This window comes from Miniopterus natalensis, chromosome 9 (assembly GCF_054644295.1).
Source record: "Miniopterus natalensis isolate mMinNat1 chromosome 9, mMinNat1.hap1, whole genome shotgun sequence".
NCBI classification, from domain to species: Eukaryota; Metazoa; Chordata; class Mammalia; order Chiroptera; family Miniopteridae; genus Miniopterus; species Miniopterus natalensis.
The window spans coordinates 82,729,032-82,799,567 of NC_142089.1; the positions used below are offsets into that span (position 1 = coordinate 82,729,032).

Sequence of the window (70,536 nt, forward strand, 5' to 3'; positions counted from 1 at the left end):
GCTGGGCAAGCGGGCCTTCTGCCCCAGTGTCCCTGCACCTGGGTTTCTGTGCCTGCCGGTGTCCCTGCTCACACCCCACGCGGGGGCCAGCAGACATTCTCCTCACTACTCCCTAGAGCAGGATTTTCACCTTTCCCACCTCCTGACACACATGGACTCATGACTTAAAATTCTGAGGCACAACAACAACAAAAAAAAGGAAGATGTAATGCTGATTCATTCACACGGAGGGCTACGCGCTGGCTGTTGTCATTTAATCTGGCAGCCTCAGGGAAAAGGGGTCGGCGCCCCGACTACAGTCCGGCGCTGCACGTTTTCAGCTCTGGCCGCTCACCTCTGGGAATCGCTGCCCCAGGGGAAGACGCCTCACTGACCGAGGGAGAGAAAAAGCTGCGGCCTGCAGTCCCCGCGAGCCCGGGCCTCTGCGGGCGCGGCGGGGCAGGCTCCGCGGGGGCAGGGCCGCGTGGGCCCAGGTCCTGCCCGTGCCAGTGCGGGGTCTCCCCGGGCCGCACAGGCGTCCTCGGGCGCGGGGTCCCATGTGCGCTTCTCTTGGGGGTCTAGAGACGTCACTCTCCAGCGGACGTCTCCAGAAATGGGGCCCCCGCCCCGAGGTCTCCTCCACTGCTGGGAAAACAACAGGGTGAGATCAGCACCGCGCCTCGGAAGCCCGGGAAGACTGGAAGACCTCCAAGTCCACCCAGCCGGCGCGCGCTCCCCGCCACCGGCGATCTGCGCACGCGCTCGCGGAGCATTGTGGGGCTGGTAGTCCGGGCTGGGGCGCGGCTCCGGGCTCCGGAAGCCAGAGAACTGCATTTCCCAGGAAGGCCCGCGCGGGCGCCCGTCGTGTGCGTGACGGCCAGACTTCCGGGAGAACCTGGGGAGGGACCGAGCTGGGGCCGGAGTCCCGGGTCGGGGTGCAGCGCCCGGGGCCCTTCAGCACCCTCACGGGCGGGTCCTGGCCCCGCTGCCCGGGCGGGCCGGGGGCGCGGCCTCTGGAGGAGGCGGGAACAGTTGGGGTGTCCCGGGCTCCCCTGTGCACCCACCGATGCTCGCGGTTGCGGACCCCTGCTGCGCCCCAACCAGGAGCAGCGGCGGGGAACCCGGCGGCGCCCCCCGGAGCCTGCACGGCGTCCAGGCTGAGGAGGCGGGGCGCCGGCGGGCCGCGCGGCGGTGGGGGATCGCGTGCTCGGCGAGGGCTCGCGTCGCGCTCCGCCGGCCCCGGTCTCGAAGGGCGCGGGCCGCGCGACAGGGCCGAGGGCGCGCGGGCCCGGGCGGCCCTGCTCCTGGAAGGGCGTTTTGAGGCGGGATCTGCGGGGCGGGCTCTCTGGAGACTCCCGTGCGGCCGGAAGCGGGGCTGCGCAGTGGGGCAGGTGGCGTCTGACGGGGAGCGGGGCTCGGAGGGCCTTGCCCTGGGGTTTCCTCATCAGCAAACGGAGACGGTGGAGTCCCGGCCGCGGAGAGGCCGCCTCGCTCTCGCGGCCGCTGGCGAGCCGGCTTGGGAAGTGCCCGCGCGTGCGCCCGCCCGAGGGTGCCGCCGGGGAGGCCCGGAGGGGAGGACGCGAGCGTTCACGCCCTGCAGCCTGCAGGATGCTGTTCGAGGCGTCCAGCTGTTAGTGCTGAGGCTGTGGCCCCACTCGTTTGTTAAGCGGAGTGTGTGATGCTTTTAGCGGAGTCTTTTGACCTGAGTGGATTTCTGTTGCCAATCAAGTTAACTATTTTAATTATAGTATTTTGGGAGCCAAGTGGAGTATCTCTCCCTGTAAGTAAAGTTTCTTTGCCTTTATTGGCTTTTTGTTTTTCTTTCCTATTTAAAAAAATGGTATCCTCTATTGATAGTTCTTTATATGTATTTGATAGTGCATTAGCTTACAAAGTTATTTTGCATAGATGGATGATGTTCGATCCCCACACAGCCTGTTGAGGTGGGAGGGGCCAGGGCAGCAAGCTGGGTCAGCGTGTCCTGTAGAAGGAATGGCCGCGGTCCTCCAGGAGAGACTCCTGCCCAGGGCCCTTCCACAGCGCCAGCCGCCCTGGCCTGCCGGCTCTTGTTCCAGGCCTGTTAGCATAGGATTTCCTATGGGCATTCACAGAGTGAATGTAAAATGTGTACTCTGCCTCTACTTTTGGGATTCAGTGCCTCAGCTGCAAAATTGGGACAGTAAGCTGAGATTTCAAAATGCCTGGATAATGGGAATAGCTAATCTACGGGTTAATGAAATCAGTACAATTAGAGAAGCCCCATATCTTAGTTTTTCCTCTTAACCTATTTACATTAATATTTAGTGGTACATTGGTTTTATGTATTTGCTTAAATAAAAACCTGCAAGCCCCCGCCTCCATCTACAGCCCCAAACACTGGATTCCAACTACATTATTTCAGAAGTTACCAGGTGATCCTGGGGAGATCTCATTGGCCTTTTGGGGGCACCTCACCCCAGTCTCAGTGGCACCCACTTTCCCTACCACCATTCTTCCCTGAGATGCTAACACTACTTGAAGTTTGTGTTTCCTGGTCTTTAATGGGGGTTTATTTTATTCATTTGCCAGGTATTTATTGAGTGCCCAGCAGTGTCAGACAGTTGGTAGGGTCACCAGAAATGTGGCTAGAAGGGGGAGGAGAGTCTGGTCCTGGATATTTTGCAAGTAGGATAACTAATTCAAATCCACACATTTATTGAGCATATCCAGCTACTTAATTGTCATGTATTTAGTTGCTCTCCCCAGGGAGTATCCTTTCCGTCTAAGGCCATGTTTTCCTCTAGCACTTTATGATTTGGCTTGGTGTACTCACTTGTGTAAGGTTATCGGGGTGGGTTATATGCAAATTCCTTTTGGTTCCATCTTTGGAATGTTCTTAGAGCTGACCCTTCCCTTTGACCTACCAGCTTGCCCCGTTTAGGCTCTCCCCGGGGCCAGGTGATAGCCGTTGCTCTTATCTTGTCTCCTCTGTCAGTCTCCCAAGTGGTGCATTATTGTCTTCTGAAGCTGTCATCTGCTGTTGTGACAGTGGCCTTCTTGGGGCTTTATCCTGACCTCCATGTGACACATCTGGAGAATCTGTTGTAAGTCAGGTACTCAGCCAGGTGGGGAGGATCTATAGACAAGAGACTGGTCCTTGTCCTCAGTTCCACCATCTTGCTTCCTTCTCTGCACCCTTCTCCCCATGTACCAGAACACTGGACAAGTCAGACTACTGCCATGTAGTGTTTCAACATCATATCCTCGACCTCGAATGCTCTTTCTTGTCCTCTTCCTTTATGCTAAAACCATGTATGTCCTTCAGGATTTGCTTCAATGCCATTTCTTCCTTTCTGGTTTACCTCAGCCTCATAAGGGGAGGGCAGATTCTCTTCTATTTTTAGCACTTTATACTTCTTAAGTGCCTTATGCAGGTGTCTTATGTTCTAGGCATCTCTGTGTTTGTGTCTCCCAGCCCATAAAACGTAAGCTCCTGGGGAGGAGTGCGGGTACAGTGGGCCTTCCTAGTCAGTGTTCAGTGATTTGGGTGACGTGTGGACATAAATATGGAGGTCGTGGGATTAATGGTGGGTTGAATCTCTGGGTGTGGGTCCATTTCTGTAGTCCACTGGTGTTTCAGTGTGGTGACCACTTCCACATCTGGGTGGATGGAGAACTTGTAGAGTTTCCACTGAATCCTTTGGGTAGCCATGCTGAACTCAGATCTGCCAGTTTCTGGGAGTATAGCACGCTGAATGGATTGCCATCCAGGGCCCTGCTCTCCTGAAGGTCCAGAGCCCCCTTTACTCTCTTTGGAGTCTGGATTTTTTGTTTTATTTTGTTGTTGTTGTTGTTGTTTTTGACTGGCTTAGCTTGAGGAAACCATGGGACAGTGGTTCCAGTTGGTTAGCAGAAGTGTATCCAAGGTTACCCCACTGGACAAGGTGAGTGAAATTCTGATGTTGCACATATGACATGTGGTTTAGTGTTGCCCATTAGAAGGGCCTACTCCTCCAGCACAGCCTGCTTGGCAGCCTTCTGCCATTGGGCCACATCATGATCAGTCTTTGACCACGTCAGTTTGGCTTTGGCATGGACACTGATTCCTGGGCCTGTGATTTAATCCCAGGACCCCATCACATGGTTGAAGAGCCTTGGGCCTGGCAGCCCCCTGCAATTTCTGATCTCCTCCAAAAGCCGAGGGAGGAGCTTCGAGCAGAGCTTGTGTGACTCACCCTACTTCATTTTCATCTGTTTGTCACCTGCCTGCTGGGTGACGTGAGTGTATGGCTGAATGTTGCAGTGAGGAATGAAGCCGTAGAATTTCTGTGTAGCTAGAGCTCTTGGCTTCAGGTGAGTTTAAGTCTACCTAGGCATGAATAAGTCAGGGTATTTATTTTCTCATTACTTGAAGATCTTTACAAGTTCTGATATTCAGCTACTCTGCATGATTTTATGTTGCTAAGTACCATTTACTTGTCTTGAAGACCTTGCTGTTGAGGTTTGCCCAGGTAGCTGAATGCCTGTTGGGTGCATTGCCTTCTTGAGGGCATCATTGTAGGTGGAATCCTGACCCAGCATGAGCTCTGTTTAAAGGCCCTTGATGTATTTGGTGGCTTTGGAAATGATGAGCTATCCATCATGTCAGGAATACAGAGGTTGATGGATAAAGCCCTCTGTAGGTAGGGGAGGCCCATCCGGAAGCCGGACATTAGCATTTGACCTCTTTTTTATAACTCCCTCCACATGTTGGTCATTCTTTCCAGTCTTTACTAGTTTGAGATGTAGTCTCATTAGGCAGTGGGGGAGGGGCTGGGGCTGACATTGGGTATTCTCTGACCTTAGTCCTGTGGGGAGGAGGGGTGTTGGCTGCAGCCCTCATTTTGTCCTGAGTGGCCTCCAGAACTTTTCTTCCTCTACAAAGCAAGTTTCACTGAGGGCTTCCCTTGCCAGATGAGTTCATTGTTAATCAGTTGCTGGAACTCGAAGACATTTTAAGTGAAATGATTCAGCAAATTGAACTTCCTGAAGTCGCTTATTCAAAGTGAGGTAGTGTAGGAGGGTTATAGATATTGTTCAGAGATGGTTGTTCAGAAAGGTAAAATTATGATTCTTATACATATATAAACCTATATCAGAGATTTTATTCAACTCGTTAAAGAGGGAACTGGAAATATGTTATGACCTGTTCACAGGAAATACCAAAGGACCATAAATTTATGTGTAGTCAGAATTGTTAAATTTTTTTTTTTATAAAACTATTTATTTTTTAATATATATCTTTATTGATTTCAGAGAGAGGAAAGGAGAGGAAGGGAGAGATAGAAACATCAGTGATGAGAGAGTCATTGATTGAGCCCGCAACCCGGGCATGTGCCCTCACTGGGAATTGAACCCTGATCGCCTGTATCCTAGGTCGATGCTCAACCGCTGAGCCACGCCCAGCCGGGCAGAATTGTTAAAATTTACAGTGTATGTCTCCAGAGTGATATCAAATGGATCTCATAAAACACAATTTGCGTTTCTATGGACAAGAATTATTTGTATTGTTAACAGTTTTTTAGTCTATCTCTACAGAGTTGTAAAATGTCCTAGTCAAGGTATTACAGCGTTGGGGTTCTTGGGTTCCCCATGATAGAAATCAGGAGGAAACCCCATAGAAATTTCCAGACAGATTTTACTAAACTTATGCTTGAGCACAAGGGAAGCAGCACAGTGGAAAGGAAAGTCCTCTGAACTGCCCCGGGAGCTAAGCTGGGGACAAAGTGAGCTGGCCTGTAGGGGGAGCTTTTTGAAAAAGGCAGGCAGGCATGCAGAATTTTCTATTCCAGGCTTGGGTGACTGCCTTTTCCAGCTTTGTTGCCTGGTTTGTACATTGGCTCCTGAGCTGTGGGGGCAAGATGGCCATCTGCTCATTACCCCACCATGGGAAGGTTAAATAGCAATCAAACCTTGATCAACCGCGCATGCTGATCAGCCGTCAAGGAGGCAGTTAGAAGGGGGATAAAATTAGCTACTTCTGCATTTTTGAGTAGGGAGAGGAGGGGTGGTGACAGTTTGCGATCCTACGTTCCTTTGGACCATCTATCACCCTTGGGGTCCTGGGTCCAGGTCCCTGTGCTGTGTCAAAGGCAAAGGCACTCCCCCCAAGGATCAGGTAACACAGTACCTACAGGCTCCAGCATGACACTGGACATCTCGTGATCTCTTGTGCTCATTTCTAAGTCTTCAGTTTTTCCTAGAGTGTTGAATTCATCTCTAACGTGGGAATAATGGGTCTTGAGATCACATGGGGTTGTTGTGAGAAGGGACTTATATAACATTTATCCCTTTTCTCGGAAGACGCTTAATAAATGGTAGCTGCTGCTTTGGTTTTCAGCCCTTTGGCCTTAGACTGGCGGGAGATTGCTCCCAGAAGTTGCTTAGGACCTGGGCTCTGCATTAGTTCCTGAGTGTTCTGCCCTCACCTTGGGCTGTGTGTGGTTTAACTGACCGCAGCTGGGCCCCTGCTCTGACCTGTCTACTCCTAGGCACCTTCTCCTTTGTTAAGAAGGCAGGCTTGGTAGTGTGAGGCCTGTGTCTTTTCCGTTGCACCCAGTAAGTGTTCGACATCTTTACAAGTCCTTTTATTGCAGATGGAGACTTTTCCTATGTTCCTAACTAAGCATTTGCCTCTGCAGACTCTCTGAGGCAGCTGATGCAAGATGTGGGCCCCTTGGCATCATCTGCACAGAGGCCAATATAATTGCGACGTCGAGGCTGCTTCAGACTCTCCCCTCTTTTGTTGACTCTGGGGAGTTCTAGACGGGGGTGGATATGTTCCTCAGGTTCCTTGTGATGCCGCCAGTGTGAAGGTATCTGTGGTCAGTCCCCTGCCTTCTAGATATTAGGCTTTTGTGAGAAGGCGCTGAAGCCGGAAACCCCTGCTTTCTGCTCTTCGGGTGCATCTAGGCTGTGCTGTTCTTTCCTAGAGCTTTTCCTCTCTGATGCCCCTCCTGGGGGTTGGGCAGGAACCTTTCAGGGCTCACCTGCAGGCCGCTGTTGGGAGGCCAGCTTCAGTTGCTGTACATTGTAAGTGAGCCAAGCCGTTTGTCTGGCAGAGGGTATTCACTATTAGACAGCAGCCCCAAAATGGAGTCACTTATGCTAAGCCCCACATCACCAAACCGAGACTTAATGACAGTTTTGGCTCCCAGAAATGGAATCCTAAGTCAGTCAGCCAGCCTGACAGACCCTGCCATCCCTTAGAGGGGAGTCTTTTATTTTGGACAGTTCCTTGGAGCTCCTCTCTGTCTCATAGATTGGATGCTGCCCATTTCCAATCAGTTTTTGCTCAAATAAGCTCTTAACATTTATAAAGTTGCTCAGTGTATCTTTCAACAGGAGGAGGTGATGATGTCAGTGTCAGAGATGAAAGCAGCGCTCTGCTGATAAGCTGCCACTGGGCACTATGATTAAGACCAGCTGTGAGGTTCAGTGGTTATATGTCTGTAAAAGGGGCACAGTACCTGCTTGCACCCTGGTTGGTGAATTAATGTTCATGATAATTTTATAGCTCTGGGAAGCAGGCTGGAGAGGGGATAAAAGATGATATTAATAAGTTTTGGTTATTTTTCCTCCCCTTTTCTGGCAGAATGAGCAAGTGCTGGGAATTGGAAATGGTTCTCCAGTTGTCCACGCAGTGCAGCAAATAGGCATGTTCTCAAGCTGTCTCTTGATGTTTTGTTTGGTGCATGGGCGTGGGGAGGTAGGAGGGTGGAGGAGAGGGGCAGAGGTTTTGCACCTGCCAGGTTTGTCTCCAGCCATAAGGAGCTGGGGAGAGGGGCTGCTTGCCTGGGGTCAGCTCTGTGTTCCTGCTCCTCCCTGAGTGGGTGTCATCAGCCACTTTGGGGGTTACCTTAGCTTTGTTTAATCAGCTGGGAGGAAGGAGCTAACTCAGTGGGGCCTCAACAGAATTTTAATCCCCATCAATCTGTGTGTGTGCGTTTTCCTTCACAGGGACCCTGAGGCAAGCTCTCTGAAGCCTGTGGGTTTCTCAGGCAGCCTCAGCCAAACAAATCAAGGTCAGTGCAGGCTTGACCCTGGAGTGAATGGGAGCTGACTTGATTCTGATTAGGGTGATTCTCTGCTTAGGAAAGGCTCAGGAATTCTCAGCCCCTGTGGCTGCTCAACAGGTTTTCCTTCCCTGCTGTTGTTTGTAAGAGCAGAGCCCAGAGGAGAGGCTTGCCTGAGTGCTGACCTCTTCTAGTTCCCTGGGGACAGGTCTCAGGAGACAAAGTCCAGCAACGCTCTGTCTTTAAGGAGTGGCAGTGGGGCTGGAGCAATGGCTCCTGGAAGCCGCCTCATTGGCCAAGCTGGGGTTCTGATGCTGAAATTCCTTCCTCTGTCTGTCTGGCCAGTTCCTCCTCATCTTGGTGAATGTTCCCAAGCTCCAGAGTGGGACCCTGGTAGTTGGCCCTTTTCTAGTCACAGTTTCTAAGATGTACCTCTCTAAGATGTATCTTTAGTCTTGTGGCTTTAAACACCATCTCTGTAATGGTGACCAAATGGCTGTCTATCCAGGCCCCTCTCTCCTGCATGCATCTGCCACCTCCCACAATGACTTCTTTAAGAAGCCATCTCAAAACCACTTAAATAGGCAAAGCCTGGTTCTTCTAGAATCTTCTGCATCTTGTCACATGACAGCAGTATCTTCTCCATATCAGTTTATTAGGAAATTCTATCTGCTCTGTCTCAAAATGTACCCCAAATCCCAGTTTTTCTCACCTCCTTAGTATCACCTTCCTAACCACCTTGCCTTAGTTTATCATAGTTGCCTCATACCTGTCCGAAAACGGTAGCCCTCTAAGCTGTTCTCAAAATAGCAGCAAACATGATCTTTGGAAAACATGAGTCAGATCATGTTCCTCCACTCAAACCCCCAGTAGGTCTTCATTTTACATCAAGGTTCTTACAATGACCCAACCTTGCACAATCCCTCCCTCCTCCCTCCAAGCCCCGCTCCCCTGTGCGTGTCTCCTGAGCAGCATAGGCTCTCTGCTGCTCATTACACATATTGGACCCATTCCCTTCTCCAGCTCCCCACCTTGACTGGGCTTCCCCAACTGCAGTGAGCTTGGGCTGCTATGACAAATACTATAGACCCGGGGCTCTAACAAAGGCCATGTATTTCCACAGTTCTGGAGGCAGGTCCAGGGCCTGGGAGCGCCTGCCTCTTGACTCACAGACAGCCACCGTCCCATAGTGTCCTCACGTGGCCAAAGGAGAGCTCTAGTTTCTTCTTAAGGGGATACTAATAGCCTCATGGGGCCTCTACCCTTGTGACCTCGTCTAACTCTGATTACCTCTTAAAGGCTCCACCTCCAAGTACCATCTCCTTAGGGAGCAGGACTTGACAGGAATTTGGGAAGGACTGTAACACCCTAGACACTCACACGTGGACTCCCTCATTTCTTCCTGGTCTCTACTCTAATGGCTCCTTAACAGGTGTCTTCAAACGTGGTAATTCAGAAAACTAAATATTCAGTGACAATACAATAACAGCTTCTTTATCAATGTTGGCATGAAAACAAGAATCTGAAAGCAGAAAAAATGTTGATTGCTGGGAAATGCTTGCTGGTCTGCAGGTAGAGACTACAGCTGTGGCAGAAACTGAAGGAAGTGAGGCTGCAGCAACAATTTCAAACAAAGCCACCAACATTGTCTGTGATTTTCCTTTTCACGTCCCACAGCCTGAACACCTGAGCCGTGTCCTCCTCTCAGGACTCAGTCCTTGTTCTCTGAGGCAGGTGAGACGCCCAGCAGTGCTCGGTGGCCACAGGCAGATCGATGGGCACATGTCTTGTTACTCCCCAGGCCAGCCTGTCCTCGCTGCACAGATTGGGCTCCCCCTCTCACCCCATGGTCATGGGCAGGCCACACACTCAGCAAGTATCAGAAGCTGTAGAAAAGGTTCCTTTCAGCAGATGATCATGTTTAAAGTTATTTTACGACAGTTATTTATTTCGATGTTTCTCATATTTCAACTCCCAGATAAATGATCTTCAACTGTAGTAATAATGTCAGTGGCCACCACATATATTAAGCACTGTGACCAGTGTTTTGCGTGGATTACCTGATTCCCAATTCCATTATACTGCAGAGAAGTCAGAATTCAGTGAAGTGGGAAACTCAGACACTGAACATCCTCCCCTTTCCCACAATTTAGTAATCAGTCCTGAAGATTAAATAACTCCAACTTATGGCTTAAACAGTTCTAATTGTGTCTCGAAGTCAGAAGGAAAAGAAAAGTAGAGTAGGTGTTTGGTAATTCACAGGAGAAAAGTAGAGAAAACAGTCATTAAAATAATGGCCCGTCATGCCTCTGTCACCATCCCTTCTGACCGGCCAGTGTCCCCGCCCTGGAGTTATTGCTGTTTTGAGTGTGCCCATGCTCAGCTTTGCCCCTGTGCTCAGGCCTGTGGTGCTACAGAAGGGGCCTGCCCTGTACAGTCCCCGCCTACTGTCCAGGAAACCACCCCTCCATTGCTCTGCACCCTTTCCCAAGAGTACATGTCCCAGTGCTGAGCTGTTGTTTAACGTAATACACTCGAGCTGTGAAGGAGAGAGGATGGTCTTGGAGTCCAGGTCCTCTGAAGTGGGCACAGACAGGCCAAGTCAGTCCCTCTGAGATGCCAGCAGCATCACAGTGAGTTGCAGGTCTGTGACTTCATGATGTATTCTCCCAGAGATGCAGGGTAACAGCTTCCTTCACACACACACACACACACACACACGCATTCTTCTCAAAGGCAAGTGTCCATCTTCACACCGAGCACAGTGTGACCCTTGAGGGGAAGCCTCTTCGTAACTGCTCGGGGCTGAGGCAGCCTGGCTCACAGTAGTTAGCACTTCACACGATTTCACAGAATTGTGCAAAGCATGAATGGTGCTCTTTCTTTTTCCCTTGGTGCATTTTCATATATGCTGCCAGGAGTCATAGCCAAGCATAAACTTCTGAAAGAGCCATCCACAGCCACACGAGACTCAGCAGGAGCTCCCCACTTCACCCCCAGTCTGTGGTTAGGAGGAAGGCTGGGAGCTTTGTCCTTCCAGTTGAAATGACACACCAGACCCAGAGAACAGTATGTTCAGCCTCCCCCAGGGAGACAGTATCTCACGGAATGGTGCATCTGAGGGCATACCAGTTCAGAAATGGTCAGGGCCCAGGGAACTGAGGACAAGGCCAGCCCTGAGATGGATCAGCATCTAGGAAAAGGGTGCCACAGCAGGGCTTGACAGAGGTGATAGAGCCAAGCAGGTAAAACACGGCATCAGGTTGGTCCACTGTTACCTAGTTATGGGCCAGGCAAATGGGCAGCAGTGAGAGAAGAATTTGGGCCACATCAGTAGGAAACCCTGAGCTGCTGATGCTCAGCAGACAAGGTGGGAGCAGCATTGGGTGGTCTGCCTGTAGTAGCCGGACCCCTGGCTGGGGCGTAGGTGGGGGTCCTGACCCCTTGGGAAGAGTCAGGCAGTGTGCCATAGAGCCCCAGGACGTCTTAGTGCGTCTCTAGTAAATATAAGTCCAGCAGAGAGAAGTCAGAGTAGTGATGGAGATCGGCGCCCCCCAGGTATCTGTGGAAACCCTGAGCTGCCAAACAGGGACGGGTACTGATGACTTTATCTGCCCCGAGTGTGTATGAAGCAACAAAATACATTGCTGAGGACACTTCTTTTTCTTTTGTTTTAATCTCACCCAAGGATATTTTATCCATTGGTTTTCAGAGAGTAGAAAGGAGAGAGAGGGAGAGAGAAACATCAGTGTGAGAGAGAGACATGGATTGGTTGCCTCCCACATGCGCCGACCTGGGGATCGAGCCTGTACCCGAGGTACAGGTACATGCCCTTGGCAGGGATCAAACTTGGAACCCTTCAGTTCGAGGGCTGACACTGAGCCACACCACCATCCAGGGCCTGAGGATCCATTTTTAAGTGAATGGACCAGCACGTACATTTAGAGAAAGTGATTCTCACTTCAGGTGGAAGAAGGGACCCTGGGCGTGCACTACGATGGGCTTGGCTCGGCCTCATCACCCTCTGTCCTTTCAGTGAGGGCTCAAGACTGCTTTTCACAGCCCCGTATATTTGGGTGGGATTGTGTGACAGCCTGTCCGACAGAAGGGGAGGCAGCAGTGACCTGGCGTTCTCAGGCCAAGGAGGTGAGGAACCCATGCAGTGTGTGCCGTGTCTCCACCGGAGAGGAGACTGAGGAGCCTGAATTGCCAGGTCCCCGCGCAGGGTGTGCCTGTGAGGGGCTGCTGTGTGTTCCCACAGCACAAATTCGAAACATTAAAGCATAAGCCCATGCCTAGAGGTTCCAACAGGGAAAATATCTCAGGAGTAACTAAATGGTTTTAAAAACACTAAACAAAAAGATCCCTCTGACTGCAAATAAAAATGACCGAGTGCAGAAGCAGAGTAGTGATGCCTGAAATGGTGTGCACTGTGAGTCAGTGAGGTCTGATTCACGCGGGTGTAAACCGACGGGTATGTGGATGGACATGGCCAACCATAAATGCAAATGAGCGTTCAAGTGGATTGTTTCAGGAAAGACCATTCCTTAAAAGAATAAACCTTGTTGAAAATGCCATGGGCCGTGAAAAGCCCTTGTTTAAGTACGACCAAAAGTAAAAAGGACCAGCCCTGGCCAGCTGGCTTGGTTGGTTGGAGAGTTGTCCCATCACCAGAAGGCCTTGGGTTTGATTCCTGGTCAGGGCACATTGCCAGGTTGTGGGTTCCATCCCCAGTTAGGGTGCATAGGGGAGGCAACCAGTCGATGTTTCTCTCTCAGGAAACATCAGTGTTTCTCTCCCTCTCCCTTTTCTCTAAAATCAATAAAACCATATCCTTGGATGAGGTTTAAAAAATAATAAAAATGTTTTTAAAAAGCAGCCATGGAGCATGGAGCAGAGCTGCGGAGGAGGGGTGATTCTCCAGGGGAAGGACACTGGGATGAGAAAATACAGTCAGCCTGGGTCCTATATCTGAAGGTTTCCATGTGGAAGAGTGATCTGATAGGTGGTAGGTGATGTGGTGATGTGCCAGGAAGGCACCGTGCACCTGTGGTGCTGTTAGGAATGACAGCATTCCAAGCGAGGACGTGCGGTTGTGCTCCTGGTCCCACTGTGGGGACTCTTCTGGATTCTCGTGCCTGGTGCTGGCACAACCCTTTTAAAGGAAACCTAACAAGTTAGTTTTATCCCGGAGAAGTGACAGGGAAAGCACAGGTCTGAGACCCTCTTAGAGGAGGGCAGGCTGAAGAAGATGAGATTCCAGCTTGGGAAAGAGCTGATGCAGTGGGACATAAGGGCACTGATACCATCATTGATACCAGACAGGAACCTTGGGTGGAAGTGGCCAAAATCCAACTGAAACTAGGCTAAAGGAGGGAAAAATGTACCATAGAAACACGTTCTAGACTAAGGAGCTAGGCAGACCCAGCCTGGTGTTTTCTGACTCATCTCCCTCCCCCTCCCCCTGCTCTGCTTCCTTGAGCGTTGTCTTCATTTCTGCAGGCACGTCCCCCTGGGCAGACTCCCTGCCCCTTCCCCACAGTGAGAGTCTCCTGCCCCTTAGTCGGACCACTGTGGTCTGGGTGATGTCTTGCTGGCCTGGCTGTCCCCATACCCGCACCTGGGCAGGGAGAGGGATAGCCCGACCCTGTGGACAGAGCAGAACTGTGGAGGAGGGGAAGGGTGAATCTCCAGGGGAAGACACCAGGCTGGAAACATCAGCCTGGGTCCTGTATTTGCAGGTTTCCATGAGGCAGAGCGATTTGATCTGAAATCCTCATTTCTAGGGGGCATTACTCAGTACAAGTGGCAGTAAATTTTATTTAATCTAGGGAAACGCATTTTATTTATTTTTTATTTTTTTAAAATATATCTTTATTGATTTCGGAGAGAGGAAAAGAGAGGGAGAGAGAGAGAGAAACATCAGAGTCATTGATCGGCTGCCTCCCGCACGCCCGACTGGGGATCGAGTCCGCAACCTGGGCATGTGCCCTGACTGGGAATTGAACCCCGATTGCCTGGATCCTAGGTCAGTGCTTAACTGCTGAGCCACACCTGGCCGGGCAAAGGAAACACATTTTTAAAAAAATCAGACTTTAAAAAGGGAAGAAGAAATGCTGTGCTCCATAGACAGAGGGCTGTTCATCTGAGTCACGGGGATCAGTGCTGAGGTAGGGGAGAGTCAGACCACTTTCAGAGTCAGGTTCCACATGGACACCCAGGCCCTGGGATACTGGTTGTGTTCAGAGGAGAAGCATTGTAGCCACAAGGGGCTATGTCTTAAGTGGCCACAGAATTTGGAGGTCGAATACGCATTCACCACGCACACTTGAGATGGAGTTGAGGCAACAAAGCACTATTTATTGGAGCGTTAAGTAAAACAGAGTAAAGCAAAGTGAGACAAAGGGTAACGATGAGTCCTCACCACCCAGTGTTTCCAAGAGTCGGGGGAACTGAGGCAACACCTTGGCTTCAGGGGTGTCTGGCAAGCATCCCCGTTGGAGAGTTCCGAATAGGGCCCCCCAGGAAGCTATTTTCATAGGATTTGATTTATGGAGTTTCAACAGCTCCGTGCTGAAGAGTGTTTGATTTATGTAGTTTTGACAGCTCTGGGACGTATATGAGGTTTCTGCAGCAATGGGGCAACCTATGTGTTGTTACCATAACCACAGGGGCACCTCTGCCTGGTCCTATGCATGCATCCCACCTGTGGGTCAGCTATCAGTCAACCAGGAAGGCTGGCGAGGCCGTTCAGAGATCACTGCTGCCCCGGTGCCACCCAGACAGAACGTTTCCAGAACACAAAAAGTGGAAGGCACAAAGGGGCACCTGCTTCCTATTGTATTTACTTAACAAGCACATACCTGGAAGCACAAACCTGGAGGCAGTCTTTCCAGCAGGATGTTGCTGTTACAAATGTCCTGTTTATATGCGCCCACAGTGGGCTGGCCACTGTGGGAGCCATGCAGTGTGTGGACTGAGTGCCAGAGCTCTAAGGTGGCCCCCTACAGACACCACACTCGTGTCTCACAACAGAGCCTTTCAATGCATGGTTTTGGTTTTGCTGCTCCTGAGTGTGTAAGGTGCCTCACGCCTCCTTGTGAGCTTTGCAGAAAATGGGGTTATGCCCACCCACCCTGTTCACCAGGCAGCCCAGCTTTCTGGCATGAGCAGTGCCCCTTCAGCGACGTAGGTCTTCTGGGGATACCCACTGGGTGAGCACATGAGCAGGTTAGTCATTTGAGGCCTGGTGTGGACATGTGTTTTCACTTATTTGGTGATTGACTCTAACCTTAACTGCTAAGCAAACAGCCCTGTCCTTGGACAGAACTGAATTTTACCTCTCAAGAGAAGAAAGGCAACACTCATGGGCCACCTGATAGCCTCCTGGAAAGCAGGAGGCAAGAACGTGAGCACAGCTGGTAGGCAGAAGGAAATCCCGCCTGCGCAGCTGGGTCACAGAAGAGGTTTCCCACACGGCCAGAGAGGAGCTTGGGGAAGGGGAAAGCCCTACAAAAAAGCAAACACATCCCTCAATAACTGAGAGGAGCCCCTTAGGACCAGCCCTGAGGGGCAGGGTTTGGTTCCCACCCCTCCCTGGCAGGCACTAGGAGCCACACCTTTATACACTAACACTAGGTCTGTAAAAGGAGAGGAATATATTTATTTAATTCAAATAAGATTAAAAAACAGACTGTAAAAGAATTAGGATTTTCAATAACTTACTATTATTTACATTAGCAAATGCTGGTCCTTAGTAGACACTGTGAGGAGATAGAGATAAGCTCGCAGACCCTCCCCCCCAGGACCAGAGAAACAGGCAGGTTGAGGGCAGGACTCCCTCATTCCCTCCTTTCACGTTACTATGGCAATTACGTCATCTTTGGGACTGGTAACCAGCAGGAGGGGGAACCTCTGGGGCCCAGGTGGTCACGCCATTACCCTGAGGAGAGGCTGGGGCCAGGCAGGGTTCTCTCCCTGTTGAGGCAAATCTTTAACTTGGCCCAGCTCATAAGCACCTGATGGTCGAGGATTCCCTATCCCTGTCCCCATTCACAACTCCCCCCTGTAAACACCAACTGTGGCTGACACAAAGCCAGCCCACAGTGTCTGGGAAAAGGTGAAAAACAAGTGAAGGCCACATGTCCTGCTTCCCAGGAAAATGCTGACGACTTAACATGCCCTCCTGGGTCCTCCAGAACTTGGCAACTCAACAAAATCTCATGTGGATTGTTCTGTCCGCTTGTCATGCTGGGGATGGCAAGAGGGAGGGGGCAGCTGGCCCTGGGCCACTGGACCAGTAGAAAGGCTCCTCCCAGGAAGCAGTCGCAGGAGAGGAGAGACCCAGCAAGGCCCGGGGCGTCTGCCCTTGCACTGCGAGGTCCTGCAGGCACTTACGGCTCCTCCACACACAGGGAGAGTCCCAGGAATGCAGACACAGGCCAGTGTGCAGTGGGGACTCCTGGAACCTGGCCCCTGGTTGTTGGAGATCGTGGGGTTGGCCCTAACCCTGGAAACCTCCACTGCTCCACTCACAAAACACCAGGCCTCCCGGTGCAGGTAGCTGAGCGGGGCCTGGCCGCAGGGTGATACTTGGTCAGCGCAGGCACGGAGCCCTGGCCTGGCGCCGGTGCAGTGAACAGCGGCAGAGAGCAGCTGAGGGCTGGGGAGGGGGCCCCATGGAGACTCAGTCCAAAATGTCTGTCTCAAAGGGGACCAGGTGGTAGTAGGAAAGGTTGGTGTCATAAACTGCTGGGTCATCGCCATCCTCCAGCTCCGAGGTAAACTCACTGCCGTTTTCAAACCTGAAACAGGAAAGACAGGTGAGGGCTGCGGCCACCGGCTCCCGACCCCAGCTCTGACCTCAGCTCCTCTGAGATGGGGAAGCACAGCGGGCACTGTTAGGAGGGCACCAAGGGATCGGTGTCAGGCAGTACAGGGACCCTGCACTGGGCTGTGAACCAACATGCTTCCCACACACAGGGCACAGTGCTGCGGGTGTCAGGGCGAGGCCTGCAGAGGGACAGCCTCCCTCTGCCTCACCAGCAACCCGCTTACCCCGGCATTTCAGGACATACTTGTGCCATCTACCTGGGAGACACCAGAGACTCTAAGGGAGTGGGAACTGTTGGCTGGTGCCTGGTCCATGAGGCTGAAGGGCTCCCCCACCGGGGGGAAGTCACATCCTGAGGTCACACTCTCTTGCAGCCACCCAGCCCAGATGCGGACATCAGCATGGGAGTCTGTCCTGGTCCTTTTCATTTTCAGTGGAGTGGATGGGCTGGGACCTGGGACTCGGAGAGGCCCCTCCACCCACTGGTTGTGCTCCCCTGGGTGCACAGGGAGACCACACCCAGTGCTGCCTGGGGGTTGAACCAGGTGAGTCACACTCCTGACCTGAGGTCTTCAGACTGGATCTTCGAGAGCAAAGTGGCCCCACAATGAAGATTAAGAGGAACCAGAGAGGTTAAACAACTTCCTGACACTCACACAGCCAGGGGAGCCCTGGGCTTGGTCTTGACAATCAACAGAGGCCCAGCTGGGATGCCCCTGAAGCTGCTGCCTGGTAAGATAATTCCCAAGGAGACAGCTGAGGCACAGCAAGAAGGCCGCTGTGCCTGAGGGCCCCACGGGCCCCTACAGCACTTCCCGTCAGAGTTCCCTTATGAGGGAGAACCAAGAGGTTTCCAGCTGTCCTGCCTTCTCAAGTCAGACTGCCCTCCCCCTCCAGAGCAGGCCTCAGGCTCCCCACCCCCCTCCAGAGCAGGCCTCAGGCTCCCCACTCCCCCTCCAGAGCAGACCTGCTGGTCCAGGATCCAGCCACCTAGCATCTGGAGATTCTAGCCCTGCGCTGGCATATGAGGCCAACATGCTGGTGACACTTCTCCCCAGAAGACCAGGCTCTGCACCCCTCAGGGCCCAGTACAGACGAGACCCTGAGGCCTGGCCACAGCTGCTCAGTGGCCTGTCACAGCAGCCATGAGGGTGAAGGAACTGTGGTCCCACAGGTTTATGAACCAAGGTCTCATGTCCTCTAGAAAAGGAAAGCTCTTTAAGTGTCCATTACAGGCAGGTCTTGCCCACAGAGCCCCAGCACTGGCTGATGGCTCCACGACCCATCTGTAAAACAACATTCAGACCAGTGTACTCACAAGTGCTGTGTTGCATCCACACCCAGGTGCTGCTCTTTCCCATTTGGTATACTGTGGTCAATAACAATGGTTTCTGTATTTGCTAAACAAAATCCATTGGACCTCATGATTTCTGAAAATGAAAGCAACAGGTAGACATTCAGGAGGTGTGAGGTTTTGAAGTTTGGGACTTACATCAATCTATAGACTGTTCTCCACCTGCTGCCCTGTCTCCCCACACTTTAGGGAACTCTGCACCCCAGAGGTGCATGCTGGGGCTACCCTGGGGTCAGGGCACACAATTCAGGGGCTGATAACCTCCACAGGAGCCACACCCACTGCCCTATGCAAGCTTAGGGCGCCTCTCCCCCCAGGGAGCGCTCTGGTGGTCCGAGCTCTCCCTGGACCACCCCGGTGTGTTTGAAGCTGGAGCAGAAGGAACACTGAGCTCACATCTGAGTCTGGATCCAGGGCACACTGCAGGCTATGCAGGTCTCCAAACGCCCGCCTGTCTGAGAAGAGACAGCACTGTCCCCGCCCTGGGCTGCCAGGAGGATCCTATGAGCTCAGGGTGCATTTTAAGCCATGTGGGTGACTTCACTTCTCACTTTTATCTCATTCTGCATATATACAGATTTTTTACCAACAAGCACAAACTCTGATTAAAAAGGCCCACAAAGAAAATGTCTTCACATGTCTGTGTTCACTGTGAGGCCTCAGTTTTCCAAGGACATAGGACTTGAGTTGTTGGCACTGGAAAGGGTGGGCATGGTGGTGCTGGAAGAGGTGGCAGCTGAACAGTACCAGCTGGGAGCTCAGCCCATCCGCGAGCTCTCTGATCCTGGGACTCAGCACCCTTAGCTGGAAAGTCTCTGGTGCACCCTCAGACTCAAAGGATTATCCAGTGGGTCGCCTTCCCATTCAGGAACTAACATGGAAACACGCAGCTCCAAGGAGCCCTTCTTTTCTGGGTACAGGCACAGGCCGTGAGGCCACCCGATCACTGGCACCTGACACTGCTATGCTTTGAGAAATTTATTTTTTTCTTACATCTGACCATAATTTAGATTATTTTATCCCCATGTATGGTTTTTCTTTTTTATAAGTGAAACTAACTCCATGTGTATTTTTTTCTCTCTCTAGATATTTGGTTCTCAGTTCTTTAAATTTCTCTCCATATGAAGAGAATTAGGGAAACTACACAAAAATGAAGAAAGAAGAATAGATTTCCTCCTTACCCTACAGGATTAAAGTGACTTCCTGTCCATCAGATCTGCCAAGTAATTAGTTGCTAAAATTTCCGCCTGGGTTTATGGAAAAGTGATAGCTCATGTTTCATGGGTTTTCTCAGCAGCTCAGTCAGCCCCACTGCAAGTGACGTCAGAACGACATCCTGGGGGCCCAGCAGAGCTGCCCGCCTTCCCTGTGTGAGAACCAGCGCGAGAGCCTGAAAGTCCTGAGACTGAGCACCGAAGGCCAACAGGAGGTTGGTGCTGGGGTCAACATTCCTGGTGCCAGAAGGTGCAAGATGTTTCCCTGAGCTCCAGTGACTCTGAAGATGACTAAGTCTTAACCAGAAAGACTAAGATCCCCTCACCTCTCAGCTTTAAGCATGTGGGAGCACTAATGAAAGCAGTAAAAACACCGCTTTCTTCAGCTGCCTTCAGTAAGTCTGACTCAAATCTGTCTCAGGAAGCACAGAGGACCCCAGAGTGACACAGCCAGTGAGGGCCAAGCACCTTTCTCCACCCCTGGCCAAGGGAAGGGAAGGGAAGGGAAGGGGAGAACCTCACAAATGAAAACTAGTGTCTGTGCCTCAGCACACTTCTGAGTGTTATGAAAGGACACTTGTACAGGAACTTCCTACTCTCTTAAATGTAAAATGTGGAGCTCTAGAAAGGGGTTTGTGACCAGCCCCTGAAACAGCCACTCTGCCTGTGCTCAGCCTTTGTGCCCACCCTTGAGGAAACTCCAGTCCTGCTACTTGTGCCTGGGGAAACAGGTGACTTCTTGCTCAGTTAGTTTCGTCACCTGTGAAATGGGAACAACAGCATCTATCCCAAAGGGCACCGTGCGGATGGAACGAGGTGGTGGTGGGTAAGCGGAAGTTATTATCATCATTATTGCTAATGGCTCCATATCTGTGTCATGCAAATAAAAAAACCCAAAAGCAATGTTGTGATTACAGAAAATTATAGCATTTGAACCTATATTCAAACACACCTAAAATGCAAATTTCTCAGAAGTCAGTTTAGTACCTACAACAAAAATTAAAAAAAAAAAAAAAAAAAATCACTGTCCAGGGAGTCCATGAAATAGATTGTTCTCAAGCTACATTTTTGCATTTGTATTTTTTTCACATTAAGCAGAGTCCTGCTTTGCCATTTCTAATTTTTCCTAAAATTTCTGAGCTAATCTTAGAATGACAAGAAAGTTGTGAAAACAGTATAGAGTTCTCACATATCTCTCACCAGCTTCTCCTAATGTCGGCACTTCAGGTAACTAGGGTCTGATTACCAAACACAAGAAGTTGACATGCACAGTGCTGTTGACTGAACTTGGCCTTCACATGCGTTTCACCGGTGTTCTCACTAATGTCCCTTGTTTTGGTTTCAGACCCAGTGCAGGACCCCGTTGCATTAAGCTGTCGTGTCCAATCTCTCGTGACCTCAGACAGTTCCTCAGTCTAATCTCATTTAGTGACCATGGCACTTTTGAAGGGGACTGGTGAGTTATTTTACTGACTGCCTCTGATATATCTGATATTTCTGTGCCTTTCACCGAAGTGGTGCGTCCTGGGCGGGAACCCTGCAGAGGGCACCATGCCCTCGCTGGCACCACCTAGTGGAGCCCTGGCCATTGCACAGTCTGAACATTAGCACAGAGGCCAGATTGGCCTAAGTCAGGAGAGGGAAGAGCGGCCTCTGCCAGCCAGGAGGCCTGAGCTGGTCCCTATGGCACCTCCTCCCTCCATGCCACGCCCATGGTGTGAGGAGGCCTTGGGAAGTCTGTGGGGAGGGGGGAGGAGGAGGAGAGGTTGGTGAGTTGCAGTAAGTGAGGGTGTTTTCACAATAAATGGAATTTAGCAGGATAGGAGTGGACGTGGAAGGGCAAAGCCAGCACAAGCAAAGCCCAGCCAGGAAGAGGCTCAGGGTCTGCAGTTCCATGGGGACAAAATCAGGAAAAGCTAGAGTCAGCCCAGGGCAAAGCAGGCTCCCACAGCCGACCTGGGCTCCAGGCTGGCACGAGGGGCCAGCACCCTGTCTTCCTGGACCTGGACCCTAGCCTTGCACAAAGGCCTCGCTGAGGTGCATCCCGCACAAGCCTGAACCTGTCTTCAGTCCTCACAGAGACATGGAGAACATACTTCAAACCTTGGCCGGGACTCTGCAGCCACCGCTACCCTTCACATCTTGGTGTTCTCCGCTCTGTAGGGTGAACACGGCCAGGAGCTTGTCCCAGTCACTGAGGCTGGGCTGTGCCGGCAATGCCACACGTCCCGAGCCTGTCCTCCACTCCAGGGCCAACCTGAGCAGCACCAGCTCCTGCCACCAACACTGGCCCTGAAGGGGTCGTGCGGCTCTTTGCTCTCCCATTTGCTCTACACAGAAAGAAATACAGCAGACACCAGTGCTGGGCTCTCCCACCATGTACTGTGGACAGAAGCTTGTCCCCGCTCCAGGTGGCAGCAGGCAAACACGGCAAGCCTGGCAGTTAGGGTCCTGGAGCCCATGGACATCTGCTAGAATAAATGACAGACATTTCACTCCCCTGTAAAGAAGGAGGGCTCCCAACCCCCTGCTCTTCTTTCTGAAAACACACAGGAAGCTGCCGTGGGTGGACCTCAAACGTGGCCAACAGATGTGCCCAGGCTTAGGCTTAGCTGTCCCGCTCACAGCCAGTCACGCCTGGGAGCACCTTCTCCGTGCCGGGCTCCCAGAGCTCGCCTGCCCCGGCCCCTCACAGCACACAGACTGTGGTCCCTGCTGTGGCACAGAGCTAAATAAGGACACTTTTCTACAAACGATATCATCCCAATTTGTCTTGTTCTGTCTCCCCATCACCATGGCCACCAATTTCTTCTTAGGAGCTGGCTCTGGACCCTTCTCCCCTCTCATCTACTGACTTTCTGATGAACTTCCTTCCGAGTCCTGCTCCTCCCTTCTGCCTCCACTCAGAATGGAATGTGGACACGAACCCTCCTCTCCCTCTTAGAGATCAGGGTGTCCTGCAGGCTCACGCCCAGCCGAGCTGCACCTCCTCTTACAGCTGCCTCCCGCCCTCTCCACCCAGCAAACGCCTGCGAGACTCCACTCAAATGCTACCTCTTAGGCCAATACAAGTGGACTGCCTGCTGCCCGGGGCAGCCCAGCTCCTGAGCCCAGGAGAGAGCATTCCCTCAGCAGCCTTCAGAGCAGCCCTGCAGAAGATAACCATGTTCTAACACCTCAGAACGCCCCTGAGGGTGAAGGCCAGGCTTCCCCTCCTTTCCACTGACCCCACAGGGAGTGGGCCCGTGCTCTGCTCTCACCGCCGCTGCCCACTGCTGCTGGCCTTGCCTCTGGTTCACTTGCTGCTGATTTATCAACACTCATGATACCTAAACGGTGTGCTCCCCTCGGGGTGCCCGAACTAAAAACTAACTCAGCGCTGCCTTATGGGAACAAGCTCATTTTAGCAGGTTCGACTCCTGAGAGTCCAGAAGTTTGCTTCACAAATGCCTCCTTAATAAACATTTAGGAGGCATCATCATACTATTTCTTAAGCTCCAACTTAAATGCCAAATAACTCCCTTAGGAAGGAGGAGGGGTGTGAACTCGAGGTCGGAAAACACGCTGTTTCATAAAGATCCACTAACAGCCTCTCCCCCACCCTGGTCAGCGTTCTGCTGGACTGTCTTCCTGGAGCCTGGGGGTGGAAGGTGTGTCCAACCTCGCAAGTGCCTCTCGGAAAACCACCCGCACTCCCCCAGCCTCCATGCGGCTCTCACCTGATATTTTCACTGGACTCTGAAAGCTGGGTTGAATTTTATGCACACTGTCATTTTTTAACACCTGATCCAGAGGAGACCTTTCAAAGAAGGTGAGCACGACTTCTGACCTGGAATACTGAGGAGGAATCGGTGGATTACTAGGAGTTACTCTTCTGCAAGGTGGCCTGTCTGTTGCTTCCGCCTGAGTTGCTCAGACAGCCCACAGGACCAACCACGCTGAAGAGGCTGCGGTCACTGACCTTCTCCTTTACTTACAGCCCCACGTGGCTGAAACGCAAGGCCCCAGGGACAGGCAGGATGGGCAACGGAAACTGGCTGGTTTCTGGGTGCGCTATGGCTGCCATTTCCCTAGTCTCCCCGCACCTCACAGAACACTAGGAGCCGTCAGTCTCCCCTCCCACAGGGGAGAGGAAAGCTGCCGGAGGGAAGCGATCGCCTGAGACCTGTTCTTCACGAAGGCTGCATCCAAGCCTGCAGGCGGTATTAAAGGCCGATGCCGATGTCCACACTCCCTCGGGCTCCCACACGCCCTCTCAAACACCCTTAGCTACCCCAGGGGGCTTTTGCATGGAGGCAAAAGCAAAGACCACCGTAGCGAGGGGCCATATCCCTTCCTAGTCAATACTTCCTTGTCCCTCACTCCACTTCCCCTGGGAGAAAACCATGGAGCCACAGGAGCTCACCAAGCCTTTCTTTCCTGGTTCTAGCCACCCACCTCCCCACAGCCCTCACTTCCGGGAGGGCAGGCAGCCAAGGGAGCCAGCAGGCAGGCCTGTGGGAGCTGTGGGAGCCCCCCATGCAGACACCCACTCACCTTGCAAGGCATGCTGATGATGGCCTTCAGCAGCTTCTCTGCCTCATTCAGCCTGGTCTCTATATCATGGGCATCCTTTATGGCGACCAGTCCTGCCATGGAGACAGACATGCCCGGTCAGAAACACAGACCAGGACACAGGCTCCCACATTAATGCAGACAACAGGCCTCCCACAATGAGGGTGCTGCCCCATGTCACCAAGCATAAGGGCATCTGCGTGCATCTGCTCGGCCTCCCTCACGTGTGTACAGCCCACCCTGAGCCCTGCTCTATGCCCCAGGCTGTGTGTAAAGATGAGTGGATGGATGACTCGTGTGTGTGCTGGTGACGGTGTCATAAAGAAGTCTGGTTGCCGGGAGAGCCAGTGGGTGGGGCAGGCAGGTAGGAGCCCCAGACAGACCATCCAAGATCCCTAAGGGGGACACTTGTGCCAGTGTCATCAACGCCCAGGGCCATGCAGGTAGGCAGGTGGCTGTACCAGGGGAGGCTGCCCTGGACACACCCACTCCCAGTGGCAGAGAAGGAGGGGCTCACTCTGCAGACATGCTGACACAGGGCCCATCTCAGTGGAGCCCATATTTAGGCAAGTCATTTAAAGGCTGGGTTTGGAAGGAAAAATCAGATTTGTACTCAGACAAAACCAATGTTTCAATGTTTCAAAGTGCATGACTCAGCACTTCTCAGGAATCTGAGCGTCTGTCCTTGTTATGAGGAGTCTGGCTGTAGGAAGGGCAGGCTATTGCTTTGTACACACTAGAGGCTGCAGTGTGGAGACTCGGGGAGTTTCTGTGCATTGGCTTCTTGGGGGATGGGAACATCAGATTCCCAGGGAAACCTGCATCTTTCTGTACTTCTATGACCTGAGAACGCTGTCCCCTGAGCTCTGACACAACCACACAGCCAGGAATCCCGGAACTGTTACAGTGACTGAGCCTAAGGTCTTCAGAAGCTCCGGCTTCATTTTTTCTTTTACAGGAGAAAGGGGGGCTCACATTTTTAGGCAACTCGTTGACTGAGTCTACATAAGTGATAAAATTAATTTCTTAACTTACATGATTGAACTGAAGAGGCCACACCACAGGGCCCCTGGGAATCAGGAGCACCTGACATGGGGCAAAGGCATTTCCGAAAGCCTGGCTACAGTAGGGGGACCCTCGACAACGTCGGCTCGGATCCAGACCAAGAACTGTCTGCTGGACTTCCTGAAGCACAGGCCCCCTGGGTGCGGGCAGCCCTGCTTGGCCCAGCCCCCCCTCGTCCATGCAGGCCCAGGCAGGCAGCTGTCAGCTGTCCAGGGAGCAGGAGGCCTCTATCCACACAACCCGGGCGCCCCTGCACAGTGCCCCAGCCATCTCCAGGGAAAGGGACTGGGCCCCCTCCCCTCCTCCCCAGGTTGCCTGGCCCCACTGAACCACCCTGCACGTTGGGGAAAGCAGGGAGAAGGAAGGAAATACCAGAGAGCCAGAGTCCCAGGATGTTTGTTTTCCAGGCCCTGAATTCCTTGGGATAGAACCTCAAACACACACACGCATGCACACGCACACACAAACTTTGTACCAAAATGCTTTTATCTTTTCCTTTCTACAGGGAAGTCTACAGAGGGATTGTGTGAAAACACAATCACTAATATAACCTGAAGGTTGTTTTTAAAGAGAGAGTTTGTAGCCCGGCCGGGCATGGCTCAGCAGTTGAGCATCGACCTAGGATCCAGGTGACTGAGGTTTGATTCCCGGTCAGGGCACATGCCTGGGTTGTGGGCTTGATCAATGACTCTCTCATCATTGGTGGTTCTTTCTCTCCTTCTCCTTTCCTCTCTCTGAAATCAATAAAAACTATATATATATATATATATATATAAAGCTTTACAGAGATAGTTTGTAAATCATGCCCACAAGGTGCTGCATGACTCCAAGATGAGCAGAACTAGTATTGTGTTTCAGCTTCTATTACAGCTGGACTATTGGTCTTTCAGTCAGCTTCCAGCACTAGTACTTTATGTTCTGCAGGCACATCTGCAGGGAGATTAGCCTCCTGCATGGTGAGAGCATATGGCATATCTACACTCATTTTACAGGTTGTAAAATGTAATTTAATCTCAAGTCAGTATAGAGGTTTATAATTCTTGCATCTTTGGTCTGACAACATAATTTTGGTTACATCTTTGATTTAATGCATGTTTAACCTGTGGCTGGGTTAATAACCTCCAAGGATAATATTCCATTAGATAAATACATTCCACTCTACACTGATCTTTCAAGGTGGCCAAATTTAGCAAATAAAACACAGGATGCCTATTTAAATTTCAGCTGCAGATAAACAATGAATAATGTAATAGTATGGACAGACTTCTAAAGAATGACTCACTGTTTATCTGAAACTCAGCCTTAGCTGTACTTATCTGGCAACCCTGCCTTCTTGGTAGTCCATCTTACAAAACAAACTGGAGAAGGGCAAGAGGCACATGCTCAGGCCTCTGGGAACTACAGTGTATGCATTTTAACTCAGTGCACAGATCCTCCTCGAGCTGAGCAGCCCACCTTGCTGGTCCTGTACCCTGTGAGTCCCCCACACCCTCACACTGACACCCCACCCCCGGAACAGGCCCATGCTACCCAAACACAGCCCTACCCTCACACAGTGCTGCCTGTAGCTGGGAGAACTTTTCCTGCTGACCTGCCCCCACCTCCAGGCTCCTGTGTGACAAAACCCCACCCATTTCCCACCCATTCCTCAAGGTGGGGCACATGTCCTCTGCTCTGCAAAGCCTTCCCCACATGAGAGGCTGGGAGACCTGGTCTCCTTCAGACTCCCAGAGAACTCTCCTGACCTCTCAGATTCACCACTCTGCAGTGTTCGCGCTCCTTCGCCTGTGGTCTCCCCACGCCTCCTGGTTATGAGACTGGTTCCAGGACTGGCCAGCAGGGGGTGCCAGCACTCTGGAAGCCATGCCAGGCAGTCCAGCGAGGGCGGGGCGGGCTAAGCCACCACCAGACACTCCGATCAGGAAGTTGATGAAAACACAATCACTAACATAACCTGTTTTTAAGATTTCACGCTACACAATTTGTGATGTGAAATTTTATCCAGATTTAGCCCCAAACAAATACTTGAAATCAAAAAATTGATAGCACAATTCTAAATTTCAGTTTTATGTACATCTGAGGGCTAACACCAGCCTAGGGCAGACGGGTCCCTTTCCTCCTGCACTAGTTTGGCCTTGGAAACTGAGCACAGATGTGTTTCTGTCAGTTTCACAATCAGCTTCTTCATGCAAACACCTGATTTATTCTCAAAACCGGGACTGAGCACGCTGACATCAGCGACAGCAAACACACTCCAGTTTCCTGATCTTAGAAACCTGGGTCACAGTCCTGTTTCTTCAGGAAGTGGGGGCTTTGAGGGGAACAGCTCAGGGAATCAGGCTTCCTCCGAGGACAAAGCTGGCTGGGAGGCCCAGTCCCAGCCTGAGCCTTTTGCTACTCTGATTCCGGAAGGAAACAGGCAGCTTCTCTGGCCAGTTCAGAAGGAAGACCGTCCTTTTCGAAGCACATGAAGGAGTGTCTGTCACCCAAAAGACACAGTCGCTGAAGCAGAGACCCCACAATAGAGCCCCAGGAAAATTTTCTGTAAAGTGAACTTTCAAGTCAAGTCAAGTAATAAATTACATTTAGAGTTCCTTTTCCATTCACAAACGGGTCCATCAACACCCCGTACAGAAGTGGACTGCGGATGTCAGGAAGGAACGCAGGGTCATCCGTGCTGTGCATGAAAGAGGCATTCTTTAAAGGTTGAGCATAGTACAAATTCTGGAGATAAAATATTTTAAATTTTCTAGGAAAACTTTCTAGGCTTACCTCTAAGTATCTGTTTTCTAAATGGGTAGCCAACATTCAAGAAATGGAGACTATGCCCTGGCTGGTATGATCAGTGGTTAGAGCGTCGGCCTGCACACTGATGGGTCAGGGGTTCGATTCCTGGTCTAGGGCACAAGGGCATGGGCCAGGTTGCAGGTTCGAGCCCGGGCCTGGTCAAGGCGGGTTCGGGAGGCAACTGATTGATGTTTCTTCCCCCCCCAAAATCAATGGGAAAATATCCTCAAGTGAGGATTAACAACAGACAAGAAATGGAGCCTAAGAAATGAAGAAACGAGCCGGAGAACGCAGCCAAGTGGTTACATTCACTCCCTGGGACCACCGCTCTCCTCCATGCACCCTCGACCCAGTGTTCACACTGCGAGGTGTTCTGCGGCGCTTACAAAGGACAGAAAACCCGCCTGCGCCTCGCTGCCGCCTGCCACGCGCAGGTGTGCCCGGCCGGTTGGCCCTCCCCGCCGGCTGCCTGGCGCAGTGACTGGAAGGGCTGGGAGCTGCTGGACGTGCAGTGCTCTGCACCTTCCTGCGACGAGGAGCAGGGCAGACGCAGCAGCAGAGGAGACGGGAGCGGTGGAGGCAAAATAACTGAGGAGCCAGGAAGGCCGGGAGGAGCCGTCCTGCCTCCCCCTGCGGGGTCCGACCCGTGCGCGCTCCCAGTGGGGGAAGTGTTTCACTCGAAAGTACTGACCTCCTCTGTGTCCTTCCCTTAACCCCTCCTCCCCCAGGCCGCCTCATCACTCCCACTGAAAGCAGAGTTCTAAACACATTTTTTGTGTTTTTTGTTAACCTCACCCAAGGGTGTTTTTTTCTATTGGTTTTTAGAGCAGGTGGGAGGGTGGAAGGGAGAGAGAGAAACATCAATGTGAAAGAGAGACATCGGTGGTTGCCTCCTGCACACGCGTGGGACTGGGGCCGGGATGGAACCTGCAACCCAGCTGTACTAAACATGTTTGAGAAACCGTTCATGAAGCTGGTCTTAGAACATCAGGAAGCACTGATCTGCTCATCCCAAAGTACCACCTGCCCTCCAGCTCCAGCCAGGTGGCCCATCAGGTGTGGGAGGTACCTTGGCCAACAGCTGGCAGGATCCCTGCCTCCCCCCTGCTTCTGTGCTGCCAAGATGGATGAGGTGAACACTGGCCACAGGGGGTGGAGTGCCACCTGGGAGGCTAGGAAGATTCACAGCAAGGGACCCCCTCTCAGGTGAGGAGGCCTGAAGGAAGGGGGTGAGGAGGACAGGGTGTGGGATCTGGAGTGTCAAGCCCTAAAGAAGCCGGGGGGGGGGGGGAGCTGGGGCAGGGGTAGGGAGGGCCAAGATAAGCAGGGCCTTCCACAGCACAGGAAGGGTTTGCCCATGGGGGCAGAGGGCAGCTGTGGCCTCGAGCTCCACCCACCTGTCCACAGTCACCTGCCCCTCATGAAACTGCCCCCTGGAGCGCAGGCCCTGGGCCAGACCCATGCCCACTACCCAATTCTAGTCTCTGCCCAGCAGAGCCAAAGGCCTGTTCTGTGGGGCCCCCTGAGATGATGCCCCTTTGTGGGCACTCTCTGTGCCTGGGCAGGACTGGAGGAGGGGGAGCCACACCTGCAGAGGGCGGAGCCAGGAGCAGTGGGCAGGTTCTGGCCCCGGAGCTCCACCTGCAGGACATCCCGTATCTTGACTGTCCACCTGCAGGAACACATTTCACCTTTCAAAAGTTTATAAAAAGAGCTGCAAAGGGCAGAAGTTCCAGGGTCACATGGTCCTGAGTCCAATGCCAGCTGTTCTCAGGTGTCCAGCACAGTGCTGGGGACTCTGTGGCGTGCACATGCTTGAGACAGCCCTTCCCTGCAAACATCACTGCTGCCATCTTAATCAACCATGGACGGGCCTGGAGGAACTGAGCAACCTGCCTGAAGTCACCGGGCAAGACAAGCCAGAACCTGAATCCTGACCTGTCTGGTTCCAAAGCCAGTGCTTTTGGCCACTTCCCCTGACCCTCCCACTGTCACCTGCCCCCCTATCTGCTGGGCCTTGTTTTCTCACTGGGGAGGCAGGGCAAGTGTCTGGTGGACTAAAGGCACCACATCGGAGCAGAACTTACAGGTCACTCCCACCCTCCTCGCTCAGTGTTTCCTCAGGATTTCAAGTTACCTGCCAGCCAAGGGTGATTCGTTCTTAAAATGAAAATGAAGTAAAACTTGCCAGTGTGAATTAGTCAAGGAGCCTGGGTGACTGTGTCCACTGCCGTGACTCCATCTAGGAGGAAGGTGGGCTGGAGAATGACATCTGAGCATGTGGGTGCTCTCGAGCAGGGAGGCCGGGCTGGCCCAGAACAGACAGTAGACCCTTTGTCTCAATTCTTCCCCCCCCCGCCCCCCCCGCCCGGCACCAAGGAGAGGATTCTGTCCCAGGACAAGGGGACCATCGTTTTAGCAGTGACAACCAAAAGTGACCCGTGGATGCTGACCATCACCCAACAGAGTAAAAGCGAACAAAAATACAGATAAAAACTGGATTTCAGTGGACAGGCAATGCCAACCGCTGATAACAGCAATGTACTATCCTGTTGACCGTCCCTGCTGCCCAGAGCCTGGTGCCCCTATAGAATGCCCAGCAGGTAAAGTGCAGGCTGGCATGCTACTCACTGCCCCTCTCCTCAATCTCCTGAGCCCCACGAGCAGGACGCAACTCCAAGTGGGGCTTCAACCAGAAGCAGCAAACATCCACTGCCCACTGTTGTCAGCTCTGGCTGGCGCTCACCGGGCCCTAGCACTGAGTCTTCCCTTATCTCGACTGTCCGCAGTAAGTATCTTTCACTTTTTGGAAAAGTGTTTATTAAAAGAGGCAGCAGAGAAATGTGAGGCCCAGACTTGTTTTAAGAAGGGAAGGGGACCCATGTCCTTGCTGCGGAGGGTTCACGGTGCTGTCTGATCCAGAAGAGTTGAGCCCGGCTGGGCATGGCTCAGTGGTTGAGCATCTACCTTGGATCCAGGAGATCAAGGTTTGATTCCCGGTCAGGGCACATGCCTGGGTTGCGGGCTCCATCCCCGGTGGCAGGGCGTGCGGGGGGCCACCGTCAATGACTCTCATCATTGATGTTTCTTTCTCTCTCTCCCCCTCTCCCTTCCTCTCTCTGAAATCAATAAAGATATATTTTAAAAAAAAGAAAAAAAAGAATTGAGTTTCTTCTTTGAAATTTAATGGAAAGGACCCCTCAGGTAGAGAGCCTGAGGCCTGTGCTGCCTGGGGGCCTGGGAGAGCACCCAGCCAGGGAGCACTGCACATGAAAGAGATTCAAAATTGGTCTGTGAATCAGCAAGGGTACCCCCACTCCCCAGACATGAAAATGACCTGTCAGGAGGGGCAGGACACCCTAAGGGGAAGCTATGCGTGGGGGTGGGAGCTCTTAGCATCGCTGGCAGAGATGGCCCTGGTGCCCCTGATCTGCTGCCCAGGACCCAAGTGGCCTCACTTTCTTCAGCCACTTAGAAAGTAAACTGGAGACTGTGCAGTTCGTCCCCTCCACCAGGTGGCATCCCCCCAGCTCTTTCTGTAGTAGTACAGGGCTCCTCCCCTCTCTGCCCACTGAGAACAGATGGCCAGGCTCAGGCCTGGGGGCAGAGCTGTCAGGGTGGTGGGAGGCTGGTGGGTGTATCCTGGTAATACCGTAGATACTTTAATTCCCATCCCTCGGATCTCAAATCTAAGCATAGACAGTCCACAAGGGTGCACGTAGATTAATGTCTTCAGTGACAAAGGTGAACACAGACATGGGACTAGCCCCACACAGGCTCCCAAAGAGAGGTCTTATCTGGAGAAAACACTGAAATACTGCACTCAAAGCTGGAGCCCCACAGGGCTCCCGTGGGCCCCGTCTCACTGAGTAGCTGCTCCATTTCTCAGGCTGAACGCTCTGCTGTGAGCCTGAGGCTCCTTCACACCCCCTCAGCCAGTGCTGTACCCTCCCATCCAGACTGGCTGGGCACGTCTCACACCTGCTCTGCCACACCTGCCACAATGTCCCAGCAGCTCTTGCCCACCTCCCTTCCTTCCCGAGTCTTTCTCAGCACAGCAGCTGGGGTGCACGTCAGACCAACTCCCTGGGCTCAGGGCTCGCCCCCTCCGAGTAAGAGCCCAGGTCCGAGTGCCCTGCCCACACCCCACTCCCTGTCTCCCATGATGCCTTCTCTCCATGCCAGCCACAATGGCCTCACTACTCCATCACTGGGCACATGCAAGCCGTAGGTCCTTGCACTTGCTCTTGCCTCTGCCTGGAATGCTCCTTCCCAGGTAGTGATGTGGCTTGGCTCCTTCCTTCCCTCCCTCCCTTCAGGTCTCTAGGTCTCTACTCAAAGGTCACTTTCTTTGAGACGTTCCAGACCATCTACCTTCCCTGCCCCACAAAGAGCTGCTTTCCTTGCTTATTTTTTTCTTCTTCTGAACATTTATCACTAACATATTTTTAATATGTTTGTATTTATTTGAGAGGAAGGGAGAAGGGGAGAGAAACAACGAGCCCACAACCCAGGCATGTACCCTGACCGGGAATAGAAGCAGTGACCTTTGCATTCATGGGACAGTGCTCAACTAACTGAGCCACACTGGCCAGGCTGTCTAACATACTTCTCACTTATCTTGTTTATCACTAGGCTTCTCCCAGCCAGAATATAAGAATCACGAGGGCGGGGATTTTTTCTGTTTGGGGCACTGCCGGGGTCCCCCAGCACCTGGGATGATTGTCTGCCATGTGGAAATGAGGTGGGCTCTTCCTTACAGAACTGGGATGTGTTTTACTTAGAAAATGACTTCCCTGGACTTGAAAACACCTGAGAAAGGAAAAGGCCATCCCTTAGGATTGTACGACAAAACTCAGGTGGTGCTTGTGGAGGGCCTGCCGTGCCTCCACACGGAGAATCAAGGGCTCGATGGAGAAGGAGGGCCACCCCTCCTCTGTCCCGCGGGGGCTGAGCCAGCTCTTTCAGGAACCCAGCCAAAGGCTGCAGCAGCTCCACTGCAGGCGCTTACAGAGTCCCGCTGCCCAGTGCCTAGTCCCCAGCCTCCCCACCCTGACGCTGTCACCACCACGACCTCCCGGTGTCTAATGCCTAGCTTGACTTTCCCCCCGTCAGATAACTGAAAGTACTTGTCACATCCTGTCTGAGTCTCCTTCTCTCCCTGGTAATCAGTCTCTTCTTAAACCTCTCTCTGCTTTTGCAGGGGGTCCACTCTTCAGAGGCGCTCTGTGTATCTACACCTCAGGAACTTAGAACTGACCCAGCACAACTCAAAAGAGCACAGAGGGGACAGGGACAGGGGCCTGTGGAGGGCGGGCCAAGTGCCTCACACCTCCCTTCTGCTCCAGGTAAGACTTTTCACTACCCTGTCCCAGGGCGGCCAAAGCCACAGCCTGCTCCCCACCCACCACCCAGTCTCCGCAGCAGCAGTGGGCTGAGGGGAGTGACAGCTAGCAGGAGTGCAGGGCTCCCCACTGCTGAACACTCCACTCTGCGTTTTAATCTCACACGAAAAAGCAGGCAACAGGTGCCGTGTTGCAGAGGAGGAGCCAGAGGGCGCGGGGTCGCCGCTGCGCTGGGCCACCGACCAAGGGACGCCTGGGGGGCAGAAGGGCGAGCGCCCTGGAAGCTCTCTGGGGCTCTAACTCGTTTATGGTTCCCCTGGTCCAGGAAGGATGAGAGTCAGTGAAGAAACTGCTGTTCACTCAACTCAACTCAACTCTCCTGATTTGGGCATTCATTTAAATTTAAAAATATAACAACATACGACGCACCCAAATAGCAAACCCAAGGAAAACTGTTGCCACGCTTAAAATAATCCTAAACTACCTCCGACCGGCGGAGGATCGGGGAGCCGGGAGCAGCCCAGGAGGCAGGCCGCCCGCTCGGGGCCTCCCACCCGCCGGCTCCGGGCGCCCTGCCGAGCTCAGGGCCGCGTCACGCACACTCTGGGGCGGGGGCATCGCGCGGCGAGAAGAGGTCATCCTGAGACCTCAGGCAGATCGAAAGCCAAGACTTGTCCCAGCCACCCCCGCTTCGGAGATCCCCCCAAAGTGCCACCAGGCCTCTGCTTGGAGGACCACAGAAAGGAAGGCTTCGGGGTGTCACCCAGGGTGGGAAGGGGGGCGCTCCGAGCCTCACGGCCCTCCCCGGCCCTCCCCGCAGCTCCACTCGGGCCTCTCGGGCCCAAAGGGCAGCCGTGGGGCGCGTCGGCCAGGCCGGGAGGAACTGCGGAGCCACCGCGGGCCTCTGGGGTCGCCAGTCTCCCGGGGCCGGGCCCGCCGCTCGGCCGGGGGAGGCCGCGCTGCCGGCCGCACCCGAACGTGGCCCACCCCGGGGCGGGGCCCGCGCTTCCCCCGCGGCCGCCCCTCCCGCCGCGACCGGCCGCGTGGCGAGGCTGCTCCGGCTCCTCCCCGGCGAGTGCGGGGCGCGGGCGCCCCCAGCGGCGGAGTCTGAGGGGCAGCTGCCGGGCCACGCGCGACCCCACCGACCGTGTCCTTCCCGCCCTGGCCCTGGCCCTGCTGCTGCCCGCGGGGCGCGCGGGCGCGGCGGGCCCCCCGGAGGGGGGCGGCGACCCGGGGGCGCGGGCTGAGGCCGGAGGCCGCCCCCACACGGGCGCCGCGCTGGGACTGAAAACCCGTCGTGGGTGACGGGTCAGGGCACGTGTCCCGGTGACCTCGGCCAGGAGGCCTGGGATCCCGCGAGTCGACTCCCTGTCCTCTTACCACTGGCGCCTGGGGCGCCCTTCTCCGGGGGCGGAGGTCGAAGTCCCGGCCGGCGCTGCCCCTCGCGCCCCGCCCCGTCGAGCGCCGTCCCAGCCGCCCCGCCCCGGGCCCGCACCTTGGCGCAGCGGCGCGCGCGCCAGCTCCGGCCGGTCCTCGGGGAACGCGTCCCGCAGGCGCCTCCACAGGCGGCCCAGGTCGGCGAGGCTGCGGTGCAGGTAGAGCACGCTGCGGTCCGACCACTCCGTGCGGATCTCGAAGAACTCCTCCTCGTCCCCGCGCCGGCTGACGATGAGCCTGCGCACGCCGTTCACCCAGCAGCCGCGCACGAACATGTTCACGAGCGACGTGCCCTCAAACACCGCCGAGGCCATTCCGCGGCCCACGCATGGCCCCGCTGCCGCCGGCAGGGGCGCGTCCGGGCCGGGCCGGGGGGCCGGGAGGCCGCGGGTCCCTCAGCGGCAGGCCGGGGTCCAGGTGCGCCTGGAGTCCGTGGGGTCCCCCCGGGCCCTGCGCGCGCTCCGGAGACGACGCGGCGAGAACCGGCGCCCGCGGCTTTATAAGGCCCGTCCCGCCCCGCGGCGCGGGCGGCGACGTCGAGGCCGCCGCGGGCCCGCTTTCCTCCGCCTCCGGGCGAGAGGACGCGCCACCCGAGGCGCGTGGAGGGGTGGCCTGGCCCGCCGCCCACCGCCCGGCGCCGCCCACCCCGGAGCCGCGGGGTTCCCTGCCGGCCAAATTGGGGCGAAACCCGAGCTCCCGGCCCCGCCCCCGCCCCCGCCCCGACGCGCACGGCCGGGCCGCTTCCTTCCCCAGCCTGGAGCCCCGCGGGCGGCGGGACCAGGAGCCGGGAAGGGTGGGCGGGGCGGGCTGCGCTCCGGCTCCCGGGAGGCTTTTCTCTCTTGGACCTTCGGTCTCGCTCGGGTCCGGGGCTGCGCGCCCCACCCGGCCGCGACGGGGTCGGAGCTCCCCGGGTGCCCGGCAGGGAGCGAGGGCTCGGCGGGGCGGGGTCACCCTCCCCACCCGGACCCGACGCGCCGGCCCGGGGGCTGTTCGTCTCGGCCGCGTCCCCGCGCGCGCCCCGAGCATTCCAGTCGTGCCACGGCCCGGGTCGGGCAGCCGGCGGCCGGAAAGACCGGGGAGCCGCGCCTCCCCTGCCTCCCCCGGCGCTGAGACGCGGGCCGGGCCTTTCCCAGAGGGATTTCGGGGTCCAGCCGCCCCGTCCCGCACTGAAGGGAGACGGGGTCGCGGCGCCGGGCTCGCAGCCTCCGCTCCCGGGGCTGCTCCCCGCTCGGGGCGAGTTCCAGCGGCGCCGTAAGGGGGGCAGCGCGGGAAGTTCGGTTCCGGAAGGGGCGCGGCGCCCGCTCCAGGCGGGGCGGCGGCGGGGGCGCGGAGCCTCGGAGGCCTGCGCCGGTCTCCCCACCCCGTCAGCCCGGGCGCCCCTGCCCGTGCCCGCCCGGGTGCTGTCCCGGGGGGAACGCGCCCCCGCCGCCGGGGCCTGGGGGTGCTGAGCGGGCGGCGGACTCGCCGAGGGGCCCGCCCGGGAGGGGCCTCCGCGCAGCCCCTGCCCCCGGGAGCGCTACACCTGCTCCCCCTGCCCCTGCCCCCCTTGCCCCCGGGAGCGCTCCCCCTGCCCCCCCCGCCCCCGCCCCCGGGAGCGCTCCCCCGCCCCTGCCCCCCCGCCCCCGGGAGCGCTCCCCCTGCCCCCCCGCCCCCGCCCCCGGGAGCGCTCCCCCTGCCCCCCCCCGCCCCCGGGAGCGCTCCCCCTGCCCCCCCCGCCCCCGCCCCCGGGAGCGCTCCCCCTGCCCCCCCCGCCCCCGGGAGCGCTCCCCCTGCCCCCCCGCCCCCGCCCCCGGGAGCGCTCCCCCTGCCCCCCCCGCCCCCGGGAGCGCTCCCCCTGCCCCCCCGCCCCCGCCCCCGGGAGCGCTCCCCCGCCCCTGCCCCCCCGCCCCCGGGAGCGCTCCCCCTGCCCCCCCGCCCCCGCCCCCGGGAGCGCTCCCCCGCCCCTGCCCCCCCGCCCCCGGGAGCGCTCCCCCTGCCCCCCCGCCCCCGGGAGCGCTCCCCCTGCCCCCCCCGCCCCTGCCCCCCCCCCGCCCCTGCCCCCCCTGCCCCCGGGAGCGCTCCCCGGGGCGCACGCCGCCCCTGGCGGAGGCAGCGCCTCAGGACTTGGAAGGCCGTAAGGAAGGTGCTTTTATGCTTCCAGTTTTGGGGGCACCCGTTGCTGTGTGAAATCTTTCGCAGGAAAAATACTTATTCCCGTGGCCTCTCCTCACTCTCTCTCGGTCCCTCCCTTCCACTCTCTCTGAAAAGCAATGGAGAAAATGTCCTTGGGTGAGGATTTTTAAAAAGGGTGGGGGGATGAACAAATTAGTGACATATGAGTATGGTGGAATACTATATAGCCACAAACATAAATCCATGATAAAAGAATAGCTAGGTCTCAGAAACAGTGTCAGTGGACATGACTGATGGGTGTAGTGTGATGAAGCAGATCCATGCGGCAGAACAGTGCTAAAGTTGTGAAGATACCTGCAAACCCGGGAAGGCGTCTTGGGGTTCTGAACGGGTCAAGATGGGGAGGTGTCGAGAAAGACTTTTGCTTTATATATAATGTTCTTACATATATTTCAGAATTAAACAAGTGCATGTATTACTTCTGTAACTTTAAAATTATTTTCTGATGATGACGATGAAAGAATCTGAAATAAGTACTGGAACTTCTGACTCCTGGTCCTGCCCCGCCTCTAACCAACCTCAGTCCTATAATCTCGAACTGCTTGCCCAAACTTGAGTCGCCTGGATTTGCCTTTCTATGAATTAGGAGATTGATTGATTTGTTTATTTCTAATCCTTACCTGAGGATATTTTTCCCGTTGCCTTTCCGAGAGAGTGGAAGGGAGAGAGAGAAACATCGATGTGAGAGAGACACGTCGATGGGTTGCCTCCCGCATGCGCCCTGACCCTGCAGGAGATCGAGCCTGCAACCGAGGTACATGCCCTTGGCTGGAATCAAACCCAGGACCCTTCAGTCCATGGGCTGACGCTCTAACCACTGAGCCAAACTAGTAGGGCTGAATGAGGAATTTTAAACAAAAATTTTTAAAGCCCTACTGTTGTGAGGACAAATAAGCCGGTAAATGGCAGGAAGTGTGCTGTAAACACCTTTGAGAGCCTGCGTTATATAAATGCTGGGGGCCGTGCCGAGGAGCTGGACTGGTTTCACGTAAATCAAGCCGATTGGCGAGCTCAGTGCCTCAGGCTACAGAGCAGATGTGAAAGTGGAGAGTGAAGAGTCGCTCTGCTGCGTGGCTGTCCCTGCCGACCGGAGCAGAGTGACAGCGGAGTATCGAGCATGGAGGAGGAGCCCTGGTCCTGGGTGAGCGGCTCAATCCCATGGATAAGAGTAAAACCGGGAACTAAAGACTCCATGGGATTCAAGGCCTTAACTTCCAAGGGGGTGTTTCTTCCGCAGGTGTTTTGTTTTTGCTTATACTTTTTTAAAGTTGGTCCTTCCTCTCTAGCCTTCCTAGCTAAGAGGAAGACAGCAGGGAGGTGGTCAGCAGCCCTGCAGGCCCCCTCCTCCTCCTGGACCTGACCGCACACTAGGAAGCCGGCAGCTGCGAGAACCTGAAACGCAGGAGACGGGTGAGGAAGGCGATCCTGGACCCAGGGCAGCTCAGACCCCACAGGTTCACAATTTGTAGCCACCCCTCCAACTCCAGCTCCCCCAGCACGCCAAGTTAGAGCTAAAGAGTCTTTTTTCATCACTAACTGCTTGCGTGGGTTTGATAAACGATTCACACGAGCACCGTGACTGGCTTTTGTGCTCGGCCTCCAGTTGCTCTCGACACAGTGTGGTCACTGGTAGCTTTCCAACTACACCTCTCTTATCTGTTTCTCTTCAAAAGCAGCAGTGACGGATCTCACAGCTGTGAGCATTTTCAGACACACTATCTGATCTGATCCTCACAACAGCCCTTGGGGATGGGGAGGTGGAGGGTAAGTCGTCCCAAACCCATGACTGACTAGCCCCAAACTGCCCCTCCCTGCTGATTCCACTGACCTCATCTGGCCTTGGTCCCAGCGGTACTGGTCCTCTCAGAGCCTGCTCCGGGGCCTGGCAGGCCTTCCCCCTCCCTCCACTCGATTCCCACTCATCCTTGAGGCCAGCGCTTCTCAAACCCTAATGTGCCCATGAATCCCCTGGGATCTTGCTGAAGAGCGGATCCTGATTTGGTAGGTCTGGTTGGGACCTGAGGGTGTGCTTTTCTGACCAGTTCCCAGACCTCATCGTCTGCAGGCTGCTTGGTATAGCAAGGCTGATTCTCTCATAAACTGGACAAAGTGAGCCTGGAAAGTCTCAGGAGACACTGTTGTACAATTCCATAGTGTCTCCACAGCTTCCTAATTGTAGCTAAACATCAATTATGTTTTCCCGACTGGAATGTAATTTCTCTAAGGACAGGGATTGAACAGTCTCATTCATGTTTGTATACCTGAGGCCTAACACAGTACCTGGCACATGATAAACGCTCACTAAATATCTGTTCAGTCAGTGAGCCCTGGAAATGAATGACTGACTGAGCCAGAGGCTAGCACTGTTTTTCCCACAAAAATGATGCCCTCCCTCGATTTCCAGCCATTGGACATTTGGGAAATTTTCATAATCTATTAACAAATCCAGATTTTCCCGGAGACCCAAATCCCAGGCATGGAGCCATCTTAAAAGGGGACAGACCAAAATGTTCACAGCACACCTCTCAAGAATGGGATTACAGACTTTTATTCTCTTTTGTGCAGTTTTTGTGTTTCCCAAACAATGCAGTAAGCAAGCATTGCTGAAGTACTTCGAAGGTAGTACTGAAAGTTTTGTTTAGTGGATTCTTGTACTATCCACACGATCACCGCTTTGCCACTGCCGATGCTGAGCTAGCTGTGGAGTCGGCTGCTTGTGCTCCTACCATCTCAGTTTCCTGACTACAAAGTAAGCTGGGGCTCCAGACAACCTGTGAATTTGCTCGGGCACTGATTCTCCCCGAGTCTGTCCTTTATTAAAGTATTCCTTCTCACCCTGTCACCCCCAAGGAATCCTAACCCCATTCCTCGTGACCTCACCTGTGCATGTTCCTGCAGAATATTGTTTCTCTTTGCCCCTTTTCTGAAGGTGGAATTTTTAATTTAAGGGCTAGTAACGGCAGACTTCACCCACAGCTGCAGCTGAGGCATTTGCATAAATTTAAGTCCCTATTTTTGAACGTGACACTAAGAAATCAATAAAAACTCAAGACTGTTTAAGACCGTTTGTGTTTGTCACAGCACTAAACAATCCCATCTGGAAGGGTTTGCTGGCATTCAGAAAATATTCTTCAAATAGATCCTATGCAGCCTGCGTGAGGGTGCCCAGACAACAGCCTCGGGACGAGCAGAGCGTTGGTGCCTCCCCACACCCGCGCCCTTGTTCCCAGTGGCGTGAGCGCGTGAGCACAGGAAGTGAGTTAACAGGAGGTTTCGGTTTGAAGCTGGGCATTCTTTTCATATTTATCAGTGGCTGAAACGTACACTCAGGCTGCTCTCAATCTGCTGCCCTGAGCCGAGCTAGCCAACCCGTTTGTGGGAACTACATAGAAAAAAATCAAGCAAGATTAAAGATCAAAATTGAAATAATGGTCAACACTGTAACTTGAGACGGTGCATGCCCATGACATCTGTACCAGGACCACCTGTCGTATCTGGGTAAACACCAGGCCTCTTCATATGGTGTTAGCACCTGTTTTGAGCTAACGTAGCTGCTCATATTAACCAACAATGTTAGCCCGAAACAAGCAATAGAATTTTAAAGTTCTTACTGCGTAGATAGATACAGAGACAAAAATATGTCATGTTTGATTCCACGAAAGATCTAAGATGACTTGCCAAAATATTTATACAATGAGAATGCATAAATTAAAATCAAAGCTCCAAGGAAATGCAGTAGGAGATAAAAAGGAGCCTAGGAAATTAGAATAACCTTATGCAGTTACCAAGTGTGAATGGCACATGGCTTCCCTCCCACAGCTCCCCATCGCAGAGCTAGACTCAGCCTGGCCTCCAAGATGCCTCTGTGAGCTGCCCATCGCCCATGACCCCGCGCCTCATGCCCTGCCTCCCTCCCCCTGCCCCCATCTCAGTCCTTCCTCTTCAGATGCCAGGCAGGTCCCACCCCTGGACTTGGCAGTTACCTTGCCTCAGTCTGACGCTGCCCTGTGTCCTTCAGGTGGCTCCCTCCCTCCCTGGTCAGTGCTCAATTCGCCACCTCACCCAAGAGGCCCCACCACCCTCCCTCAAAGAGCATGCTCCTGCCCATCACCATCTCCTCCCCATGTTCTGTTTGTCGTCACAGCACACAACACTGCATGTGCTCTTGTGACCTGTCCCCCTCACTAGCAGGGACACGCTGTGAGAGCAGAGGCCAGGGGCAGAGGGAAGGCATTTTTACACGAAAGAACATTCATCCTACAATCTGAGTGCTCAGTTGTTATTTTGTCTTTTTTAAAGCACAGGGATACACCCTCAATCAACAAAACAGAATTTTTGTCTGAGCCTGATTCGTCCTCACCACAGCGACGTCTGAGCATTCAGCTCTCCGTGATGATGGGGCAGGAGAGCTGGAACTGAGGTCCCCACAGCCCAGGAGCTCTACTTCGGAGCCAAAGGACAGGCAGGACCAAAGCTGGTCCACGTGATCGCGTTTCCTCACCGTCTGCTGCTTGTCTGTAGGTACAGACACAAAACCAACGGAGATTCCTGGTGAGCCCACCAGGCTGCCTTTGTTATCAAATAGAACATCCCTTCAAGTAACTGAGTTCAAGTAAATTCACCCAAAATGAGAATTTTGGTGTTAGAAGTCTCCTAGGCCATGCTTTCTGACAGTTGAGTGACGCCAAGAGCTGATAAGGTCACCCCAGTGCATAAAAATGAAACCATATAAAAAGCATGAAGAATAATTCTTAGGCCATTGGGAAAACTACCAACAGGATAGTAAATGGTATTTCAGATATTTTCTTAAATGTAATAACGGTATTTTTTGTAATGAAAATGTCCTTGGTTTTCAGCTTCACGTGCCAATGTCCCCAGGAACATTGTCCCCAGTTTTGTCACAGTGTCAAAACTGTCTTTTATCTTGGGCTCCAAGATAAATAATTACATAGACAGGTAAAATGAATATAGAAAATGTTAATATTATATTCCTACTCCTTTATGGTAGTTTTATAATATTTTTATTTCTACTCCTTTATAGTACCCAGGTAATCTAAAAGATTTCAAGTCAACAAGCTATAAATTAACAAGAAGAGAGAGAAAAAGCACTGTTTTCTGCCTTGAGAAAACACAATTTCTGCTGATACTGTGTAAGCATCAATGCCTAAGGGCTTTTACCAAGCACACAGAAATTAGTCCCAAGCTAGTTACTGTTCACTGAATTAAAGGCTAAAGAACAGGCAAACTCTACCAGTATTGCATCTTGTGGGTCACTTGTAGGTCACTCGTAGCGTTCGGCACGAGGTGGCATAGAACCTGGCTGCAGCCACTGGCAAAGGCTCTTAGTCCTGAGACCACTTTTAATACAGGACATGAGCCCCAGTAAACTAAGTCCAGGATATTGCATTTTGTACCCAATTCCCCAAGTTGGATATTCAATAAGCTTTAATAGAATCAATTCACATGCTAGTTAAAAAAGAGTTTAATGATCATTGAACTCTACTGACTGTTGATAGTAATTAATGCTCCTGAGAATAGATTGTTCTGAACGTATTTGCCTGAGTTGCACCTCAAACATAGAGGCTAGATTGGCATCTAGGAAGCATTTTATTCTATGAGTGAATGAGGAGACTGAGGTGCTTTAGGATCATTCAAAAAATGTGGGGAGAGATCTGGGTTGATGTTTACTTTATTGGATATCTGTTCATATCTGGATGCCCAGCATCTTGTCCACTTAGAGCAATCTCAGTTTAATCACATCACCAGCTACTGAGCAGGAGGTGAGCAAGGGCTCTTAGCCAAAAAATACCAAGGCTGAATTCTATTGCCCTTCATTTTATGGAGTAGATATGTTTCTGAAAAGATGTGGATGGACCACCTTTATGTAAATTTGATTAGCAGGAACAGGAATGTGAAATGGGAAGTGTATTTTGTGACTCAACCTCACCCACATACAGGGGCTTGAGTTTCCTCCTAATAGCACTGCTGAATAGCAGAGAGCCACTCTGTTTTGGGGAGAATTTCATAGTTTAGGCCATTCAAGGGAGGGAATACGAGGGGTTTCTGGGGCTCAGCGGGTGTTTGGAGAGATGGGCACCTCGTCTGTAGGCAGTGGGCAGGCAGGTGTGAATGGGGTGCCACCCAATGAGAGCAGAAAGAGCAGCTCCCAGCACCTGCAACGCCAGGATGCAGCAGTGTGTGCTGGCCGCGGCCTCCCCCTTCCCAGCTGCCGTCCCGGCTCGGCTCCTCCGCGAGCACCTGCTGGCACGTTCCCTGCCATGTGTCCCAGGTGACTTAGGTTCTTCCTTTCCTCTCCTTCCAAGGCATAAACTTTTGCTTCCTGCCTCCAATGTGGCCTTTGTTTTTGGAATTTCAAGAACGCTATTTGGGAATGGGAAACCCTTGTTTATCGCTCTTTGCTTTCTTGACACAATTCTAGTTCTTGAGGGAAGAAGGAAATGGGGACATTTTACATCAAGATAAAGTTTGAAGGCATCTTACTACAAGTCAAGAAAACTTCAGAGAGTCCCAGGTGACTGTCCTTGCTACACAGGGAACCACACCCGGATCTCCCTTTCGGGCACATTTATATTCTCACCCCCAGATTTGCTCAATGCAGGGACAGCCACGTGAGTGACTGAAGCCTCCAGTTATACCCGTCTGTCTTTCTCTCCAGTTGGCTTGAATATTTATTTCCAAATAGCAGCCCAAATTACTAACCTTACTTGCCTGCACATCCCAAGTGTTTCAGCTAATTGTCAAATTTCTGCTCTATGTTGTCACATGACTGTCACTCCCTGACGGTGGGGCTTTGATTCTGCCCAGATAGAAAGAGCTCAGGGAACCGGAGCTGGAGCAGCGTCTGAGGCGACAGCACAAGCTCCCGTGTGCTGCCTGGTTCGAGGAGCTGATGTTCATACTGGTTGTTATGATGAACTGTTCTGTCACCCAGACAGAAAGGTGATTGAGTTTCTTTTTCCCAAGGCCTCTTTTAACTCAAACACGCAAAGTGACCTCCTCAGCCTGGAGCAGAAGTCGTAAGATTGAAAAAATAGGTAAATACATTTTTACAGCGATGGAAAAAGCACTAGGTTCTGAAAACATCCAGTGTGGGCCAGTCCTGGAGGAGGGCTAATAATAGCCGGAACGTTCGCTTTCTCCTTACTTACATTTAAAAAAAATGCTTATAATGTTTACGTTGAGCCTGGGGTGAGGACAGTGTGTATGTATGGGAAGTTTACGCCGAGGGACTTCCTTTCAACCCCCCATACACACACACACACACACACACACACACACACACATATGTGTGTATATATATAGGGTGTCCCTAAAAATGTGCACACACTTCTAATAATGATAAAGGCAGTGGTTATTAAAATACACTTCATTTTCAACATTGAGCTGTCAGCTGTTAGTGTGTATATTTTCTTGGGACATCCTGTGTTCTAGAAAACCAGTGCCAGCTCTGAGGGCGCCCGGCAGTGTAGAAGCTGGGCAGCTGCAGACTGCTGGCGGACTTTGCTTTTTGTTAATTACCCATTTTAAAGTTCAGCAGACTGGCACCTCCTGTGATCCTGATTATACTCCTAGAACTCCACTCCAGTTTAGTGTCAGCAGATCCCAGTCTCACAGTGAGATTGTTCCCTTGGTTTGCTTGGAGCTCTGCCCTTAAAAGATTCTCAGCGCAGAAGTAGCTGCCATGACAAGCCCACACAGCCCCCCTTAGACCACAGGGTCAGGTGGTTTTGCGTCACGGCAGCCTCTCGGACGCTGTATGCCGGCGCAGCTGTGCGGACTTGCTTTGGGCAGACAGCCAGCGGACGGGTCATAGCCACATACTCCACCCACGACTACACTCTCCTGCGGTTTCAGTGCTGCCTAGTCCTCCGGGCCTTTAAGTAATTCAGTATTCAATGATAATAGCTCTTGGCGATTAATTTTGATGCTTTTGGTCACTTTCAGGGAAACAGGGTTTGACACATTGTCAGTAATTTTCAAAGTGACAGAAAGTGGAGGCGAGTGTTTTCAAACTAATTCCAGTGATTCTAACGCTCATGTCAGGAGAAACGCGATTTCCCCTTGAATGCAGCTGCACGCATATGGCTTAATTATTTATTATAGCGATTTGATTCTGAGAAGGGCTTGAGGCCTGGTGGGTGGCCCGGCTGGTTGAAGCATCACCTTGTATAAAAGGGTTGCAGGTTTGATTTCCTGTCACAGGTTTCAGGTTCAATCCACGTTCGGGGCTCCTATGGGAGGCAACCAAATGATGTTCCTCCCTCCCTCCCTCGCTCTCTCTCTTCGCTTTTTCTCTCTAACACCAATAAAAACATCCTCGAGTGAGGATTAAAAAAATACGCATTATCAAAAAGGGTTTGAAGTGGCTTCCAACACAGTGAATAAAAAATGAAATTAATTGCTGAGGCTATTGGGTATATCTGACTCTGCTTCTCCATTGCTCTGGCTGCCACTTTACTTCACGAGCCATGAGGAGTGAGGAAGGGTCCTTGGCCGGGGAAATGAAGCTGTCCCTGGGAATTCCCCGCTCGCGTCATAGGCTTCCAGGAAAACAGAAGGGCCTGCGCAGGTTGGCTAGGCCACTTTTCACAACATTTAACTGTTACCTACAAATATAGAATTTAAAAGCATTTTAATAAGATTTAATCACATCTCAAATTACAGTAGTCCTGTATTATCCCAGGGGTATCTGTCCAAGACCCCCAGTGGATGCCTTAAATTGCAGACAGTACTGAACCCCATATGCACAGTGAGCCCTTCAATAATGCACAGAGATTTTTGGAAACTGCAGCTGTAAGCAAAACGACATACAATGAAACCAGTGTTGCCAGAGGTTAATCAATACCAATTAGAGTTAAGTTCCTACAGCATATTTCTGGTCACAAAAACATCGTCAAACTTTTAAGTAAAGACCCCAAATACTTCTAATATTAAACATTGAAATAAATGTGAGCTACACATAGATTTAAGGAAGATTAATAAAAACAAGTAAGATCATTATTTTCCACCCCAGTTCGTGGTCGTGGGCAGCCGGAGCCCAGCGCAGCGGCTCTGGGCGCAGGTGGGACCCACCCAGGACAGGTCGCCTTCCATCGTGGGCCCGGCTCAGCTCCCAGGCTCACTCGGGTGGGACCGTGTAGACATGCCGGTGGCCCATGTGCACACCTCTGGGGTTGGTGGTGCGAGTGCTCAGGCAGCTCACAGTGTCCCCCGCCCGGCACTGAGTTTTTTCTCATCAGCGTTATAACAAAATAGTGTTGAGCAAAGCGATCTTGTTCAAGGACCCGCTGTGCGGTGTTTTTCCTGTACATACACACCTACAGCAAAGTTTAATGTATACATTAGGCACAGCAACAGATTAACAGTGACTCATAGTAAAATAGAACAGTTATGACAACAGGCTGTGCTGCGTCGTGTAAATGTGGTCCCTCTCTCAAAACGCCTTACTGTGGGGCACCCACCTTTTCATTCGGAGGAAGCACTTGCTGGTGTCTCACTGCCAGCGTCACTGCTCCTGCACTTTGGGGCCATTATTAAGTAAAATGAGGGCGACTTGGACACCAGCACTGCCAGCCCCAGACGGCGAGCTGGTAACCCAGCCGGCTGCTGAGTGGCGAATGGCTGGGCAGAGGCTGTTGCCCCGAGGTGCTGAGCAAGGGGGTGACTCACGCCCGGGCAGGACGGCAGGGTGATGCGAGGTTCCCTCACACCACACGGAATGGCATGCCATTGAAAAGTTACGAATTGGTTTGTTTCTGGAATTTTCCATGTAATATTTTCGACCTAAGTTGCCCTCAGGTAACTGAAACTGTGGAAAGAGAAACTGGATATGGGGATGACTGTGTCTCAAATGAGACGCTCCATTGTCAGGAAGCCTGCACTGTCTTCCCCCGCCACCCACCTGCCCGCACAGCTGCCCGCAAGCTCTCTTCTTCTTCTTCTAAATATGTTTTTATTGGTTTTAGAGAGAGAGGGAGAGAGAGAGAAACATCGATCGGCTGCCTTCCGAACGCCCCTTACTGGGATGGCGCCTGCACCGGGCATGCGCCCTGACCGGGCATCAACATGTGACCCCCTGGTCCATGGGCTGAAGCTCAACCACTGAGCCACCTGGGCCTGAAGAGGTTTATTCTTAAAAATAGCTGCACTTTTCCTCTCACTTGGCTCCTAGCTGGGGGGAGTCATCATTGTTTTCCAACAAAAGACATTTCCAGCACCTCTTTCATCAAAGAGAGGACTCTCAGAGGGCCTTAGCTGGGGGCTCTCAGGGGGAGATGAAAGTGGGCCGGGACTTCTCTATCTCCCCTTCACCAGTGCTTGGTGGCCTCCCAGGTCCTTCAGGGGTACAAAATGGCCAGAAAACACTTTTTACAAGTCTCTGAGACAATGTGGTACGAATGAGCACACTTCCTAAGGAAATGAAACTCTTAAATGCTTCTGTAACTTTATTGGTGATCTCGAAAGTTTTCTGTTTTTTTTCCAGTTCATTGATTATAAATCCAGGTGCAAAACCTGTGACTATTGACCAAATTGACCAGCTTTTTTCATGTGTGCATTTTTTCATCTCCTCAATTTAATTTTTAAAAATACATTTATTCTGTCCAGTTTTCTCAGTGGTTAGAGTGTCGGGCGGCGGACTGAAGGGTCCCAGGTTCGATTCTGGCCAAGTGCACGCACCTCAGTTGCAGGCTTGATGCCTAGCCCCGGTTGTGGTGTGTGCGGGAGGCAACCAGTCGATGTGTCTCCCTCCTTCCCTCCCTCCCTCGATCCTGTCCACTGACTCTGAAAAGCAATGGAAAATATCCTCAGGCGAGGATCAAAAAGCAAAACATTTATCCAGCACCGTCTTTCTCTCCCTCTTTGTCCCTGTTTCAAACCCTTTCACAATCATTCACTCCACAAGTGTTCATCGCAGGACAGTAAGTGGGGGAAACGTATGATGGGAGCAGAGGATTCTGCTGAGCTTTGCTGCTCCCTATAAAAGACACAATCCCTCTGGGCCTTGAGAAGCAACCAGACAGTCAGGGTTTTCACTTACCTTTTGAAGATTTAGGTTTTTTTAGCCTAAGGGATCTTTGGGACTGCGATAAAGGAAAGATGATATTCCAGAAGCGGATCATCTGGTACCTCTGATAAGCTCATATCAATTTTTAATTCCACTAAGGTTCAACTTTCAAAGCTCGAGAAATTTGTAGCATAATGTAACCACTAGGTGCCCCCTGCAGACTGTGACCAGGGTGAGCTCTTTACCAGGTTGTTTCATGGGTACAGGTGGCTGTGCTATTGGTACCTTCTGTAGGATGCTACCTGGGAAGTAAGGTTTTGTTATTGGTGGAACTGGGGTTTCACTGTCCCCACCGAGTGCTGGAGGTGGGTCCTTACAATATCTCAAGAAAAATAATTTTCTGAGACTTGCACAGGAGGATCAGTGATTTTTATTACATGACATTACATCTCTGGGTTCCCCAAGTCCCATTTCCCTTAGTCCAGTCCTGGAAAAGGTGCAGCTGGGGATCCAGCAGAGCTGGAAGCAAAGCCAGTGTCCAGAGTTTCCGTTCCAGGGTGGAGCTGGGTCCGGTTTAGCATCAGGCTGGATCCAGTTCATCGGTCCACTGTGTGGGGTCCACATGGCCGTGGGCCACGTGGGTGAGTGCAGGAGCGTGAGAGTGCAACATCCCAAGAGGCAAGAGTGAACTCCTTTGTTTAGGAGCTTAAATATATCAAATACTCCCTCGCCTGCAGTGGCCACGTCTGTCCTGGCCAATGACCTGTTCCCAGGTGTGACTGGCAGACGAGGACCTTCCCCTATGTCACCCAGACTTTCCTGGGCAGATGTCTATTCTCCCCCTGCCCAGGCCCTTCCCTCCCCCAGCGATCGGTGGGAATAAACCAGTGGCTTCCTGGGGAGCGTTAAACTGAGCTTCCTGGCAAAGCTGCACAGATGGCGTGCCCATAATATTTGGCCTTCCCTTTGCTCCTTTCCAGCTATTAATAACTAGGTTAATTTACAATGGTATAGGTTTAGGGTTTTTTCCTACACACCCAGACATCAGACCATTTATTTCTGCACCAATTTTCTTGCCCATGTTAAGAGACACTTCCTCCGTGGTAATAAACCCCAAAGACTGAGCTTACATCTTGAGAGACCTCTGTTTGGCACCTTTCCAGTAAACATCAAACAGCACATTAGGTTTGTCACAGAAAATACTCTGTTCTCTTTATAAAATCCGGGTACACATTTCTCATCCTGAACTTAGCCTGTGAACAAAGGGGAAAATCATCGAGGAGAGAAACTATGGATACATCACTTTATGAACAGGAATGGCCCGAATTCCAATTTCATTCTTCTGACGGAAAGAATTATCACCATGTGGCATATTTCTGCTGTAAGAATTTTTGCTGAAATATGCTAATAATTTCCAACAGTAAGAGCATGTGTCTGAGAGGAAATGAGAGATGAAAACAGTCAGCTCTAACAACAGGTTGACGGGAACTATGCCTAACCACAGGGGTAGAGATGAAAATAATCCCTCCATTGTCCGCCCTCCTCGGCGCTGCAGTGCCATTGTGTCTTGGGCAGCAGGTGGGGGTTCATCGCATGGGCCTCCCAGAGCTCCCCCTCCCGCAACCCACTCCACAGAGCCGGCCAGGGCCCAGTGGGAGACAGCCTCTTGGGACACTTCTGAACTCACCACATTTTTTCTTTAAGGAAAAGGAAGGTCTCAAGATGGCTTTCTTTCTATTTCTCATCACTTTTTTGAATGATACAGACACATTGTATTTGCATAACGTGTTTTTGTTCTGCTCTGGGAGCCCATCTCCAGCTTCCTGCCTGTGTATTTTTTCTGTGTGATGCCAGAGAGTTGAGTTTCTAATCTGGTACCAGCCTTTATGCTCCAGGGAGTTATTCTATGGGCTTCAGAGCGTACCTCAAATTTGTAAACCTAGCTAACAATTACATTTTCACCCAAGAAAGATGTTAAGTAAAAGAATGCTTTGTGCTGAGAATTGAATCAAAGATCTTAGCATGCGCACCCCCACCTCACCCCCAGCGCCCCCGGGGCCTTCGCCTGCTCCACAGACATGGGCGTTATAAACTCCCTTTCTCTGGAACGCTTGTCTCCATCCAGAGAACCTTGCAGAACCACATTCAAAACACGGCGTTGTCTCCTCCCTTTGGCCTGATGGCCCCACAGAATGCTGAGCAGCCTGGGAGGAGTGCTCGCTTCTGAAGGTGGCCGGAGAGAAGGGGCCTGGGCCCAGAGGGGTGGAGTTTATGAGCAGATTGTTCATCCCAAAAGGCTAGGACAACAAACAAGTTAGAGGTTCAAAAAATATAACAATCATTTCCCGGAGACAGGTCGAGGCGGTATCACAGTCCCTCCTTCCAGCCACTCCCTGCCCTTCTTTGAGCTCTCTGTTCACTGTAGCTGCTCAGGGACCGAGTGCTTGGCCTCAGTGACTTCTCTGAACCCCGACCACAACCCTACAAGGTTTTAAATTATTGTTAAACCGATAAGACACCTGAGTCAGGTGACTTTACCGAGGTCACATGGTAAGAGTGTTGATCCATGGCCAGGGATTGAACCTGCAACCCAGCAACGTGCCTTTGACCAGGAACTGGACCTGTGGCCCTTCAGTGCCTGGATCAACACTCTAACCACTGAGCCACACCAGCCAGGGCCAAGATTATTCTGATGACGAGCCTGGTGGGAAATACCCATCTTGTCAGAAAGCAATTCCCCGAGGCAGAAAGAAGGCATGTGCAGGGGGCAACCAATCGATGTGTCTCCCTCACATTGATATTTCTCTCCCTCCCTCCCTCCCTCCCTCCCTCCCTCTCTCTCTCTCTCTCCCCCTTCTCCCTCCCTTCCACTCTCTCTAAAAATCAATGGAAAAATATCCTCATGTGAGGATTAAAAAAACAAAAAAATAGATGTGCCCAGCATCTCCTGGACACTCTGACTCATGGATCTGGGGGGAGCTGGAAGTCTCGTTTAACAAGCTCCCTCTGTGATTCTGGTAATCAAGTTGGGGGAAGACGCCATTTCCCCAAAGTTTTTGACACCTGCACCTCTTTCATAATCTGAAAAACTCTTTCAGAATTAAAAGAATAATTTTATCATTTTTACATGGGGTTGACCAAAAGTTATTTTTAGTATTTTGTTTCAGATCAACATAATCTCAAGGATATGATAAACATGTCCAATGTAAGGTCATCACTGATCATAATTTGTAAGATGCATTTTTACTTTTTCCTGTTGAACGAGTGATTTCTGCTACTTAATACACTTTAATTTTATATGAAAAAGCACAATTTGTTGACAAACCAGTTTAAAAATTACCTATTATATTGTGTTTAGTTTGGACAAAAACAAATATTAAAATATAGCTTGAAGTCTAGTCATGTTTAGGGCATAAAAATGGACTGTGGAGCTAATACTTTTATAATTTTCATGTTTTGTTTTAAAATGAAAGGAGAGAATGTTTCTTTTGTTAAGTTTTATTTTCAATAAAAGGAAAAGTAGTTGGATAAACTATTTGCTATATTTTCTCTTTGGACAATGGTTTTGAAACACTTGAGACTCCGATGTCCTTCAAGAATTTCAATTCAACTAATGCAACTCGTAACATTTTTGAGGTTTATTTGATGAAGGGTTATGTTATTTTCTTCATAAATATGTACTTAAATGTCAGTACTCCAAATGCCTTGTTTATTTAACCAATGGCCCATTATGGGCATGAACCAAACAATGTAAAACTCAGATGAAGCCCCAGCATCACAGAGTCAGCTGTAAACAGCAAACTGAGGGACAAAATTCGAACCCCGCTCCACATACCACTATGCAGGCTCACTCCCTGAACACGCAGGTTGAGGAGATCTCAGAATAGTTCTTTTATGTATTTTTTTAAAATGAAAATAGAAGCAAGTGCTATTAGCACCTTCAATAGCATGAGCCCTTCTGAGCACCTTGAGTAACACTGGCTGGGACATGGGCCTCCTGGGCACCTTGAGTTACACTGGCTGGGACATGGGCCTCCTGGGCACCTTGAGTAACACTGGCTGGGACATGGGCCTCCTGGGCACCTTGAGTAACACTGGCTGGGACATGGGCCTCCTGGGCACCTTGAGTAACACTGGCTGGGACATGGGCCTCCTGGGCACCTTGAGTAACACTGGCTGGGACATGGGCCTCCTGGGCACCTTGAGTAACACTGGCTGGGACATGGGCCTCCTGGGCACTTTGAGTAACACTGGCTGGGACATGGGCCTCCTGGGCACCTTGAGTAACACTGGCTGCGACATGGGCTCTCCTAAGCACCTTCACTAACAGAGAGAAGGTGTGTCAGTGTAGATTTCAGTCTTGACTGCCCGTTAGAATGATTGGGGCAGCTTTTCAAAAACTGATGCCCAGGCCACCCCAGACCATTCAACCAGATCTTCCTGGAAGCTTTGATTGCCGGGACTGAGCTCCCAAAGGGCTCTAATGTGTGACCTGGGTGTAAAACCACAGCCCCAGCCCAAGGGGATAAATCCCACCCTGCTGCAAGCTCAGTGTGGAAGGTGTTTGGGATGTGTGTCTTCAAGGGGGCTGCAGTGGCACAGATTGGCTTAAGGAAACCATGTACACTCCCAGAAAACTTGCCTGCAGGATTTTGGGAACTTACCTGCAAGTTGCTTGCAAGTGCCGGCTCACAGAACCCCACACCTCACCCTTGAGCATCAAGGTTGCTGCCGCTCAGCACAGACGTGCCCCTGTCCTATTTCATATAGGAGAACGCAGGGACCCCAGCCCTGCTCGCCCTATCCTGAGAGCTGGCTCTGTGCTGACCACTGAGAGCAGATGAAGACAAGCCGCTGCCCCTGAGGAGTCTCCTTCCAGTTGGAGACAGAGAAGCAAAGCAGGGATTACAGCCTGATGTGCTAAAAGCCTCGATAGGAAGGCGAAGGGAGCCGGTGGATCAGCGTCCAAATCCTGCAGACCCTCACCCCCGACTCCACGCCAAAGGTTACCAGGGGGAAAAGCTGGCACTGAGCAGTTTCTCCTCCACACAGACAGAGACATAGTCTCCCGCATGTGCATGTCTTCTGTTGTCTACAGAACAGATAAATAACCACAAAATATTGGATTTAAAACTTCTTTCCACTACAGGTGATGAGCTTGTTTCAAACCATCCCTAAGTGTGTCATCCCTGGAGCAGGGGCTGGTGTGAGCATAGGCTGGGTGGGGGGTGGGCGTTAACGGTGGGCAGCTCTGCGTGCCAGGTGGGCATTGTTTAGGAGCATTATTCTGAATATTATGGAGACCTGGCGGGAGTTTGTAAACGTGTGTGGGGGTGTAGGGGTGTGTGTTAGGTGTGTGGTGTGAATGGTGTGGGTGTGCTGTGTGTGTTGGTGTGTATGTTTACATGCACACGCACATGTGTGTTCAGGTGTCCTGATGGGTGCCTGGCGTGGTGTGTAGGAGGTGTTACCGGGACAGTTTTAGTGGGGGGGGCACTGTAGGGCAGGGAGAGCAGGCTGCAGGCTGTGGACTCTGACAGTACCCACGGACACAGAAAGAGAGGGGCTGGGAGGCAGAGCACGGAAAAGGGCTGGCATCACATTTGGCGCCAACTCAGTGCAGGGACCTGGGAGAGGATGATGGTGGCTGTGAGCTCTGCTCCCACTGTGGTGGCCCCTGTGATAGAGGTGGGAGCACGGGAGGCGGGGGGCCTGGGGAGAGGCCGGTCCGTGGCTCAGCTGAGTGTGAGGTGCTGAACATTTTTGTTTACAGAAACTTGAAACTCAAGACGCTAGTTAAAATATTGTCTAAGAAAGAGGAGTGAAAGGAGGAGATGTTTGGATGGGGCAGGAGGTGGTGTTAGGAGAGCTGACGGTCCTTGGGGTATGTGTGGTGTCCTTACACACGCCCACAACACACATGTGCATGTGCACACACACATACACACCCAGAGCGGTGTGTCCCCGAGCTCCAGGGCCTGTCACCCTGGCCAGCTCTGCTTCCCAGCCAGGCACACTGTCCTTTGAATGTGGACAGAGGCTGTGATGAGGGGGCTGTGAGGCAGCCCAGGAACTCTAAAGAGAAATGAAGTTGCCAACACGCCCGGAGGACAGCACTGAGATGCGCGTCCGACAGGGGCTCCCTGCTGGAGGGTTTTCTCCGGGGTTGGTGCCAGCCACCAGGGAACCTGAGCATTTGTGTCAAGGTCTCTTCTTGGAGCGAGAAGGCTCTAGGCCTGTCTTCTCAGTGGCATCTGCTTCCCTCCATGCGATGTTTTTGTTGTTTGTTTGTTTGTATGATTACTCTCACCCCAGGACACTTTTCCCATTGATTTCTTTCTTAGAGTAGAAGCGAGGGGGAGGGAGAGAGAAACATCGATGTGAGAGAAACATCAGCTGGTTGCCTCCACAGGCGCCCTGACTGGGGCAGGGATCAAACCTGCCACCCAGGTACGTGCCCTGGGCTGGAAGTGAACCCCGGGGCTCTTCGGTGCGCGGGTGACTGACCGCCCACCGAGCCCGCCGGCCAGGGCTCCATGCTCTGTTTCATTCAACAGCACTGAGCAGGGCGGAGCCTTTTCCGTCAGCTGGTCCCTCCTCTGAGCGAGCGGCTGGGCCACGGCCTCGGCCCCACGGCCTCTCCAGCGGGAAGCTGCCCAGGCAGCTGCCCTCGGTTTCTCATCCCCACGAACGTGCAATTTTCATGCAGCAGCTTGAAGCTCCTTCCAAGAAAACAAAACTCGATGAAATCAGCAAGGACGCGTCGCTGCAGCCCTGCCCGCGGGTGCTGACAGGCTGCCTGTGCCGACCCGCGCCCCTCCCAAGGCGCCCCTGGGGGGACAGGCAGTGTCTCTACCAGCAGGGGGGTGTCAGCGAGCCCAGGGCAGCCTACCTGAGCTGATGTCAACTTTCACTCTCTTAGAGCTGAAATCCACACCTACTTTTGAAGCCGTGTTTGCACTGATTTATTATTTTTATGCAACATCAAGGCACGAGCCTCCCATAGTCTGTGTCCGTGTGCATGGCGCTCAGGCGTCTAATTCCTCATTCATCCCAGGATACTTTATCTCTTAGATTTTCCACAGCTATGGTTCCAGGGTCCTGCCCTGTGGAATGAGCTGAGATCTGGGTGATCAACATCCATCCCTGGGTGTGAAGTCATTCCCCTCACCCAGCCGTGGTTCCCAGCCCCCAGTCACCTCTGTAAAAATTAGCATGAAAAGCAACATCGCAATATCTGACAAACTGCGCTGATTTGTGTCCTAATTAATCCTGTACCCTACCTTCTCCTTTCTCTGCTTCAAGCCTTGCATGTCCAGACCAGCCTGAAGTTGCTCAGGGTGTCTGCATTGGAGCATGATCTTGGCCGTGATCTCCTTCTCAGGATGCTAACTATGCATCGTTTCTGTGCTGCTGGGAGAAACACTGCCACTTTGCCGTTACGTGCACACACGATGCAGGTGATATACCTGTCTCTCTGCCGGGTCAACTCAGACGGGACTGAGGTCTGCCCCGGGGCCAGGCTGGAGAGCTCCTTTCAGGGCTTGGTGGCTCTGATTCCAGTCAGCAGTCGCTCCTCAGCTGTCCTGGTGGACGCCAGACAGCAAGCTTTCCACAGCTGTGCGTCATTCCCGATCGCCGGGAGCACTTTTGTGCTCGGGAAACTGCCGCCCACTCTTTGCTTCTTGCCGGGCTGTCTCACCCTTCTCACAGGAACACTTGGGCACCTGAAACTCACCTGCCAGGGGCTCAGGGCTCAGGTGGCAAAAAGGCTCCAGGAGGCTCCAGCCAGCCCAGTCTGAGCCTGAGGATCTCCTGGCAGAAACTATTTTCTCTTCTTCTGCTTGTTCTTCCCTGAAACTAACAATACAAATGGAACTTTTACCACAAAATTTGAGGCATGGGGATCAAAGGGTGGGACTGAGTGTTTGATGGGTTCTGTGCCACTGTGCCAGGGGAAAGATGTTGGCTCAGGGATGGATCTGGGGTGATGGGAGAGGGCCAGGTAGGCCAGGGCATAGAGGGGCAGTGGGGCAGGCCCATGGCAGGCTGCCTGCTGTCTGAAAGCATTGCTGTGTGATCTTACGGCCTTACTGGAGAAGAATTTCAGCCCTCCCATTCCCTTGCTCCCTAATCCACAGCCGTTCAAAAGAAGTTTACTGAGCTAGTGGAGCAATCTAGGAGCTCCGCACAGGGGTAGAAGCACAGACAAATAAATGTGCCCTTCCCTGCATGCATAACTAAGCAAGCGCGAGCGCTGACCTCAGGCCAAGGGCAGCAGGTCATGGCCACACCCTGGCAGTGAGGGCAGTGCTGTGGGAAAGGAGACTGACAGGTCCCGGCAGCTGAGCCCGGGTGGGTGACAGGATCAGAGCTTTCTTCGAGTGAGTGTGGGTGAGACCAGCGGGAGAGCAACAAAAAGCAGAGCCTTCCTGAGTGGGTGCATTACCCAGAGCAGGGAGAGCAAACGGCGCCTCACAGAAGGGCTTGTAAACCCATACACTTGGCGCATGAAGTGGGTGGGGAAGAGTGGGAATGAGACTGAGTCGTTGGGTTGGGGGCAACTCTGGGAGGGTTTGCATACCATATTAGGAACTACATTTCCAATTTTTTATTGTGATAAAATACACATAAAATTTTAAGTGTACAGTTCAGTAGTATTAAATATTCATATTGTGCAAACCACCATATCCATCTCCAGAGCTCTGTTCACCCTGCAGAACTGAAATTCCATTCCACTAAACACCGACTTCCCATTCCGCCTCCCCCAGCCCCTGGCAACCCCCATCTACTCTCTGTGTCTATGAATCTGGCACAAAGGTGCCTCATATCAGTGGAAATATACATTTTTGGCCCTTTTGTGGTTGGTCCATCTCACTGAGAACAACTTCCCCGAGGCTCATCCATGTTGTAGCAGGTACCAGAACTTCCTCTCTCGGCTGAACCACAGCTCGCTCACTCATTCATCAATGGGCACGTGGCTGCTTCCTTGTTCTGTTATGAATCGTTCTGCTATGAACGTGGGCCACACATTCTGCTTGAGACTTCGCTTTCACCTTTCGGATATATACCCAGAACTGGAGTTGCGATGGCGATATGGTAATTCTATGATGCTTAGTTTGTTGAGGAACCACTCAACAGTTTTTCACAGCAGCAACACCATTTTATTCCCACTAGCACTGCACAGGGTTCCGATTTCTCCAAATCCTAGCCAACAGTAATGGTTTTCTGTCATTGTGATAGTGGTCATCCTAATGGGTGTGAGGTGGCATCTCATTGTGGCTTTGATTTGCATTTCCCTAATGAATAGTGTAGAGACTTTTTAACTCTATTCCATTTTATTAACTCACAAATAGAGGAGTTAAAGAGCATCATGAAGAACACCTAGATCAACACCGTTGGTATGTTGAGTGTAAGTCACAGCCCCTGAAGACTTCAGTGTGCACCGCCTGAGGGAATGTGGAGCCTGGCTGGTCCGTAAGGAGGACGCGTCAGGCGTCTTCGCTGCTGGGACAGAGGTACAAGGACTACAGTGGAGAAGCATCTGCAGTTAGAGAGCAGCTGAGAGGCTGCCAAGACAGACAGACCAGCAGTTCTGAGGACTGCCTGAGGTCGGACACCCCGAAGCAGACCCTGAGACAGAATTCATAAGCAAGTGGTCTGTTAAGGGAGAGATCTCAGGGGGACCTGCAAGGGAGTGGGGGAGGGAGGCAGGGCCCCCAAGGCCAAGATCTCTGGCAAAAGTTCCAGAGAAAGGAACGTTGGCCGCATCCTGCAGGAGGAATTGGGGTGTAGGTGCTACTCAGTCTTAACTTCAAACAAGGGAGCTGGGCTTTCACACTCTGGCACCAACAGTGAGTGTCGAAGACCCTCAGGTGGGGCCCAAAGCACAGACATCACCTGCTACTGGGGCCTTAGATGGGCAAGGGCTGTGGGTGGAGGTGGAGCAGGGGGCTGCAAGGTGAGACCCAGGAGACTGGGTAATGGTGAGGCAAGGGCAAGGGGAGAGGCGAAGCAGCTTTCAGGCTTCCCGCCAGGGCAGTACCACGTCTGACAGAGAAGGAGATTGGGAACAGAAAATGATTATTTCAGTTGGGCATATGCTGATGTTGAGGTATCTGAGGACATGCAAGGAAGTCTGGACGCAGGGAGCTGGATGCTTGTCTAACTCAGAAGAGACTGGAAGCCCTGGGACACAGAGGCCCCTCCAACAGGGTTCCCATGGGTTCTCGGTCCTCCTGGCCTGTGGGGCTGGGTCCTGGGAGAACAGACTGCAGCCCCAGGAAGGCACGAGGCAGGTCACAGGCACTTGGAGGGATTTATCGTGAGGAGGTAGCCAAATGGTACATAATACTAGCTGACAGTTATCAGGTCCCTGCAGTGTGCCGACAGAGCCCTGTGTGCATCATCTTATTTTCTCTTAAAGAGATGCATATACTATTATTATTCCAACTTTACAAATGAGAAAATTGAAGCTTAGCGAGGTCTGGCATTGTAATCAAGGACATAGAGCAGATAAGTCCTTGTTTTCATTTATGATCCCGGAAAAAATATCTTTGCGGAAGCATTCCCACAGTGCGGCCACCTTGTGCACGTTTCTCCGGTTGTTCTGCTGTGCCCCCTGCTCTTTACCCTGGGAAACACGCCTGCTGGCCAATACTTCTATCTCCAGCTGTTCTGAGGCTCAGCTACCTCGTTTCCCTACAGCAGAGCACACAGTCTAGGAAAGATTATTTGTGAAGGGCATTTACTTAGCAGTTTTCATGATGTGGAGCAATCTGGGCCACGGTATTTTGTAAACACTAACAAAAGGCATTTTTGCACATCTTAGTGGCTTCCCAGGGCACCCACGTCAGGACGAGTCCATCCCGGCAGGCCGGCAGGTCCATGGGAGCCCTGCCTCACCCTCAGGAGAGGGCGGCTTCACCGCAGTGAGCTCTGATAAACCAGCTGTGCAGAAGGAAGGGGAGCGACTTTTGTCTAGCACCACAGATGTGTCAGAATCGGACTGCAGTGGCCTGTGAGAGAAATGCACACGCTCTGAAGGCCTCTGGGTGCTGCAGCACTGGGTCCTGACCTAGCACAGGCTGCTGCAGTCTCAGCGCCCTGCCAGGCACTGGGGAGGGGGGGCAGGAAGCCACCCGCCTGTGTTGCCCCCCAGCCCCCGGTCAGCCTGCTGTCCCAGCTTGGTCCAGGCAGCCTACTTTTTCTCTCTTTCAGCTCTGACTTGGTTTCCCATGCTAACTAATTTCAGAGGAGGGACAGACTTCCTGCCCAAAGCCTCCAAGCCACCCTTGGGAAAGAATGGGCAGGTCAGTCTCCCAAGAGAAGAGCACCCACAGTCACCGGCTGATGGTGCGGCTGTGGCCACACATCCTACGTACAGTTGGCCCTTGAACAACACAGGGGTTAGGGATGCAGACCCCCCTCACGCAGTCAAAAGTCTGGGTATAACTTTTGACCCCCAAGACTGAACTACCAGCTACCTCCTGTTGAGCAGAGCCCTGCGGGTAGCGCAGGCCCTTGGCTAGCGCACAGTGCGTGTGTCGTCGGCATCCTGTGCTGTTTTCTTAAAGTGAGCTAGAAAAAAGGTTTTTAAGAAAGCCATACAGAATTTAAAGAAGTAATCCGCGTGTACACAGACCCGCCCGCTCGAACCTGCGTGGTCGGAGGGGCGGAAGGGGCGGCTCCTGCGGCGCGCGTGGGTCTGTCCGCGGGGGGCTGCGCGGGCGCAGAGGCTTCCCGCCCAACCTGCCCCCCCCGCCCCCCGAGGCGCGCGCTGGGGGGCTCTGGGCAGGTCCACCCGCGGCGCCGGCCGGCGGGTCTGCGGCTCCCCGGCTCCGCCCGAGATGCGCCCACGCGGGGCCCCCCACCCCCGAGGGGAGCGCGCCCCGCCCCGCCCAGCCCCGCGGGTCGCAGGTTCCGTCTGTGCCCTTTCGTGGTCTTTTTTGGGGCGTGGGGTGCAGACGCCCGACTCCACCCCCGCCGGGCCCACGACTCGCACCTGTTTTCTAGCCGAGGTCGGTGGTGGGCCCCGCGGACCCGGGCGCGGCCGCGGGAGCTGCGAGGCCTCCGCACGCCCCCGAAATACCGCGGGCTCGGTCCCCCGCGTCCCCGCGCGTGTTGTTTGACAAATAGCGTTGGGCCCTGACGCCGGGGTGCCGCCCGCGCTCTGGACGCGCGACAGCAGTTTCCTGGGGCTCCAGGCGCCGCGTCCTCGCAGCCGGGCGGGGGGAGCCCCCTGGCGTCGCCCCAGAGCCGGGGGAGGGGGGTGGGTGGAAACCCGCGTGGCCGCCGCCCGTGCGCAGAGCTCCCGGCCCCCGAGCCCTGAGGGCGAGTTCGCTCCAACAACCACGGCTGGAGGCGCGCTCCGGGCGCACCTGAGAGTCAGCGGGGAGCCTCCGAGCACCCCTGCCCGGCCCGCCTGGGGGCCTCCGAGCAGCCCTGCCCGGCTCCGCCTGGGGGCCTCCGAGCACCCCTGCCCGGCCCGCCTGGGGGCCTCCGAGCACCCCTGCCCGGCCCGCCTGGGGGCCTCCGAGCACCCCTGCCCCGCCCCGCCTGGGGGCCTCCGAGCACCCCTGCCCGCCCCGCCTGGGGGCCTCCGAGCAGCCCTGCCCGGCCCGACCCGCCTGGGGGCCTCCGAGCACCCCTGCCCCGCCCCGCCTGGGGGCCTCCGAGCACCCCTGCCCGGCCCGCCTGGGGGCCTCCGAGCACCCCTGCCCCGCCCCGCCTGGGGGCCTCCGAGCAGCCCTGCCCCGCCCCGCCTGGGGGCCTCGGAGCACCCCTGCCCCGCCCCGCCTGGGGGCCTCGGAGCACCCCCTGCCCGGCCCGCCTGGGGGCCTCCGAGCACCCCTGCCCGCCCCGCCTGGGGGCCTCCGAGCACCCCTGCCCGGCCCGCCTGGGGGCCTCCGAACACCCCCTGCCCGGCCCGCCTGGGGGCCTCCGAGCACCCCCTGCCCGCCCCCGCCTGGGGGCCTCCGAGCACCCCCTGCCCGCCCCGCCTGGGGGCCTCCGAGCACCCCCTGCCCGCCCCGCCTGGGGGCCTCCGAGCACCCCCTGCCCGGCCCGCCTGGGAGCTTCTAATCCGCCCCCCCCACCCCGTGCCCGGCTGCGCCCCGCGTGAATGCCGCCGAGCCCCTGGGATCAGCACCTTTAAACAAACACCTGCCCAGGTGCCTCCAGTGAGCAGCACGCTGGAGAATCGCCGCTGCTCTCGCTGAGCTTCTCAGAGGCCGCGTGACCCCTGAGGGGAGCCGCCAGGCACCTTGCTGAGCACAGATTCCCCATCACAGGTCTGGGGAGGGCCCGGGACTCTGCATCTCTGAGATGCCTGCACTGGAAAGCGCGCTGCTGGGCCAAGGAGCCGCCTGGAGTGAGGAGGGCCCCCAACAGGGCTGGCCAGCCCTGGACCTCAGGCCAGATGCCTATTTTTGTAAACAGAGTTTGATTGGGGCTCAGCCACGTCCAGCTGGGTGGTTCTAACAGACTGTAGGACCCAGGAGCCTAAAATATTTACTATCTGGCTCTATGGAGAGAGAGGGAGCCTGCGGGTTTATGACGTCCTGAGGCTGGCACACCTTTGGGAACTCGAGGCCCAGGTCACAGGCCACGCTCACAGTGAGACAACCGGGATCTGAGGCCGCACAGGATTTTGAAGTCCCAGAAATTATTAGCTCTTCTGAGCTCCTTTTGAAGCTGTCAGATCAGGTTTGTAATATCGGCAGTGAAAACTGTCCTGTTTGTGTTGTGTGATCAGAATGTACTGAGGAAAGAGAGAAGCAAGATATACACTCCTCAAAGTCCTTTGCCTAATGTCAGGCTGTGCAAAAAAAAAGAATGACTGTCATTTAAAAGTTTTATTTTCATTTAAAAATTATGCAACTAATATATCCTTGTAGAGAAAACATAGGTACATACAGTATTTATAATCTGAACATTCAGAAGTAATCACGGCCACCTCGCAGTGTGTAGCTTCTCAGGCCGTTTCTGTGCCTACACATCCACATGCCACAGGGTGAACTGTGTCTCTAGCTCTGGTTTTCTTACCCTAAGGTGGGGACAAGAATAACAATACCCATGTGAGAAAAGAGAAGATACAGACTGGTCTGTGCCTCTTGCTCCCGACACAGGGCTCCTGACACCCATAAGTTCCTGGGTGAGAGCAGTGTCTTTTGTTCTAATGAGGAAACTCCAGGTGGGCTCCAGGATGAGGGATGCTCACCAGACAAGTCATGGTTAGCAGCTCAGAGTTCTCAGCCTCAATCCCATTCTCTTGAGAAGGGACGAAGGCTGAGAATGGAGTTTATAATGGATCGTGCCTATGGGATGAAGCCTCCGTAATAGCTGCAAGCACAGGGTTCAAAGAGCTTCCAGGTGAGTGAGCACGTGGAGGTGTTTGTTGGGAGAGTGGTGCACCTGGACAAGTCGTTGGAGCCCCGCGCCCCTCCCCACATTCCTTGACTTACCCATCTCTTCTCCTGATTTCTGAAAGGTCTCATTAGCCCCCTTAGCACAGTAACGGCTGTTTTCATAAAAGTAAAGATTCTCCTTTGGTTTCTGTTGGTCAGGGAAAACAGGTACTAATGTAGGCCTTTCATAAAAGTGAAATGGGCTGACATAAACTTCCAGAGAGCAGGGGAAACTCTTTGCTTCACAGTATTTGGGCTCAGGAAAGATTGCATTGGGGTGCTCCACTTTCAGAGAGCGGGACAACTTGTATGTGTTACGACTTGGATACAGGGTTCAACTGCTTTAATAGCCCTGAAGGTTTAGGGGTGAGGTACAAAATCAGGGCATTCCACCTCCATCTGTCTCTGTTGGAGGGAACCCGTGAGACCACACCTACCTCCAGGGGAGGCTGGGAGGGCAGTGTGACTGCACAGGCCTGCCCTGCATGAAGCCAGGACTGCAGCGGGGTAGGGTGGGTGTTGTTGGAAAGTTAATCTCCACCGCAGCATATTTCACCCATTTTTCTATGTTCATCTTTTGCTTTTTCGTATGTGTGAGTCCTTCGTAGATTAATGATAGTGACTTTGTGACTCATGCAGATTTTTCTTTGACCTCCTGATTCATGGTTAACTTTGTTGATAGGGTTTTCCATCTTAAAACATAACTTTTAGCCCATCTGGCCAGCATGGCTCAGCGGTTGAGCGTCGACCTAGGATCCAGGAGATTGAACTTCGATTCCCGGTCAGGGCACATGCCTGGGTTGTAGGCTCGATCCTCAGTCGGTGCGCTGCATGCAGGACGCAGCTGATCAAATGTTTCTCATCACTGGTGTTTCTATTTCTCTCTCCCTCTCCCTTCCTCTCTCTGAAATCAGTAAAGATATATATTTAAAAAAACAACAACCCATAACTTTTAGTAATATATGCATATATACAGATTGCAGAAAATTTTGAAAATAACTGAAAGGATGAATTGGAAAATAAAAATTGCTCAGAATTCCACAACTATAGGTAACAACCCTGCTAACACCTTAATGTAACTGGTGTGTGTGTTCTTCCTCAGAGGCCACTAAGTGTCTACTCTATATTCTGTATATAATTTTATATCCTTTTTAATTTAAAATTATATTGTGAGAATTTTCCCATGCCACTGGAGTTTATTTAAAAACATAATTTTTAACGACTGCTTAATATTCCATTGCATTGATGTTCAATATTTTAATCATTTTTCCAATTTTAGGCATTTAGATTGTTTCTAATATTTTCACTATTGCAAATAATGTCAATAAGCATCTTTCTTTACAAATCCTTGGCTGTTCCTTCACACTGAGTGCTGCCTCCGTACTGGCCGCAGGGCCAGGGTTAGGGACACACCAGTGAAAAAGCAGATGTAACCACTCCCATCATCCTGAGCTCACAAGTCTCACCCACTTGGTTTTTTAGCATGAGCTCCTAGAAGTGGAATTACTTGTGTCGAAGACTCAGCGGGAGAAGCTGAGAGAAGGGAGTAGCTGAGCGTTGGGGTGGGAGGAGCCCTGGAGAGGGATCTGCCAACTCCTGCTTCTGTGGCCTAGGTAACTGTGTCCCTGAGGTGGCGCTGACTGGGACAGGCTTTTGCCATGAGCCACACCCTGGTGTCTCGTGGCCAGCTTGTGCTGTATGCTGCTGTTTCTTTAAGGTTTGGTTCAAACGTCACTTAAAGCAAACATGTTGGTAATGAAGCCATATACATGTGCTTCTTGGAAACAGTGGGCTTGTGTACAACATGCTGGAATCTGCAATCTTTGGCAGAGTGGATGTGCGATGGAAACGTAAAGGACTGTAGTTGTCAGTCTGCTCGCAACACTGTGGGGTTCAGGCAAAAGAACAAACGGAGGCCCAGGTACCATAGGTCTCAATACTTCAAAGTTCTCATCAAACTGTTAAACAGAGCGTGTTCTGATCCTCTTGCTTTTACAAATACACCTTTCTAATGACCTGAAGACCAGGTGCAAATGTAAGGTTTCTGAGCACACTGAGGTAATAGCATGCACAAGCCCCGTGCTGACGAGCCTGCTTGGGGCCCTCATCCACCCCCTGTCCCTTTCCCCAAAGCTCCAGAGGCCTCCAAGCTCCAGCTTCACCCCACCAGCTGCCCTTCTTTGCTCCTAGGACCGGGGGTATGACCCACTCTAATAGGACAGACCCTGGGGAATAGATCCATGTGGCCCTGAAGGTAGGAACAGGCAGTTTGGGCAGGAAATTCGGGCTCCCAGTGCCCTAGAACATGGTCTAGAAGAAACATGGGCTCCAGGTGGGCACATCCTTACCCCAATGGGAGGGGTTCCTCTGGGGCCCTGTAAGCCTGGGGCCGGGACAGGGACCCCTCCTGCCTGGGTGTAAGGTTGCAGCCAACAGCTACTGTTTAGTGAGCTGTACCACGAGCCAGGTCCTGTTCTGCATGCTTCCCATGCCTGTTATTTCCACGTCCCAGGTGTTCAGGTGCTTGCTCCACCCACAGGTAGATTCCCCTTGGCAGTCTGACTCCAACCTCCACACTCTCAGTGGCAGGGCTTTACTGCTTCCTGAAAAAAGACAGACGCCCTGGGTTAGCTTATCCACAGACCCGCTTCCTATGGGTGATGTGATTCAGCTGTGAGCTGGGCGGCTCCCCCTCTGCCAACCCTGTGATGAGCAGGGTCAGACGTCACTAAGGTGCTAAGTCGATTTCATACCAGCTCACTCGCCTCAGACACTCCCCAGAGAGAAGTTTCATGACTGAATATTCCGAGTCCAGCCTCCGCTGATCGTCTATAAGCACGGGTCATAGCTTCTTCGTCCGAGTTTCTTCAGCTGTCTCCTGAGCGAGTGGGGATGTTGAAATAGTTCTTCCCAGATGGACTTCTCTCTCATCCTCACGGAAGTTATGTGGTTCTCTCCTGCTCCCAGCGAATCACAGTGTGGAGTAAACACATCCCCTTGGAAATGCTCCTAATTCTAGGTTTTTCCAAAATATAAGTATTTTATCAAAACAACAGACTACAGAAGCCTTTTTTCTGTTTCAGCATCTTGGCTGTGTGAAGAATGCTTTGGCCTAGTGTTTGATCCCATTCCTGCATCTCCGGGGATAGGAGCTGTAACTGGATAATTGGACAGTCCTTCACTCCCTCTCTGTGCAGGCCAGCGTGGGAAAGGTGACTCCCCTGTCTCCCACTGTCCCTCAGCAGTCATCTTGGGGGCCCCTCACTGTGCCTTTGGGCTGCAAAGGCACATGGAATGAATATTTTCCCTAAATTAAATCTATAAAATATTTCATATCTCCCTTATTGCCCTCCTTGGACAAAGGCTTAAGAGGAATTGATGCAGAGTTCTGGTCAGTCAGATAACCCACTGGCACCATTTTAAAAAGTGCAACAGCACTTTGTATAATTGCACCAGTAGGAGTGATTTCAGTATGTGTGTATTTTTCCCAGGGGCCGTGGCAGGACAGTTCTGTGTTTTACTGTCCTCAACCAGTGGTGAGTTTGTTTCATTCTTTTTTGTATGTTAACATCTTCAGCCCTTGCAACTACCCTCTGAATCTAGTCAGAGTTTTGTAGGGGGAGGGGTTGTGTGTTCCTCCTACATGAATATTTTGAGTTTGTGTTCATGGAGTTACAGATCCATTTGGTCATTTTCTAAGTCTCAGTCTCAAGTTTTTTTCGCTCTAGAATACCATTCAGTGGCAATTTAGAGCCCCCACGTGCCTTTAGGAGAATGATCCCAAGTCCCAAGTTCTATTCCCAGCTGTGCTGCTTCCTCACATAGAGATCCAGCTCTGTGTGTGTTTCATTGAGAGTCAGGTACACGTAAAGGAAAGTACGTGCCTCGCCCACCTGGAGAGCTGGGCAGCCATGCATCTGAGGATTATCTCAACAGGTATGAAAGCGTTAACAAAGGAGGCAGGAAGGTGAGTGAGACATGGTCCCTGCTCTCAATGAAAAATCTGCAGGTAAATCGCTGACTATGGCTTGCACGGTATGTGAGTGAGAAAGAGTTGAAACTTTAGAAGTACTTTGTGTGTAGTGTTATTATTGTTAAACATTTGCAGAGTGGCTGTAGCTTGGGAGGTAGCACCAGTCTGGGACTCTCAGTGGCTGAGTTAGTTTGGGTTGTCAGTCCCAGTGGAAAACACTGGCTGTAGGCACCAAGAACAAGCTCCTGGTTCATCTAACGGCAGCTTTTGGAATTGCAGAGGGGCCTGGGCAGAAATGGCTTCTAAGGACTGACCTTGCAAAAAACAAGTCTTTCTGTCAGTTTCCCCAACTGTGTTCCATACTCTTTCTGGAGATGTAAATAGTGCAGTAAAAAAAGAAAAAAGAAGAAGAGATAGAAGAAAAGTGCAAAGAGGTGGGGGTATGTTATATACCATGTGCCCCTTGAAAATTCATATGTGTCAGCAGATTTAAAAGACTCCAAAAAACGTAAAAGTCTTGTGTTAAATAAATCTGTTTAATTTTGTTTAATTCTGTTTAATTTGAATTTGTGTGTGGAAGACATTTTAGGGCCCCATCTTGTAATACCTGGTTGACAAGGACTCTTCAAGGTCCCCATTCGGGAAACACTGGATGGTGAAGATGATGGCAGACATCCTGGGGATTACTAGAGAAGCAGATGAAACATCATAGATATCTTGGTACAAATTTATTTCTAGCAGTGCAGAGAAAAAACAGCCCCAAACACATGATCTACAGGCTACACATCAGTAAATGAAACACAAATGTGCTCATCATGTTACTGTCAATGGTTTATACGAGGGATGTGTAGGTGCTGATCCATTCAGCATTTCATCTTATCTTTCTACTGAACTCATTTGAATGTTTCTTATCTAAACCTAATATTTTATTTTAAATCTATGTTTGAATCTCATCTCTGTTACTTTTACAAATTGACATGAGTTATGTGATATCCCTAAGTCTTAATGCTGTGAGGGTAAAGAAAATGACTGCAAAAGTGCTTGGCACACAGTAGGTCCTTTGTAAATGGTTGCTTTCATCTGCACTACAAGCGGTTATTAAACATGCCTGTCGCAGCTTTATGTGAAGCCCGTGGGATTCTGAAGTGAAGTTATTACTAACTGCTCAGGGCTCCTGGAGCCTGGAGGGCGACTTGCTTCACGGTTATTCCTCTTTACAGAGAGAAAAGAAAAAGGGTTTTTGACTTCTGGTGCCACTTCCTTCTCAACCCCAAGACAGGAGGCTGTGGCTATTCAGATGAAGTGTCTTGTCACCGTGGCTGTGGCTGGCCCTACAGCCCTCGTGTCGTCCCTCCTTGCCGTGGGTGGCCAGGACTGATGTCATCCAAGGAGCTCACTTCCTTTATCCAGGTTTCCTCTTTATGTGTGTGCAGAATCACTTGAGGGGGAAAATTTCTGCCAAAAACCCAGAGGGAGCAGCACCTATTTTTGCAAAAGTGGTGTCTTAAGACCTGGGAATCGTCTCCCCACATGATCTTTACTTCGAGGAGGTTGAGAGCATCTACCCATCTGTCTGCAACATCCAACGTCAACATTTACTGGACACCTGCTGTGTACCAGGCTGTGAAGAAGGACCCTTAGTGTCCAGGTGGGAATGAATTTAGCATCTAACTCACTGGGTGGAGGGGCTACACACAGCGATTTGCAGGTGACTATCAGGGATGCATTTGGAAGTCACCAGCAGTTTGGCATAAGGCATGACTAGATTGTAGCTGTCATTTGAGAGTTTCAGGGCCCACTTTAGAGAGTGAATGAATAAATATTGACTTCCTGTTAACCACAGGTGGACCCTTACCCTTGTCTTTCCCACCATGCAAAGTTCTGAGTCTGAGACCCTCTGATGCTTAAGAAGCCACCCTGCTTCCAAACACAGAGGAAATTATTGGCTCACACTTGATACTTACTGTCTGACAAGAAGACTTGGGCATCTAATAGACTTTGTCTTTGCTTTACAAGGCCAGAGCTGTTATGGATGTATTTGGTACACAACAGTGGAAGGCCAAGGCTTCTGGTCAGTGCCTGTGGAGAGCCCATGACTAGGGCATACCTTCTTCCTCAAGTTTCCAGTTACCATGTGGAAGTACAGCCCTGGAAACAGCAAAACAAGGACAGGCCTGTGGAGATGATGACTTGGCATATTTAGATGTCAGGCATTCTGTAGGTAGTTCCTGGGATTATCTCATGTAATCTTCCCTACAATTCTATAAATTAGTTTTTATTTCCCAAATAGAGAGCCCGAGGCTCAGAGAGGTGAACTGACCGAGATTCTAATCAAGGTAGATCCTGTTGCCTTTCAGCTGTGTCTGGTGGAATCCTGGTTGGGTAGCATCTGATGAGTTAGACAACACACAATTGTACGCTCTCCTGACCTGTAATTTTCCAAAAGCTCTATCTTTTGGTAGCAGCAATCATCTGTCTTCGGTCCTCAGGGTGATGGGTGAAGAAGCCTTGGGTGGGTCTACCGCCTACCAGCTGGGTGACCTTGGATGGACCACTCCCAATCATCATTCAACATTAGTTTCCTCAGCTCCCCAGTGGGAATATCAGCGATGGGAAAATAGAAATAGCAACAATAAAGAGCGCTAGGAAAGGAGGAGCAAACGCTTAGACCCACAGGCGTTTGAATTCAGGGCCCACTACTCACAAGTGGTGGGACCTTGGGGAAGTCAGTTAAGTTCTGCAGACTTCCATTTCCTCGTCTGACAAATCAGGAAAACACTGAGTATTGCGGTGAGGACGAGATTAATGAACGCCTACACACAGGTAAACATTTTGCACAGTGATTAGCAGGCTGTAAGAACTTAATAAAAGTTAGCTACTGTTATTACCCACACTGACTAGGTCACAAGACTGTTGTCACTCCTGAAACTTAAAGCAATAACAGGCATGGGAGGTGTTTTGTAAACTGTGAAGTTTACTCTGTTGTGTTGCTTATCATTAGTGATGGTACCAGTTGTGGTTGGAGTTGTGTTTACTGCTAATGCTTTTCTTTGCGGTTATATGCTAAGAAAGGCCAAATGGATCAGCTACCTCTTACCCTGGAAAACAGAGATTTGAGTTAAATATCCCTGGTTATCAGGGATATTTAGACCAAATTCACTCAAAGTGGCCACCACAGGTGAAATAAACATTTAAAGAAGAAAACATTAGATGGTACCCACAACACAGCTGATCTCCCCCAGTCGGTCCCAGTACCACCCAACACTTATTCCCAGGACGAGGATTCATTTTAATCATTTCAGTTATAAATATGTGGCAAAGAAACAGCCCAGATGTCAGGAGAGAGCAACCAGAGTGGAGGGATGTGTGTGTGTGTGTGTGAGTGTGTGTGTGTGTGTGTGCGCGCACACGATCACAGAAGCTCACTGCTGTCCCCACGGGAACGATGTTGGTGTGTCCAGCTCTTCAAATGCAGGTTGAAGTGCTTTGCAAAGAAATGAAGAGAGCTGATAGAACAGGCTGGTCCCTCTCCAGACGAGGTGTGGCAGGTTGTGGCCCACGTGCGGACACTTCCTTCTCCTGTTCCCGCAGCAACATCACTAATTGCTGGTACCCTTCTTTCCTGCTGAGCCAGACAGAACTGCAGAATCCTTCCCAACAAAGCATACCAGGCAAGTGTTGCTGGAAGAGTGGAGTTTTCACGCAGGGTGAAAGCTGACGATAATCCCCCTTTATAGGATTAGCCTACTCGTCAGCCAACATTTCCAAGGACAGTGGCAACAGCAGAATTTGTTGGTCATCTACCCAGCGGCTGCTCCCCTATTCTTCCTCTTTCTTGGTAGAATCTACATTGCGTTATGGTGGCTAGAAATGCCAGGAACTCCACTTCCCTGTCTCCTCTGTGGCAAAGATGTGGGTCTATGTCCCTGTCACCACCAATGGGAAACAAGGGGGTGCTTCCAGTATAACGTCTCATGAGGGTTTCTCTCCCTGTGAAAAGGGATGTGCAGAGAGAAACACCGCTCGCTCTCCTTGGGACTTGCTTGTGTGACAATGTGATGTCAAGGATTGCAGCCACAATCTTATAACCAAAAAAGGCCAAGCCTGACCGTGAAAACCAGCGCTCTGTGGATGGAGCAGTGGAAAGGTGCACCGTCCTGGGCTTCAATAGCGTTCTTGTGGCTGCATTTACCAAATTTGGAACCACTTAGTTCCAGTCTTCTCATGATATGAGAAAATAAATGCTTCTAGTTTAAACCACCTCTAGGTGGATATACTATTACTGTCACCAAAGTATCCCTACTGGTCCGAAACTTTTCCTTCAGTTTCTGTCATCCCCAACCTTAAATGGCCAAG

General features: G+C 52.4%; 1 protein-coding gene and 1 long non-coding RNA gene across 2 annotated transcripts in view; both read right to left on the reverse strand.

Moving 5' to 3' along the window:
* LOC148092526 (uncharacterized) overlaps positions 1-39 on the reverse strand; it is a 4,186-nt gene extending 4,147 nt beyond the window's left edge. The window contains exon 1 of the long non-coding RNA XR_015715061.1: positions 1-39. This exon is cut by the window's left edge and continues 423 nt beyond it. This is a non-coding gene — a long non-coding RNA (uncharacterized LOC148092526).
* Positions 40-14,244: 14,205 nt separating this feature from the next.
* PXDC1 (PX domain containing 1) lies at positions 14,245-34,935 on the reverse strand. The gene is made up of 5 exons (XM_087820712.1): positions 34,660-34,935; positions 23,950-24,041; positions 23,133-23,250; positions 18,164-18,275; positions 14,245-16,816 (listed from the first exon to the last, which is right to left on the reverse strand). Exons 1-5 carry the CDS (start codon positions 34,913-34,915, stop codon positions 16,699-16,701), a joined length of 696 nt encoding a protein of 231 aa, XP_087676838.1. The 5' UTR covers positions 34,916-34,935; the 3' UTR covers positions 14,245-16,698.
* Between the last annotated feature and the right edge of the window lie 35,601 nt (positions 34,936-70,536).

Coding starts and splice junctions, on each gene's coding strand:
- PXDC1 (XM_087820712.1), bottom strand. CDS start 34,915: ATGGCCTCGGCGGTGTTTGAGGGCACGTCGCTCGTGAACATGTTCGTG. Junction 24,042..34,659: donor GCGCGCGCCGCTGCGCCAAG/GTGCGGGCCCGG, acceptor TCTCCATGGCAG/GACTGGTCGCCATAAAGGAT. Junction 23,251..23,949: donor TCATCAGCATGCCTTGCAAG/GTGAGTGGGTGT, acceptor ATTCCTCCTCAG/TATTCCAGGTCAGAAGTCGT.